The sequence below is a fragment of the Daphnia magna genome, linkage group LG3 (genome assembly GCF_020631705.1).
Source record: "Daphnia magna isolate NIES linkage group LG3, ASM2063170v1.1, whole genome shotgun sequence".
Classification (NCBI taxonomy): domain Eukaryota; kingdom Metazoa; phylum Arthropoda; class Branchiopoda; order Diplostraca; family Daphniidae; genus Daphnia; species Daphnia magna.
Window position 1 is genome coordinate 11,517,290 of NC_059184.1, and position 68,561 is coordinate 11,585,850.

Sequence of the window (68,561 nt, forward strand, 5' to 3'; positions counted from 1 at the left end):
GGCTGCCTTTTCACATGCCTTACGTCCCGTTGTGTCCATTTGGAGATGGCCTATTCGTTAGACACCAGCTCATTTATCTCGGCACTGGATCGCTTTCAAAATCGCCGAGGTGTTCCGGCTTCGTTCCACAGCGACAATGGAACGAACTTTGTTGGTGCCCAGCGTGAGTTGGCCGAATGTCTACAAAATCTCAATCAACATGCTATCCTTAAACACCTTGGTCGTCAACCAACCAAATGGTCTTCAATCCACCCGTCGCTCCGCACTTCGGTGGTGCATGGGAGCGAATGGTCCGCTCCACCAAGTCGGCCTTAAGATCTGTCTTGGGAAAGCAACGGCTCACCGATGAGATCCTCGTCACCGCACTGTCTCACATAGAAAACGTGCTCAACAGCCGAAAACTCACAGCCACTAGTGATGACCCTTCCGACCCAGAAAGCTTGACGCCAAATCATCTGCTTCTTGGTCGTGCGAATCCCAACGTTCCACCCGACGTCTTCTCCGAAGCTGATTTATGCGCCAAAAAACGGTGGCGAATATCGCAGGCACTCGCAGATCAGTTCTGGTGCCGTTGGATGAAGGAAATAATACCAGGTCTCACGGAGCGTGAAAAATGGTATCAAGACCAACCGAATCTCGAAGTCGGTGATATCGTTGTCTTCATAGATCCGTCCACTCCCCGTGGTGTTTGGCCCACTGGCAAAGTCATCCAAGTCGTCGCCGGAAAGGATGGGATCGTCCGATCGGCCCATATCCAGACGAACGGAACAGAACGTCATCGACCAGTGCATCAACTCCTTCTAATCGAATCCGTCCACGTCAGAGAAGGTGCGACTAACCCAGTAGATCGCAGAGCCGGCGATGTTGGCAACTCAGCGGTTGCCAAAACCGTTAAGTTCGCCGAAAGTACCGAACCCGAACTGGCACCGCCTGAAATAGGGTCAGGGAAATCGGTAACGAAGGGCGGAGCTACCGACGACCCGACATTACAGAACAACGAGCCCACCGGAGCACATGTTGCAGCTCACTAGTTTTTTTCTCCAGTTTTTTCCGGCTCTTTTCCGTCCGTTTTTCCCGTAGTGTTTTTTCTACAGTGTCCCTCCGGAATTTACAAGTGTTTTCTCTTCGCGATACTGGCAGGCAACCAGTATTTTCCTCCCGTACCCCGTACAAATTATCTTTTTTCCCATGTTTAACTGGAGGCTTGAGGAGCACGTGTGGCAACGTGCTCATGGCAAGTCGTACCAGTGTTTCCCAAAAAATCCCGTCTGTCTTTTCGGTTTGTAAAACCGGTGGTTGTGGAGTAGGTACTCCAACGCCACACTCGTTTTTGTCCCACAAATAAATTTACTTGTGTAACCCGTTTTTCTTTCCCGTTTCATTTCTGCTCACGTGCGTAAGGCAACAGGACCTGTTGAAAACTCAATGAATTGGGGCTTGTTTGAGGGATTCAAAAGGGAATGGTCTCTGAAAGGTGTTGGAACACAGTCAGTGGAGCTGGTGAAAACAAAAAGAATTGGGGATTGTTTAAGAGATGCAAAAAGGAACGGTATCTGCAGGGTGGTGAAACACAGTCAAAAGTGAATACAATGTAATGATGGTTGTTTGAGGGAAGCAAAAGGTAACGTTCTCTTAAGGGTGTTGGATTGCAGCCAATGGAGCTGTTGAAAACACAATGAATTGGTACATGTTTGAGGAATGCAAATGGGAACGGTCTCTTAATTATTTGTAAATACTCAATGAATTGGTGGTTGTTTGAGGCATGCAGAATGGAACGTTCTCTGAAATGTGTTGGAATGCAGTCAATGGAGCTGGTGGGAATCCAATGAATTGGTACTTGGTTTAAGAGATGTAAAAGGGACGGTCTCTTAATATTGTTGGAACACAGTCAAAGGAGCTGTCCAGAACACAATATAATAGTAGTTGTTTGAGTGGTGCAAAAGGGAACGGTCTCTTAAAAGTGTTGGACCACAGTAAGTGGAACTGTTGAGAACAGTAAGCAAAAGTGGTTGTTTGAGGGCTCCAAAAGGGAGCGGTCTCTTAAAAGTGTTGGAATGCAGTCAGTAGAGCTGTTGAGTACAAAATGCAGTGGTGGTTGTTTGAGGGGTGCAAAAGGAAATGATCTCTTTAAAGTGTTGGAACGCAGTCAAGGAGCTGTTGATATCAAAATTCAATGGTGATTGTTTGAGGGGTGCAAAAGGGAACGGTTTCTGAAGGGTGTTGAACACAGTCAAAGGAGCTGTTTGAGACACAAAGAATAGGTGGTTGTTTGAGGGATGCAAAAGGGACCAGTCTCTCAATGGTGTTGGAATGCAGTCAAAGGAGCTGGTGAGAACACAATGAATTGGTGCTTGTTTTAAGGAATGCGAAAGGGAACGATCTCTGAAAAGTGTTGGAATGCAGTCAATGGAGCTGTTAAAAAAACAAAGAATATGTGGTTGTTTGAGGGATGCAAAAGGGAACAGTCTCTCAATGGTGTTGGAATGCAGTCAATGGAGCTGATAAGAAGACAGTGAATTGGTGGCTTGAATTGAAGGAAGCAAAAAAACAGTCTATTACAGTTCGTTATTGTATATGTTATTACTTGAAATGTGAATAGTGAAATACTTTTAATAGTTGAGGGCGTTGAAAAATGTACACCGAATATGCGGTTGACGGAGTCCATGTTAACAAAAACGTGTAGATAAATTGTTGAATGCAGTGTTGGGATTGGTTACGGTAAAAAACCACGTGAACGGCATGCAACCAATGGCAGCTTGCGCACACATGAAATTCTCGGACAAACGGACAGATACACAAACAAATCCCGCCCACAAATACCCCCTTCGCTTTTATAAAGGTAGGAGACACTAGTATACGGCGGCCCGTCCCAGGACGGTAATAGGTGAAGTCTAGTATTCAGTCGGACCTGTCCTTAAACCCCTTAATAAACTTAAAGACCTTAATCCATTTAAAGCCCTTTAATCCATTTTAAACTTCTTAATCAATGTTAAGTCGCTGAATCCATGTAAAAACCCTTTATCTACTTTCAACTTAATTATCCACTTGTATCCTCTTAATCTATGTTAAGCCGCTTAGTTTACTTACAACTTATAAATCCACTTAAAGCCCCTAATTCCACGTATTGTCAAGTCGTACCACTCGTTCATGTAAAAAACAATGAAGGAAAAACGAATCATGGTTTGGGCGCCCTTGGGAACTTCCCCCAAGGCCATGCCCATGCTCCTTACTTGGTCCTTTACTTGAAATTTTAGTGCCTTACCAATGCCCGTCTCCTGCCCGTCGTTTCCAACCTGTCCATAATTTTCGCCTTGCCCGTAGGTCTACACCTGCCCGCCGTTTTCCCCCGTCCGTCCTTTTACCCGCCATGTCCGCGCCAATCCGAAAGAAAACGGTTAAGGAGAGAGAGCTTAAGGTTAAGGTCCGTGGAGCTGTTGAAAACACAAAAAATAGGTGGTTATTTGAGGGGTGCAAAAGGGAACGGTCTCTGTAGGGTGGTGAAACACAGTCCAGGGAGCTGTTATGAATACAATGTACAGTAGCTGTTTGAGGGAAGCAAAAGGGAACGGTCTCTTAAGGGTGTTGGATTGCAGCCAATGGAACTGTTGAAAACACAATAATTGGTACTATTTTTAGGGGTGCAAAAGGGAACGGTCTCTTAATTAGTTGTAAGTGCTCAATGAATTGGTGGTTGTTTGTGGGATGCAGAAGGAAACGGTCTCTAAAAGGTGTTGGAAAGCAGTCATTGGCGCTGGTGGGAATGCAATGAATTGGTACTTGGTTCAAGGGATGCAAAAGGGAACGGTCTATTAATATTGTGTGGAACACAGTCAAAGGAGCTGTCCAGTTCACAAAGTTATAGTGGTGTTTGAGGGGTGCAAAACGGAACGGTCTCTTAAAAGTGTTGGAACGCAATCAGGAGAGCTGTTGAGAACAAAATGCAGTGGTGGTTGTTTGAGGGGTGCAAAAGGGAACAGTCTCTTAAAAGTGTTGGAACGCAGTCAGTGGAGCTGTTGAGAACAGTAAGCAATAGTGGTTGTTTGAGAGCTGCAACCACTCAACTTTGCAGGAACGGTCTCTCAAGGGTGTTGAAAAGCAGTCACTACAGCTGTTGAAAACACAAAGAATAGGTGGTTGTTTGAGGGATGCAAAAAGGAACGGTCTCTGAAGATTGCTGGGCCACAGCCAATGGAGCTGGTGAAAACAAAATTAATTGTGGCTTTTTTGAGGGATGCAAAAGCGAATGGTCTCTCAATGGCGTTGGAATGGAGTCAATTGAGCTAATCAGAATACAATGAATTGGTGGTTGTGTGAGGGATGGAAAAGGGAACGGTCTCTGAAAGTTGTTGGACAGCAGTCCTTGGAGCTGTTGAGAACTTAAAAATGTGTGATTGTTGAGTGATGCAAAAGGTAACGGTCTCTAAAGGGTACTGGAAAGCAGTCAATGGAGCTGTTGAGAACACAATTAATTGGGGCCTTGAGTTGAAGAGAAGGAAAAAGGGAAACAGTCTATTACAGTTTGTTACGGTACATGTGTAATTGATTAAAATGTGAATAGGGAATTGTTTACATTCGTTCAGTTTAGTTTATGGCGTTGTAAAATATATGCCGAGATAGCGGTTGACGGCGGACATGTTGGCAAAGACGTGTAGATAAATTGCGGAATGCAGTGTTGGATTGGTTAAGGTGAAAAATCACGTGACCTGCCAGAAACCAATGGCAGCGTGCGCCTACATGAAATTTCTCGGACAAACAAACAGACAGATACAAAAACAAATCCCTCCCACAAATACCCCTTGCGCTTTTATAATAGTAGGAGGACTAGTATACGGATAAGTCTAGTATTATGTCAGACTCGTCCTTAAACCCCTTAATCCACTTAAAGACCCTTAATCCACTTAAAGCCCCTTAATCCACTTAAAGCTTCTTAATCCATGTTAAGCCGCTGAATCCACGTAAAGCCCCTTAATCTACTTACAACTTATTAATCCACTTTAAGCCACTTAATCCACGTATTGTCAAGTCGTACCACTCATACATGTAACAAACAATGGAGGAAAAACAAATCACGGTTGGGCGCACTTGGGAACTTCCCCCAAGGCTATGCCCGTGCTCCTTACTTGGTCCTTTACTTGCAGTTTTAGTACCTTACCAATGCCCGTCCCCTGCCCGTCGTTTCCAACCTGTCCATGTGTTCCGCGGCCTTACCGTAGGTCTACACTTGCCCGCCGTTTTCCCCGTTCTGTCCTTTTACCCGTCCTGTCCGCGCCAATTCGAAAGAAAAAGGTTAAGCCTTGCCGGCGGCAGTTCAAACCCTTTTCGGGTAGTCGAACTTTTTCCATGTAGTCGACCTTTTTCCAGGTAGTTTACCTTTTTCCAGGTAAAAAAAAATCACGTAAACCCCCTCGAACCAATAATAGCGCACGCACAACGATAGTTCCCCGAACAAACAAACAGACAGATACACAAACAAATCCCTCCGACAAATACCCTTTGCGCATGAATAGAAGTAATAGACGATGCCCGCCCCCTGGCCGTCATTTCAAACTTGTTCTTTGTTTCTGCCCTTCCCGCTGGTCTCGCCCAGCCCACCATTTTCCTCCGTCCATCCTTTGACCCGACCTGTCCTCGAATATCCGAAAGAAAAAGGTTAAGCCTAACCGGCAACAGTTCGAACCCTTTTCAGGTAGTCGACCTTTTACCAGGTAGAAAAATTCACGTGAACCCCCTCGAACCAATGGCAGGGCGCACTGGAACAAAAGGGAAAAATCTCTTAATGGTGTTGGAATACAAACAACTTAGCTGTCAAAAACAAATGCAATGGTGGTTCTTTGAGGGATGGAAAAAGGAAATGGTGTCTAAAGGGTGTTGAAACGCAGGCAATAGAATTGAAAAGAAAACATGAATTGGTGCTTGTTTGAGGGATGCAAAAGGGAACGGTCTGTTAAGCAGTTGAAAGAACTCAATGAATTGGTGTGTGTTTGAGGGATGCAAAAGGGAGCAGTCTCTCAAGTGTGTTGGAACGCAGTAAATGGATCTGTTGAGAACACAAAGAATAGTTGGTTGTTTGAGTGATGCAAAAGGGAACGGTCTCTCAAAGGTGTTGGAATGCAGCCAATGGAGCTGTTGAAAACACAATGAATTGGTACTTGTTTAGAACTGCTAAAGGGAACGGTCTCTTAATTAGGTGTAAGTAGTCAATGAATTGGTGGATGTTTGAGGGATGCAAAAGGGAACGTGTTAAGCATTAACAAAGGGCATAAGTCTCGGTGTTTCCGTCTCATAAACATGAGGGATTTCTCTGTATTGATAGGCAGCCATCTGTTAACACAGGGCTCTTACTTACTTAGTTTAAGATATGAATCATTACCTTGAGAAATTGATAGGGTGACACGTAGACAGGATACACACAGTATGAAAGTAGAACAGAGAGTGAGAGAAAAAAGAGAAAGAGCAACGTCGACGTTCTCTACCAAAGGGACGAAAGAACAGAGAACAAAACGTAAGTAGCTCGTATGACTCTTTAAGGGGAAAATACTGTTCTCGGAAGGATTGAAAGACAATACTTCCCCTAAATCCGTACGCATAATAATAAAGGAATAAGAGAAACAAACAAGGTGTGCTTCCCCTTAAACGGAAGCAGATATAAGGAAAGGAAACTAAAATGGGGTGATCACCTTTGATCAATCTTGAAGCAAATCATGTGGCATTTGGCGCACTCCAATTCTTGATCTGTTGAGTTCAAAGCTGACTCTAGCAAGCGGCTTTGTGAGAATGTCGGCTAGCTCGTCTTTGGAGGGGACATGAACCATTTTCAATTTGCCGGTCTCGTACTGCATTCGGATGTAGTGATGTTTCAACTCAATGTGTTTGTTTCGTTCGTGGAACACAGGGTTGAGTACCGTCCGGATTGCGCTCTCGTTATCACACATGAGAGCAGTTGGTTGCGTTTGCTTGAATCCAAGTTGGTCAAGGAGGTTTCTTAGCCACACAATCGAGCGAGATCCGAGGCCAGCTGCATAGTACTCCGCCTCACAAGTTGATTGCGCCACAGATTTCTGCAGGTGACTGTTCCAAGCGATTGGACCACCGTTGAACATGAAGAGGGTGCCACTAGTTGACCTTCTGGTGTCGGGACAGGCTGCGAAGTTAGAATCTGTATAGGTGACGAGCGTATTGGTGAGTTGGTCTCCTCCGTAGCACAGTCCGTAGTCCATGGTCCCGGCCAGGTAGGACAGAGATCGTTTGACTGCCTCCCAGTGAGGCTTGCCTGGATCTTCACAGTACCTAGAGACGGCGGTGATTGCGTACATCAATTCAGGTCGAGTCATCCTTGCTACATACAATAGCCCGCCAATACCTCCGCGGAAGAATGTTGAGTCAATAGGCTCCTTGTTGCTTTTCTTGGGACAATCCATCAGTGTCAGATGAGAGTTTGGGTCGGCAGGAGTGCTGATCCTGTCATTCTGAATCTGTCCAGCAGGGTTTGAATGAAACTTCGTTGATGAACGTAGAGCTTGTGCTCCTTTCTGTTCCTGATGATTTCGAGTCCAATAAAATTTTCAGCTTCTCCGGAAGTCATCTCAAAGTGAGTTTCGAGATAGCTTATGATCGAATGTGACCTTGCTTTCGTCTTGGTGGCGAGAATGCCGTCGTCAACCCATAATCCAAATATTGCGAAGTCCTCGGGATCATCGCCGATGAAGTAATATTAGCATGGGTCGGCGGTGGAGCGAGTGAGACCAAATAGAGTCAGGAAGTGATGAAACTTTTCATTCCATTTCCTTGATGCCTGTTTCAGGCCGTACAGTGGTCTCAGTAGGTGGCACACGTACTTCTCCTTCCCCAGATAGATGAAACCTTCTGGTTGTTGGACATATAACTCTTCCTCGAGGTCACCATACAAGAAAGCGGTCTTCACATCGACCTGATGAAGTTCGAGGTTTAGTGCTGCTGTTATGGCTAGTAGCAGCCGTAATGAGTCGTGCTTGATGACTGGTGCGAAGACTTCAGCCTCGTTGTAATCGACTCCTGGAACTTGAGAAAAGCCCTTAGCCACGAAGCGAGCCTTGTAGATCTTCCCCCTCGTCTTTGTGGCAGGTTTGATTTTGAAGGTCCACCTGGATTGGAAGACAGAGCGATCTGGAGGCAATAGGACAAGGTTCCAAGTACCAGTTTTGATTAGGGAATCATATTCCTTTGTGCAGGCTTCCATCCATTCGGGCGCTTCACTGGATAGGAGAATGGCGTCTCTGTAGTGGTTCGGCTCTTCTCCCTGCTCAAGAGCAGCCAACATACCGATAGTTTCCGTTCTCTCTGGATTCGGTGATGCGGGGAAACGAACGGAGGTGCTTTGTGTTGGTCATCCTCTCGCTGAGTTCGAATGCGGACGGATCGACGAAGTCCAATAGTTGGAGGCCCGGATGATGTGTGATGTGGATGAGGTTGATCACGGAGGAAGGGTGGTAGTTGTGACATATCCGATCCAGCATCAATTGGCGCGACTTCAAGCTTATCCATTGAGTGTGATGTGTCGTTGGTTGCTGCTGTGGGTATGATCAGTCGATCCTCAACTTGATCGATAGCAACTTCCTCCTCGTCATCGGCTATTTGGTCTCTGATGTCCTCGCAGGTTGAGAACACGTCGCCGCCCATTTGAATATCAGCAGTCGGGAGACGAGGTGTATAGTAGTGATCGATCGGGGAGACGTCTCGACTGACATTCACTTTTCCAGTTGAAGGGTCCCAGTACCGATCCCCTTTCTGTGTGTCTGAGTTGCCGACAAAGATGCACAAGTGAGCCTTGACGTCTAGCTTCTGTCGCAATTGACTCGGAATGAGGACGTAGAACTCTGATCCAAATGCTCGCAGGTTGGATACATCTGGCTTGCGTCCGTACCATAGCTCGAATGGTGTTTTGGTAGGATTTGCAGAAGAAAGGACACGGTTGAGAGTGTAGACGACGCAGGTAGTGGCTTCGGCCAGAGGGTGAGTGGGATGTTCTTGTTAGAGTAGAGGAGGGCACGAACTAGTTGTACGATGGTGCGATTGTCTCTTTCAATGGCATTTTGCTGAGGAGAGTAGCGACAGGTCGTTTGATGCCGGATTCCCTTGCTATTCAGCCATGGATCAAGCAGCAGATATTCGGTGCCTCCATCGCTGCGAAACTCTGTTACTAGTTCGCCCGTTTGAGTGTGGAGAAGAGCTATGAAGGCCTTGCAATGCTCTGGGACTTCCGATTTTTGCTTGATGAAGTGGACGGCTCGAAAGTTGCTGTATTCGTCCCTGAATAGCAAATAGTACCTGGCTCCACCCAGGCTTTTGATTTGCATAGGCCCACATACATCACTGAATATCAGCATGCCGATCCTGGTTGATTTGGGGGAGATGCTGGTTTGAAACGGCTTTCTACTCATCTTTGCTGTAATGCACTCATGGCATCGTTCGAGCGGTGGTTGCGATCCTGGGGGCAGATCGAATCCATCAACGGCCCTGATCTTCGCCATCTTGATGAGTGTGGGATAGCTGATATGCACAAAGATTTGATGCCATTTTTCAATTGACTTTGACGATGCTATGGGGCGTGCAATGGAGGCGACGTCTGTTGGAATTGTGATTTCGAGTTCGTATAGCGTGTCACCTGTTCGTCTTGCTGTGAATTGGATGGCTTGACCTTGAATGATGTAGGCGTACGAGCGGAAAAATATCACTTTTGCATTTTCTTTAGTAAGGGCTCCAGTGGATATGAGGTTGATGCCTAATCCTGGAGCAAAGAGGACATCGTGGAACGTGATTGGTTTGATCGTGCCATTGACATGAGTGAGGGCACGAATCTCTCCTTTTCCCAGAACTTCAATTCGGTGATGTCCGATGCCGCCGATCCATCGTGTTTCAGGTTGAATCTCCTTAAAGTTGGTAAAGAATCGTCGTTGAAACGACATATTTTTTGTTGCGCCTGAGTCTAGAAAGAATTTGTCGTGAGATCCAGTTGGGATGGATTGGTCTGCTGCGGCTTTGCCGTCTACATCCTCTGTGTCTTCTGCCTTGGCGGATTCGGCTTCCGGATTCTCGGCCTTTTCCTTCCAGCATTCGTTCTGCCAGTGACCAGTGCCGTTGCAGTTCCAGCATTTTCCTTGTCTTCGTGGTGAGCCGTTGGCCTCAGCGAATCTAAAGTTGCGATTTCCGAATCCCCTTCCTCTCCCCCTTCCTCTTGGGTAGGGTCGAAATCGTCTATCAGCTCCTCGGTTAGAGTTCGAGTTTGAAGCCGAGCGTGATGACTGCTGTGGTGCCTCTCCAAAGAATGCCTTGTCATCTGTACTTTTCTGTCCGCCACTCCTCAGATTCGTTCTTTCTTCATGACTGCAAAGTCTAGTTGTGAGGTTTGCCAGCGTCCTCTCATCCTTGGCAGTGCTCTCCCATGATGTGATGAAGTTGTCGTAGCTCGGAGGCAATGAGGTGAGAATTCTGTTGATAATCTCATCCTCAGTAGTCTGGCCGCCGGCGTCTTTGTAATTCTTAGCGAGCAACTTAATTGCCTCGATATGTGTTCTGACAGAGTGATCTGCCTTGAACTTGTAGTTGAGAAAAGCCTGGTTCAAAGACTGCCTTCTTTCGGCAGTTCCTTGCTGGTACTGGCTCGTGATGGAGAGCCACATTGCATTGGATGACTCGCAGGTCAGAAGTGACTGTTGTTGTTCCTCATTGCATGTGTCGAACAGAAAACGCTGGGCCAAGATGTCATCTTTGATCCATTTGGTTACCTCTGCGGCGTTGGTTTCAGTCGCTGCAGGTTTTAACTTATTGCTTTCCACAATTGGGGCCAAGTCGCGTTCCTTCAATCGAAGGAATACACTGAATTTCCAGACAGGAAAATTCTGACCGTTGAAATTGACTGTTTTGAGGCCCGTCTCCTCCTTGAGACTTGAGCTTGCCATCTTTGTCGCTTGGTTATTGCAGGTTCAGCTGTGCTGGGCCCATAACCTGTTAAGCATTAACAAACGGCATAAGTCTCGGTGTTTCCGTCTAATAAACATGAGGGATTTCTCTGTATTGATAGGCAGCCATCTGTTAACACAGGGCTCTTACTTACTTAGTTTAAGATATGAATCATTACCTTGAGAAATTAATAGGGTGACACGTAGACAGGATGCACACAGTATGAAAGTAGAACAGAGAGTGAGAGAAAAAAGAGAAAGAGCAACGTCGACGTTCTCTACCAAAGGGACGAAAGAACAGAGAACAAAACGTAAGTAGCTCGTATGACTCTTTAAGGGGAAAATACTGTTCCCGAAAGGATTGAAAGACAATAGAACGGTCTCTGAAAAGTGCTGGAACGCAGTCAGTGGGGCTGTTGAGAACAAAATGCAGTGGTGGTTGTTTGAGGGGTGCAAAAGGGAACGGTCTCTTAATGGTGTTGGAACACAGTCAAAGTAGTTGGCCAGAATCCAATGAATTGTTGGCTGTTTGAGGGATGCAAAAGTTAACGGTCTCTTAAGGAGGATGGAACTCAATTCAATTGAGCTGTTGAGAAGCCAATGAATTTGTGGTTGTTTGGGGGATGCAAAAGGGAACAGTCTCTGAAGGGTGTTCGAAAACAGTCAAAGGAGCTGTTGAAAACACAATGAATTGGGGCTTGTTTGGGGGATTAAAAAGGGAACGGTCTCTGAAAGGTGTTGGAACACAGTCAATGGAGCTTGTGAAAACAAAATGAATTGGGGCTGGTTTTAGGGATGCAAAAGGGAACGGTCTCTGAAGGGTGGTGAAACACAGTCAAGGGAGCTGTAATGAATACAATGTAAAGGTGGTTGTTTCAGGGAAGCAAAAGGGAACAGTCTCTTATGTGGGTTGGATCGCAGCCAATGGAGCTGTTGAAAACACAAAGAATTGGTACTTGTTTGAGGGATGCAAAAGGGAACGGTCTCTTTATTAGTTCTAAGTACTAAATGAATTGTTGGTTGTTTGATGGACGCAGAAGGAAACGGTCTCTGAAAGGGGTTGGAATGCAGTCAATGGAGCTGGTGGGAATACAATGAATTGTTGATTGGTTTAAGGGATGCAAAAGGGAACGGTCTCTTAATGGTGGTTGAACGCAGTCAATTGAGCTGTTGAGGACACAGAATAAGTGGCTGTTTGAGCGATGCAAATAGAAGCTGTCTCAATGGTGTTGGAATGCAGTTAAAGGAGCTGTACAAACACAAGGAATTGGTGGTTGGTTAAGGGAAGCAAAAGGAAACGGTCTCTCAAAAGTGTGGGAACGTATTCAATGGAGCTGCTGAGAACAAAAAGCAGTTGTGGTTGTTTGAGGGGTGTAAAAGGGAACGGTCTCCTAAAAGTGTTGGAACGCAGTCAGGAGAGCTGTTGAGAACAGTATCCAATAGCTGTTGTTTGAGGGCTGAAAAAGGGAACGGTCTCTTAAAAGTGTTGGAACACAGGCAGTGGAGCTGTTGAGAACAAAATACAGGGGGGGCTGTTTTAGGGGTGCAAAAGGGAACGGTCTCTTAAAAGTGTTGGAATGCAGTCAGTGGATCTGTTGAGAACAGTATGCAGTGGTGACTGTTTTAGGGGTGCAAAAGGGAACGGTCTCTTAAAAATGTTGGAACACAGTCAGGGGAGCTGATGAGAACAGTATCCAATAGCTGTAGTTTCAGGGCTGCAAAAGGGAACGGTCTCTTAAAAGTGTTGGAACGCAGTCAGTGGAGCTGTTGAGAACAAAATGCAGTGGTGGTTGTTTCAGAGGTGCAAAATGGAACGGTCTGTTAAGGGTGTTGAAACCCAGTCACTGGAGCTGGGAACAACATAGTGAATTTGTGGTTGTTTGAGGGATGCAGAAAGGAACGGTCTTTGAAGATTTATGGAATGCAGTCAATGCAGTCAACATAAAGAATGTGTGATTGTTGAGTGATGCAAAAGTAAACGATCCCTCAAAGGTGTTGGAATGCAGTCAAGGAAGCTGTGAACAACAAAATGAATTGGGGCTGGTTTTAGGGATGCAAAAGGGAGCGGTCTCTCATTGGTGTTGGAATGCAGTCAATGGAGCTAATCAGAATACAATGAATTGGCGCCTTGAGAAGAAGGCACCCGTCTTTTCATAATACGTAATATTTGGCACGGTTTTCTGGACTTTAGGTTTAGATAGCATCCGATGAATAATATTAGGAGTTGAAGCTAGATTTAAAGCTGCTCAGCTGAGTCAGACTTCAAGCATAGCTTCCACCACCAACTCAATACTACTCAACCTCGTTATTTACCAATATTTAGATAGAGATAAGAAGACTTTTGAGAAGATCACTACTCTCGTTTTTAGTCCAGCTCCTACTAACTACTTTTTCAACACCCCCAACCCTTGTTTTACAGAGTCACCATCAACCCGACGTTAGAATACGTTAGAATACCATGAATAAGGGAGGAGTCAACCCGACGTTAGTATATGAGGAATAAGGGGTGAGTCAGAATACTAGAAATAAGGGATAAAAACATATATTTCTTAATGGAGTCGAGAGAAAAGGTAAACACAAATTCTACGCAGAAGGAAATGAAGGGGAAATGATGTATGCGACGTTTAAGCGTACAAACTCGTGACAACTCCCTCCTCGAAAAAAATGATCGACCCGATCATCGAGGAAGATTAAACAAATAAAACAGAGATGTTAATACTGATGGCCTGAACGAAGGTTGCCGTAAATAAGACGAGGAGTAGGAGCCAAAGTAGAAGTAGGGTTAGGAAGGGAATCAAAATTCTCGACCCGATCATTGAGGAAGAATAAACAAATAAAATAAAGATGTTAATACTGATGGCCTGAACGAAGGTTGCCGTAAATAAGACGAGGAGTAGGAGCCAAACTAGAAGTAGGGTTAGGCAGGGAATCAAAATTCTGCGACCACTCCGTTCGTGATTTTCTCAATGTCAGGGTGACCTACAGTCAAACCACTCACACCCTCAGCGATCACACCGCCCGTGGTACTCACAGGATCACATGAAATAGGTGGAAAAGGAAGAGAATTTGGAATAAGAGTACGGGGAATAAAAGGTTTGAAATTACATACATGAACATGATCAATACGTTTCTTCTTATCCCGGGTACTGCAAACACCATAATTGACGGCAGATACTTTTTCGACAATAAGAAAAGGGCCATGGAAAGAATGCATCAATTTGTCTGATCGGCCCTTCTTCCGAGTAGGGCGTTGAACCCAGACAAGGTCACCAGCAGCATACCATTTCTTTTGACGGAGAGCGTTGTAACGGATGCGCTGGTGATGTTGAAAAAATAACAATCTTCTTTTAACTTGTTCCCGAATAATAGGTATCCGATGGATGAATTGAAGGGGATCACGTGAACGGAAATTAGGACTATTCCCCAAGGCGAAGTCAATAGGTAGAACTGCTTCGCGACCGTAAAGCATTAGAAAGGGCGTCATTCCGGTAGATTCTTGTCTGCTAGTGTTGTAGGCAAACACAACATGATCAATCACATCATCCCAATTGGAATGAGAAGAATTCACAAACATGGAGAACATCTCAGCAAAGGTGTGATTAAAACGTTCCACGAGTCCATTACATTGGGGATGAGATGCCGTGGTGATAAGATGATTGGTTTGCATACTGCGGAATAACTCTTTGGCAAATCCGGAGAGTAAACAACTTCCACGATCTCAGATCACGTTGAGCGGGGCTCCATGTTGTAACAGGACACGATGAATAAAGAAGTTGACAACTTTGATGGTGTTTGCGGATGGAACAGCTTTCGCAATAACCCATTTAGTTAAAGATCTATAACAATAATCACATGACGATTCCCATCTTGAGACAAGGGAAAAGGCCCAATAAGGTCAAGACCAACTTTTTCGAATGGTTGTTGAACCGAAATGGGTTCCAGGTAGCCCACGGGTCGTTCTTGTAGTTGTTTCTTTGACTGACATTCAACACACGACTTTACATAATGAGTAACATCTCGAGTTCGTTTAGGCCAAAAGAAACGTTGATTGATTTTGAACAAAGTCCGCGAGACTCCCAAATGGCCCGCGGTGATATCATCGTGGCAAGCTAAGAGAACTTGCTTGATTAGTTGAGGCGGCTAACAGAGTCGTTGAAAAACACGACCACGAAAAACAACTCTGTGATATAATACACCACGGATCAGTAGAAAATGGCGAATCTTCCGCCGCGTTGAATAATTCGGATGAGGTTTCTTGAGTTCTTCTATCAGATTTTTCCACCAGCTGGAGTTTTGTTGTAATAGGGAAATATTAGAGTCAGGAAGAGACAAAGGAGAGAATTGACAAAGTAGCATGGGAATTTCAGATTCAATTTCCGGAGATCCAACAGGGTGACGAGATAAAACATCAGCATCGGTATGAAGACGTCCGCTACGATAAACAATGTCGATGTCGAGATCTTGAAGTTGAAGACTCCAGCGTGCTAGACGGCCAGCAAGATCTTTTTTACGAATGAGCCAATAGAAAGCGTGATGATCCGTAATAACTTTGATTTTCGTTCCCCACACAAATATTTTGAATTTTTGCAGTGACCAGACCAAAGCCAAACATTCCTGTTCGGTGATGGAATAATTCCGTTCAGCAGAACTTAAAAGACGACTAGCATACGACAATACTCTTTCCCCATCGGCCTGTTGTTGAAGAAGTACTGCTCCAACACCATAACTGCATGCATCACAGTGAATTTCCATGGGTAAGTCGTAATTGGGATAGCCAAGAATAGGCGGGTACAATAAGGCAGTTTGAAGAGTAATGAAGCTAAGTTCATGTGCATGAGACCAGATGAAGACATGACCCTTTTTTGTAAGATCAATAAGTGGGCGAGCGATGACGGCGAAATTCTTGATGAAACAGCGATAGTAAGAACACAATCCAATGAAACTCTGAACTGTTTTTACGGAACAAGATCTTGGGAACTGAGACATAGCCTCCACTTTAGCCGGATCTGGTGAAATTCCGGCCGCACTCACAATATACCCCAAAATTTTAAGACTGGTTGCCCCAAAAGTACATTTAGACAATTTCAGTTTAAGATTAGCTCCAGACAAACATTTAAGTACGGCTTCTAGTCATTGGAGATGTTGTGGGATATAATATAAGACAATTATTCCATTTCAGTCCAGCTAACAAAACATCCATCATTCGTTGAAATGTACTGGGCGCATTCGTTAGCACAAAAGGCATAACTTTAAATTGGTAGAGCCCATTGTTAGTAACGAAAGCCGTTTTTTCACGATCTTCTGGTTTCATTTGTACTTGCTAATATCCAGCTTGCATGTCCATGATGGAGAAATACTGCGAACCTTCTAACCGACTTAAGGCGTCGTCAATCCTGGGTAATGGATACACATCTTTAGTTGTAATAGAGTTCAGTCACCGATAGTCCACACAAAATCGCCACGTTCCGTCCGATTTTCTAACCAACACCACCCGGGTAGGAAATAATACTGACCATTCTTAATCCGATGTTGATTTTAGGTCGGTTCACATCGTAAATGCGTTATAAGTTACATGAGATTGGTCCATGGTTGGAAAAATATTGGAATGTGGTTTTTCAAAAACCAACTCAATTCCATCCTGGGTCATTCTTAGAAAGTTGAGTTTTATTGATGCATGTATCCCGCTACTAAACCAATGTCAATACAATTTTGAACCTTTGCTGTTGTTCGATATCGACTAGCCAATAATAATCCAATGTCCAAAACCCAAATTTCAACGATTTATATATCCCAATATTTATCCAATGTCAATACAATTTCGAATTTTTGATGCTGTTCGATATCGAAATGCCAATATTACCCAAAGTCAGAAATTCAAGTTTAAACGATATATATATCCATATACTAATCCAATGTTGGTACAATTCTAAATTTTAGCTGCTGTTCGATATCGAAATGCCAATAGTGCCCCAAAGTAAAAAACCCATGTTCAAACGATATATATATCCATATACTAATCCAATGTTGGTACAATTTCAAAATTTTGCTCTTGTTCGATATCGAGATGCCAATAGTAACCCAAAGTCAGAAATCCAAGTTTAAACGATATTTATGTATCCATATACTAATCCAATTTTGGTACAATTTCAAATTTTTGCTCTTGTTCGATATTGATTAGCCAACAGTAAACCATTGTCAGAAATTGATGTTTATCTCCCGATACTAATCTAATGTTGAAACAATTTCGAATTTTTGCTGTTGATCGATATCAATTTGACAATACTAAACCAAAATTAGGAAAAAAAAATTAAATGATCTATATATTCCGATACTAATCCAATGTCGATACAATTTCGAATTTATGTTATTGTTCGATATATACCCGGGCAGGAAACAACATTCGCCAAAATTAATCCGATGTTCGTATAGGCTTGGATTGATGCACAAAAATACAAGCTTTCTATTGGCAAGCCAATGCTCGGCCAATGATGGAATTCTGCACTTATATCAGTTATCGAATGACGAGACTAGGTAACATCGTAGGACCTATGTTAAAAATTCCTCGCTAAAATTAAACCAGGTTCCAAAAACCAGTTCCAAAAACAGGGTTTTACCGTTCCCCGACTTCTACCCCAAAACTATACATATATACATACATACCAATAATATTATCGTTAAACAACAACAAAAATTCTTATCGCATTGGCATTGGGTTGGTATCGTGGTATAAAGATCGTTTAATCTTGTTTGTCCAATATTGGCTTATAATTGGCTAATGGATATCAATCAAGAGCAAAAAATTCAAATTATACCAGCATTGGATTAGTATATTGTAAAGAATGCATCAGCTCACTCTTTCTTGGAAAAATATCCTCCCTCTCATTCCTCCGGGTCATTTCCAACTTGAGTCACCAAACCTTGTCCATTTCTGTTATGTCACTACTGATAAAATTATCCCGGATAAACACTGCTCGCCAATGTTCTACCAAAATACATTTATAACATTGGTTCGTTGTTCAATTTTTAACATTGATACAACGTTGTTTTTCGCTGTTATTGGCTGAAGATCAGAATCGCACATCGGCCCGGGTAATTTCCAACTTGAGTCGCCAAACCTTATCCATTTCTGTTATGCCAATATTGATAAATTAATCCCGGATCAACACTGCTTGCCGGTGTTCTACCAAAATACATGTGTATTATTGGCATAGCAGAAATGGACAAGGTTTGGCGACTCAAGTTGGAAATGACCCGGGCCGATGTGCGATTCTGATCCTGAACCAATGGCCGATTCTGTATCGGCAACAACATTGGACCTAGATAAAATTCCTACCCGGGCCACAGGAGCAGCAAAAGGACCTTTTGACGGTTCAATGACGTCGTCTCGCAGCATATCTCCAACCTGCTTTTCCATGATGTCTTGCTGCTTCCACGCACTTGCATAGGGTTGTTGATGGGTGGGTAAATTATCTCCTATATCGATCCCGTGTTGAACAAGATTAGATGAATCCAGGTCACAATCAGATGCTGCAAAACACTTAGTATTGGCCCGAAGTAGATGCTGAAACTTCTCTTGATCAGGTGTCGATAGTTCTTGATTAATGGAGCTTGTAAAGTCAAGATCTTCGGTGGTTTTCGCAGCCAAACAAGAATTTTCCGAAAACTCCTCCGCCTCAAAAACCTTCCCCAATGCTGCACCTTCTGGAATCCATTGAGGAGAGTCTGAAAAATTGGTGAGTTGAACAGCAGCAGGCAATGATCCATTGAAATAACAAAGTCGTCCACAAGACAATCCATGGTCATTCATGAGTTTAGGTGAAGGCTCAATCATGCGTAAGCTTGCAGCCGCCTCCTCCATCTGAGTTACACCACCGATTTTTACATGAATAATGGAATGAGGCGGAATTTGGTAAGACGCTTTACAAAAAAAAAATTTGATAGCTTTGGTACTGGATCACAATCAATATTTGCGAGCTCAAACAAGGCCTGTTCTTCTTCATAATTAATGTTGATATTCTTCAATTGGCGAAGAGCATTGTTCCCCAACAACAGTTGATATCCATTGATTCCAAACACTAAACCCGTAACATGAATTTTTTATTTTCCAATTAGGATATCCGTTTCGACAGTTCCCTCAACATCAGCTCGTTTTCCACCAGCTAATAGAACACTGGGGCCAGACCGTTCTGCTACAGGGATTTGTAATAATTTACATAATTCAGGAGAAAACCCCGTAATACCTGATCCGGTATCAAAAAAAGCTTCAACAGGTTGATTTTTACAGAAGACTTTTTTGAGAACCAACAGAGATCGGTCCATAGAGGGAATAGTGAAGACTGATGGGTTGGCATGATCCCTTCCAACCAACCCTAAACGTTTGATGGCGCGGTTGTACTTTTCTCCTTATTTCTCGGATTTCCACGTTGGTCGCATGTATTGGCCAAATGAGTCGAACTATTACAGATGTAACATTTGCGAACTTGTAGATCGGGACAGCTACGACCGATATGTCCCGCTTTGTTACAACGGAAACAAATCGGCTCACCGCTAACGGTTCTTTTAAATGCGGATGGAAGCATTTCTCGAAGTTGATCGTTAAGATTCCGTCCAATTTCTTTTACTTCGTTACCAATTTCTTTTTTTAAGTCCTTTAGGGTGCCTTTTAATTCTTCCCGCATTTCCGATGCAAAATCTTTTTTAAATTGCTGCAACTCTTCCTTGGTGACAAAAATGGTGATGGTGAATGAACTACAGGGGTTTGTTATGTCATTACAGGAATTCCGGGGGAGTTAATAGCTGGTTGGGCCAGAAGATTCGCCTGACATTGAATTTGAACTAGTTTCATGAAGTCTTGCGTGTTGTGTTCATCGGGTTTGAGAAAAGGATAAATCTTCTTAACCAATGATCGATTTAGGCCACGAAGTAAGTGCTGTACTTTACTTCCTTCACTCTTTTGTGGGTTGACACAAGAACAAAGATAGATAACATCATGGCAATAACTGATGGCTAGTTCTTTTTCACCTTGATATCGAGAGCGTATTTTTTTTCCAAATCTAGCTCGTAGTTCGGAGGTTTAAACGCAATTAAAAACTTGGCACGAATTTCCCCGAACAAAATTGGGCGGGGTACAACACGTAAATACCATCTGCGTGCGGTACCATCAAGACTCATACCAAAATTGTTGAGTTTTTGTATAGGACTCCAGCCGTTATATCTTGAAATTTCTTCAAAGCGGAAGAGCCAGTCTACCGCGTCTTCTTGTGGATCACTCCTAAAGATGGGAGAATCCCGTTCTCGGTGTCTTGGTACGTGAACATCTTCATGAGTTGGTGGCCTGGACCGAACAGGAACATGATCTTCAATGTGAAATGCGTTCCGGATACGTGGAACAGGAATATCAACGTCATTCTCACGAAATAAAACTTGGCGTCCTTCCATTTCAGCACAATAGAACTTCTCCTTTTAACACAGTGTCAAACCAGATTGCGAATCTAAACCATACCCTGCATCTCCACCATGTCACGGTTTTCTGGACTTTAGGTTTAGATCGCATCCGATGAATAATATTAGGAGTTGAAGCTAGATTTAAAGCTGCTCAGCTGAGTCAGACTTCAAGCATAGCTTCCACCACCAACTCAATACTACTCAACCTCGTTATTTACCAATATTTAGATAGAGATAAGAAGACTTTTGAGAAGATCACTACTCTCGTTTTTAGTCCAGCTCCTACTAACTACTTTTTCAACACCCCCAACCCTTGTTTAACAGAGCCACCATCAACCCGACGTTAGAATACGTTAGAATACCATGAATAAGGGAGGAGTAAACCCGACGTTAGTATATCAGGAATAAGGGGTGAGTCAGAATACTAGGAATAAGGGATAAAAACATATATTTCTTAATGGAGTCGAGAGAAAAGGTAAACACAAATTCTACGCAGAAGGAAATGAAGGGGAAATGATGTATGCAACGTTTAAGCGTACAAACTCGTGATAATATATAGGAATAATAGGTATTATATATTTTATAGCAATAATCCGTAGTAATACGTATACTGTTTACGAATTAATAAGAAAGTTTGTGTTGGCTAGATGGTTAAGTATTGAATCGTTAAAAGACCGGAAAAGAATCGAATCTTTGTAAGACCCTATCCTTTAGCATTGGCGTATTTATCGTCTGCACGTTAAGACGCAGTCTCAGAGACCTTATTGTCACGATCAGCAAAAACTGATCGAACGATCAAATCGATCTCGATCAGAAATCGATCACCACAAGTCTGAACTTATACAATTATACCAGAACAAGATTTGAAACATGCGCCTTATTCTTACTAATCCAGTGCTATACCGCTGAGCTACCCAGTAATTCAATGATACGTTTATTTACACATCGTATAAACCGTTCTGAACATGTTATTTAATAACGAATAATAGATCGTTAGCGTAGATTTATAATAATAATAATAAATCCATTCGTAGAAATAATCGAATCAACTAGTATTACGTTAAATACACAAAACAATTTAATCAAAATAATTTTAGTGAAGTTTTACTTAACTATACATGCTAGTCAGACTAGAAATAGAAATACTACACTTTACTAAACTTTAGTTTTTAACGTTTAATAATTGTTAAATACTAAGGTAAAAAGTAACTTTTACTTTACATAAACGTAATTTATTAATAAAAACTAAAAAATTCTTACTTTCGCTAAATTTGAATCATAGATATCAATAATACCAATCCAGTGTTATACCACTAAGCTAACCAACACTATTCGTTTAACTATTGCAGATTATATAAACCATTTAATACATGATATAATACCATTTAATGACGGCAACATGCCTTACTACGTTTGGCAACATTGTGATTCTAAAATAACTATTATTCTGTCAATCAGTAGAATACAGAACAGGGTCGAGACCGTCACCGCTACATCCCAGTGGGACTATCCCGGCCCTCTGATTGGCTCTCTCAACCCTTATACCCTTCCATGTATTTCTGCTTTCCGCTCCCATATTTTCCTGATGCACACAGCGTGGTTTTCCGTGGGAGTGGAGTTCGCGCTTTGATTTGTTTGTTTCCTTGTGTATTTATATTATTTACATTTATTGTTTGCTGTTTGTTAAGTTTTACAAATACAAAATTTTTACTTATATCAATTGTTTTTTTTCATTTTATATAATAGACTGAATTAAGTACCGGTGTGTTTTCTTAAATTAGTGTAAATTGGGCCATAGGCACTAGAGCAGTAAAACATCCTACGTTGCACGTTCTCCACAAATGCGAAAATCTCATTTGTGTCGAAGTTATATAGCTCTTCACAAGGGCTATCCATTTCTGTATAATTTATTTAAAAATATTTATACAAAAAAATGTTTTAAAACAATGAAAATTGTTCCTTAAGTCTATAGGATCGAGTATATCTCTAGAGCGCAAAAACTACAAAAAACGTCTTGTCCAAAATTTTTTTGTTTATTAAAATTATCTTAATTTTTTACAGAAATGGATAGCCCTTGTCAAGAGCTATCCATTTTTGTAAAATTTATTAATTTTCGTCTTATAATTTTCCCGCAAAAAATTATTTAAATTTAACGTATTATTGGGGGGGGTGGGGATTACCGGATACCCGCTTAACCGCACCGACCTACCTGAAAAATGGCAAATCGGTTTACTCTTCCAATAAGTAAGCTTTAAGCAATATTTTTTCAGAAATGGATAGATCATATCAAGATATGTCCACTCCTATAATTGTTAAAATTTTTGGACTTATAGTTTTCCCGATTCTCTCAAAATCGGGTTTTGAAACGGTTTTTCTCCGGCCCGCACCAACCCAGTTGCCCATGGGTGATAATTCACAATAAATCTAATTGAAACATACCGATGTTTAATTCATTCTTGTTTTATAAATTGAAAAGCGATTTAATAAAGGTGTAAATAGTGTATTAGAATAAATTACAAACAATAAAAGTAAACATAAATAGTATAAATAAACACACGAAAAATAAACAAATGAAGGCGACAGCCCGACGAAAAAATCCACACACGCCCCACACACACCACACACCACAAGCAAAAGGGGTGGAGAGGCTTTAGGGTGAGGAGAAGGAGAGAGCCAATCAGAGGGCCGGAATAGTCCCACTGGGTATTGATGGCAACCTAGTTATTTTTGAAACTAAGTATTACTATTACTTTTTACCGAGTTTTCGAAAAAAAGTAGGTAATACTATTACTAAATACCTAGTTTTATAAAATTACTAGGTAAAGTAGTGGCCGAAAAACTAGGTACTAGGTAATAGTAAAAAGTAGCGGCAAGAAATCTAGGTAGTAATAAAAAACTAGGTAGTAATTTAAAACTAGGTAACCTAGTTATACCTAGTTTTTAAAATACTATAAAAATTAAATGACAATACGAGCAGTTTGATTCTTTGATTATTCTTTCTGTATTTCTTCTACAACTTGAGTTTTGAATAAGTTATGAATCTAAATTTCTGTTAAACCGGCACAGAGTTTCAGATTCAAGCAAAACGGAAGAAACGTTTGTTTTTTTCCCTTTGCAGGAAAGGCCACTACACGAGAAAAGACGCTCTGCTGATGCGGAAGTTGCGGGCATGGCCTGGTACTGCAAGGCAATTGGTGCTAGAGTGGGAAATCTACCCAATTTCTCTTTCCAAAATTGAAGGACATCACATTTTTGGCTGAATTCTCCTTTGTCGATCATTAAGATGTAATCTTGAACTTCTTGTTTCAACTCCTCCTCTTTTGATACGGTAGCTGGAAGTGATGGTGTGTTTACAAGCCTTCGCCTCTTGAAATGCTGAGGTTTATCTGTAGATTAAAGGAAGAATCAGTTAATTTTCGAAATTCTATTCAGGTGCAGCTTGCAACAGTTGCAAGTGAAATAAAGTTGACTCACTTTAGGATGTGACAATTCCAATGAAAAAATGCTAGACAAACTAAATAAGTCCCTGCAATACAATTAAATACATTACAAAACTAACAAATGCTTGTAAAATAGCCATTTATTTCATATTCATACTTAAACTTTGAGTTATTCAGGTGCAGAATTGCATGTAATTTCCAATAAACAGTAGATAGACTGATAGACTAACTCAGTCAGGCGTCAGGCTCTGTCAGGGAAAGGGAAAAAAGGAAACAAATGAATAGCGATAAGCGACAAATTACAATTAACAGAAATTTTGAGTTTTTAATCATTTGACAACAGTGTAAAAAAAAAGTCAAATTACCTAGGTAATGTTTTTCTTATTAATAGGTATTTTTTTTTTAAACTAGGTTTTACTATTACTAAGGTAGCCCGGAGAGAAACTAGGTAAAGTAGAACTAGGTAAAGTAGTGAAAAAAAAACTAGGTATTACTAGGTAACTAGGTAATACTAGGTATTACTACCTAGTAATGCCACCAATACCACTGGGATGTAGCGGTGACGGTCTCGGTCTCTTCGAGACCGTCTCGTGGAGACCAAGTTGGTCTGATTTGCCACTTGACATGCCCCAGTTCAGTATATTTGTGTCTCTACATTAAGTACAAGTTAAGTAATAACAAAGTAACTTTGGTCGGGTAAAATAGACTTTATCCCTTAATCTTGTATTTCGGTTTTCGATGCAGTAGCAGTATCAAGCGCCAGATAGCGCAGTTATAACCCTTTTTTCCCCTCTGCTAGGTTGTCGGTTGTCGCTAGGTAACAGCAGAGTCATAGAACCCTGGTTGGTTCACACTGAGAGGAATCCCTATAGAGCAAGAGCGAAGCGCGTACCCCCCTTGTTTTACGAACGCACCATATGGTTTTAAGATAGCTTTTGCGGCTAGAAGCCATGTTTGTATCGAGATACAAACATGGCCACCAGCAGCAATTTCTCTCTTAAAATAGTAAGGTGCGTTCGTAAAACAGTAGGGGGTACGCGCTTCGCCCTTGCTCTATACCGCGTTTCGTTGGTCTGTATGTCTAAAATTTCGACGGTTTTGGGGCGGGGCACAGGGGTGGAAACTAGAATCAGAGTCATCTATCGAGAGAAACTGAGTTATTCAACGGTAATTGTCAGTGTTTCTATTCATAGCCCACTGGATGTAATAGCTAAAGCCTGGAGCTTCCCTATCTTGCCCGTTCAATCGTTTTGACGCACTCCCTACCTCCTTTTTTCCAACTTGGAATGGACTTCAGCGCGTTCTACTGGTGTCGAAGAACAACATTTTTCAAAATATAAACATGCCGTTTTTACAAATACTTAGCTATATATATAACAATTGTGTTTTACGTTTATTTTCAAATTTTTTCTTTGTTGTATGAATACAAATGCAATGTAATTATTTTTTGAAATTTTCGTTTATTTAATGTAAATATTGTATAAAATGGTGCTAACACTGAAAAAAAAAGGCAAGAATCAGATAGGGTCTGAACCTAATACCTATTCTCATTTAATGCACTTGTCAGACGCGTTAACCACTCAGCTATGCTATACCTGAAATATATATAACTAATAAGATAACTCTACTACTAATAAGAATAATAATTAGTCTTTTTGGATTGAAAATTTTTTATTCTTGATAATACAGGGCCTTTTCGTAACTTGACGTTTAGCAATAATAAACACAAGATAAAATTGATGCTTAATAATTTTTGTTTACTTACATCCTTGTTATTCAATTAAACAGGAGAAGACTTGCAATGAAAAATATTCCAAACCCGTAACTTTTGTCTTCAATTTCAACACTTTCAAAAAGTAAAAAGAACTCTAACATCAAAACGCTAAAACGACAACTAACTGTTTTGTTTGTTTTTTGTTTTGTTAACGATTGTTCAATGAAGTTCCAAGAATCTTTGGTGGTGGTGCTAGTGTCCATTCGAGAATAAGCTCCTCCCATCGCCGGAGGGGTGAGTCACTTTTACAGTTCTAGACTTCAGGCTTGAACTATTACATTCAGTGGGCTATGTTCTATTCGAGCTTCAATTTTTCTGGTATCGTCTGCTCTGTTCGTTTCCTTTATCACTGTTGTGATTGGCTGTTGAAGTTTTCAAACGTGTTTCCTGATTGGTGCACTTCACATCACATCACATCACCCGCTGGAGGCTCTGACTGCTATTTCCGAAATTAGACAAAACGACAGACGATTCCCCCAATGTCGTGAACCAACCAGGGTTCTATGACTATGACTCTGGTAACAGTAACTATGGATCGGCCCCGATTAGCCATAATCGGGTTAACCACCCAGCCCCGCCCCGGGAAAAGGCAATCGGGCTGAATCGTGGTTCCATTTCGTCATCCAGGGCGGGGCGGGGAAAAAATCGAGGTTAACCCGCCTGCCCCTACACCATTTGCAAAAATGGCGCCTGAATTTAAACTACGAATTTTGCTCGGGTTTTTATCGGGGCAACCAGGGTGAACTCCCCGATTTTCATCATAATAATCGATTTTGACTCGATCGATTATGTTTTTACGTCGATCGATTGATTGCAATCGGGGTTGCAGCCCCGATTAGGCACCCCAATACAACCCCGATTGAGATCGGGGTTCAAAAATGTTCACCCTGAGCCCCGAACGCCCCGACCTGGGCCCCGAATTTCGAAACCCGATTGGCAAAATGCACCCCGACTAGGGTCGGGGCCGATCCCTAACAGTAACACATCACCGCCATAGGAGGTATTCAAGTTTACAGGCCTTAATCATCAAGTAGGCCTTGAAAAAACAAGGAAATATTTATCCGGCAGTAGAATCGTCTGTGACTCTGCTAAGACAACAAAGCTAGAGACATCGAATATTTGTATTTATAGAAAGGATTCTTTAATCCAAAAGGGATTTCTCTGTTACAGGAAATGTCTCTGTATGATGACATAGATGATAATAAAGCAAAGACTGTCACAGGATGGTCTTCAGGAATCAAGCTTTTACATTCTCAGCTACACTTAAAAAAAGCTATGGTAACACAGGTATTCTAAATTTATATCTAAATTGTTCATTCAGACATACAGTTAACCGTAGTTTCTTTAGCCGAAACGAGAAGGGATTCGGAGATCTGCACATACTTCCACACCTGCCCCTGCTACCACCACAGTTGAATTACGAGTTAAAAATGAGCCAGAGATAACAAAAATTAATATACATCAAGCAGCTCCAATTTTGACAACAATCATTCCTAAGCAAGAAAAATCATCACTATTTGCAGAATTAGAGTGGGATCCCAACTTGGAATATGATCCGTTACATCCAACTGACTACGACAAAATCATTAAAGGTATGTAAATTTTGTGAATCTTCAAGAATAGCAAGTGATGGTTAATAGTTTGGATGCTCTAGAGAGAAAGGAGAGACGAGGCATCGAGATTGAAATAGAAGAAGCTGAAAAAAAAAGAAAACCGAGAGAGGATCGTGATGTAAAGCCAAGAGACAGGTAAAATAGTGGTTCTGGTGTTCTTATAGTATATATTTGCATAACCTTTGGGTGCTTTAGGTCATCTGTAGGGGGATCTGGCTTTGGGGGCCGCTTACATTGTGATGACGAAGATGAGCCGATTGTCAAAAAGTCTTCGACTTCTGGTGGAGTTGCCATTGCCCCACCTCCTTCACTCCAAGACATATCATCCCCATCCTCCTCTTCGGTCAGCTCTTCCGCAAGTGGAGCTGGAGCTCTTGGGGTTGCTGCCAAAATCATGGCGAAATATGGATTTAAGGAAGGTCAGGGACTTGGACGACAACAGCAAGGTATCGCAGCTGCACTTCAGGTCGAAAAAACAAGCAAGCGTGGAGGACGTATTATCAATGAAAAAGAAATAATGCCTCCGCCCCCACCTGTGGCACCGACTGCTCCAAAAGCTGAATTGACGATTGCCGACATCATGAAGAATCCATCGAAAGTTGTGTATTTGCGGGTATCGTAAAAGCAATTTCGAAAAATAGATGATTCTTCCTTCTTTCTCTCTATGCAGGGACAAGTGTATAAATATATAATTTTTTCCCTCACTATTAGAATATGGTTGGCCCTGGAGAAGTTGATTCAGACTTGGAACCTGAAGTTCGGGAAGAGTGTCAAACTAAATATGGAGATGTCAATAAAGTCGTCATATTTGAAGTACCAAACGCCGAAGAAGAGGAGGCTGTTCGAATATTTGTTGAGTTCAAGCGAGTGGAAGCTGCAGTCAAAGGTAGATAATTGAATTTATAACATACAACCTCAGAAAAATTATAACGTTGTTTTCTTGTTGCAGCCGTAATTGATCTCAATGGCCGATTTTTCGCCGGTAGGCAAGTGAAAGCTGGATTCTATGACGTAGAAAGGTTTCTTATGATGGAATTGAATGACTCGTAATCTTTACAAAATAAATTTCTAAATCACAAAAACAATTGATGAACGAGGGCCTTAAAACGTTTTGTTTTAAAATGAAATTATTTTTATTTATTTTCTTTTATTTATTTATCGTTAATAGTCAGAGCAGATAATTGAATGCTATAGTATAGAACCCCGAAAATATTTCATATAGTTTTTATACCTAGCTACGACTATAGCCCTGGGAATGTTAGATTGACTAATTTACGATTCTCCGTTCTTTCCGTTTCGTTCGAAGCCGTTTAATATCGAAGAAACTGGTCGCAAAAATCAGTCGCTTGAGTCTACGGCCCTGACGCTTTTCGTAAAACTGGTTGATATACGAGGTAAATGCCGTATCAATCGTAGCACGAGTTCTTGGCCGAAAGCCCTGTACTGCAGGCCGACTGCCCGTAGCTTTTACGGAATGCATGGTTCCGATCACGAAGGAATCAGCCCTTATTTGCCGTAATCGGGGTCCGCGACCCGAGAAAAGCCATTCGAAACGATCAGGTGAGTACTTCGCCGAGCGGGGTAGGGCGTGACAGGAATTGGAGGTAACTCCTGAATCCATTTTTAAAGATTGTGACCTTATGGGATTAAACAAATCAATATTATATTAATTATATAATTTTTAAATGATCTTAGTTTTAACGAATAAAACAACAGACGAATAAAAAAAACATTGGCTAATATATCCGGTCTAATTATTTTTCTTTTGTCATAAACTTACACACGTTAAGTACAGCATACCAAGAACACACGGAATTCAACGTGAAACGTGAATGTTGATTAAGTCGGTAATACCGGTTTTGTTTCAAGAACTTTTATCAATTCACTGGGTAAACATCAACTTCTAAACACGGACGATTCACTTTGATTTAAATTTAGCCATCTAGGGTTTAACAATAGAGTGGTTAATCTTACCTCGGGGTCAATCCACGCGAAATCGACCAATGCTTGTGGCGACCAAGTCATCGATTTTTTAAATTATAAAATGTATTAATTATTAATTAACATTAACATTTTAAAAGGGAATAAAAATTTTCAAATACAAATTTAAAAAAAAAAAATGAAAAAGTGAACTTTGTAAAGAACTAAAAATTACATTGCACTAACTGATTTTTAAAAAAATTTATGCTAATAATAAGTACTGTACAACTAGCCAAATAAAAAAAAAATCCGCAAAACACGAAAAAGTAAAAAACCTAAAGCATAGCCGTTAGAAAGGCGACGCGGGCTATTTGGACGGATTCACGACAGCATCTCCTGGAGGTTCTTGTCGTTCAGTGTTGCAATTTTTTGGGGTCCTTGCGGCAACTCTCATTGGTTTTCCATGCGGCAAACTAAAATTAAAACTAAATTTCATGTAAAAAATTTTGCAATGACAGCAGATTCCACTCGTTAATGCCAGTTGGCAATGGCAGAGTCAACGATGTCATTAATATCCACATGCAAATATAACTCTAAAATACGTAGTACGTGTAAATTTTAGAAGACCGAACTTTCGCCAAATGAAACACATTTAGTAAAAACTCGTTGACGATGATGCAGACACGTGTATTACTTCTTGAAAACCGGTAGGAATTAAACTTTAACCGGCGGAGACGACTTCTCCGTAGTAGAAACAGAAGAACAATTAAAATCACGAAGAGGAAAAAGAAAGAAAAAAGCGGCTGAAGGAAATTTCTAAAAACGTGATGTAAGCTATTGTAGCTGAATTTGAAAGGAAACTTGGGACGGTAGGGAGAAACATCGATTTCGAGTTACGACTAGATCATGGGCATTTCGTTTGAGTTAGCCCAAGCTAGACAATTAGAAACACGTAAATAGAACAATCAACGCTCGTAAACTATGAACAATGGAGGAATGTATCTATTATCGAAACATGTTTTGCTGTGTTACGTCGTTTTCAAATTCGGACCAGGCGTCGTTCAGTTCCATAAAAATCATTTTTGCTATTTTTTCGTTGTCAGTTCCAGACTACGGATAAAAATGTGTACGATTAACTTATGATGTGTCAGTACACTAATTGCAAATTCCTAAACCTGTTTGTCTGGATGAACTGCCAAGCAAGCCTTGCGGTACATTTTCTTGACATCCGTGTGCGACACGAGTTGGTGCATCCCCACATCTTGCCATTTAGTGCCTTCCCAGAGAACGGTATGGAGTGAACAGAGTAAAGCCCGAATATTACGTTGTTTTCCTTCCGTCCAATCCATTATCTGCCGTGGTATCCAATGGAAAAAATTTTACTAGATGAATGCAGATGGGAAAGGAAGCATGATTTGACATTATACTAACCTTCAATTTATCTGGATCTATGTCTTTGGCTAGTTCTTCCTTACGCATGGCATTGATGGTTTTGGGACCAGAATCCCTCTTCGTGCTGGTGAAATCGAAACCCTGGGTTCCCAACAAATCCCCAAACATATCACCAGCCACTTTGGGTCTCGGTAAGCCGCCACCTCCTTTACCTAGAATTCGAAGAAATGCAAACAGTTATTAAACCCCTTATTTCCAGTTTTCAAATTTAGCTATTACTGTAATCGTTGCGACCGAAAACTGAGTCAAAATTTGTTCTAGAATAATCAGCTTGGGCTTCGCCAGGTGTTTTGGCAGGATGATGCGTGGAAGAATTTGCAGACGCAGAAGAGTTTGAGGTGGGATGTGGGCGAGTAGTCTGTGGTGGTACACTGTTTGACCATAAGTTTTGTGGCTTATGAAGAGGTGACCCACTTAACGACGTCGACGGGCTCGTAAATGACGCGCCGGACGCTGTTGAAAAATTTGAGAAACCGGTAGCCGGATTCGCCAATCCTTCATAAAATAGCATAATCAAATAATTAAATAACGGAGAAATAAAGATTCTTGTGCAATCGATAGGCAATAAGGGAACACTACTGGAACCCAATCTGCATATTAGTAGTTAAAGTTATAATAGATAACTGTTTTTTATCAGTACCAATATTCATAGGCGGATTGGTATTCAAAGATGAGCCCCATGCCGGTGCCTTGGCCGTATTGGTATTTGATGCCCCGGTTAGCCCAATTAGATTTCCGAAATCAGCGAGTGGGTCCTTAGCTTTAGTTTCCAAATTAGGGGTGCTCGAATTGCGAGGAATGTTGGGTAATGTCATAGGTCGAACTCCGCCACTCGATGTCTGTTTAAGGATTGAATCCCAATTACCCAAAAGAGATTCGTCAGGCGGTTGAGACTGCTGAACAGTGGCAAAATTGCTAAAGCTGTTCGATGAACTCAGATTATTAATTGGAGTTGATGAAATGCCTGCGGGCGTTCCCGCTAAGGGATCAAATGGATCCAAAGTAAAGAAGGGATTGGCTGGGGCTGCAGTTGGAAGAAAAGCTAAGGTTGCAGCGGCCGATTCCGTCGAGGAGTGAAGTAAGTCTTGAAGAAAATCGCCATTGTGACCACCTCGGCTCTCGGTCAAAATATTACCAGATGTGTCGGATGTCAGGTTCAATAACCCGCACTCTTCATTGGCCAACGCTCGGTTGGGTAATGAACTTGTAGATTCAGATCCCAAATTCAATAGATCTACATTCAACTCCTGTGAATAGAAAAAAACAATGTGGAACCAAGGTAATGACAGGTCTTCTTATGCAACAAAGAAGAAAAAAAAAAAAAAAACCTGGATGGGAGAAGAAGGTCGGACAGGACTGATTGACTTGCCAACCAGGGTAGGCTGTCTGTCGGCAACAGGCTCTTCAACATCCCCAACCTGGGTGGGTTTACACGATGCTTCTACATCACTGGGATTGCCCACGCTCACATCGCAAAACGTATCGAAGACTTCGTTAATTTCTTCTCGAGATGCGAATAGAACCATTGCGTTTTTTGCAACGTTGTCGTTCGTACCTGGAATTCAAGTTATTTATCATTATTATTTTCTTTTTAAATACGCAATAATAAAAAAGATAAATTGCAGAATGGTTACCCCATGGTTCGGGTTGAGCGCTGCGCTCTTGATCAAGTACGAAAAAGCTAAGCGAGGCTGTAAAATTGGCGCCATGAAGATCTCCCCCCTCAGGAGTGACAGACACTTCGTCAAGTTGATCGCGGGACAATCTTAGAGTTGTTTCTTCCTCGTGAATGAAACCAGTGTGAATTTGAAACTGGCAGATCTTTAACCCAGCTGGCCTGCCCTGTACGACACCTCCGAGTGTATTGCGTGCATGATAGACTGCAACTGTAATATCGCCACATACAGTTGTGTTTAGCTGCAGTATAACCTAAGGTTCCAAAGACAACATTTTAATTTTCAGGTAAAAAACGAAGAAAAAAGTAAAAGTTACCTTATTTTCTGAAACGTGATAAACGCGCATCCGTTCATAGTCAGCCAAGGTGGAGAGCAGTCGTTGATCACCTTGAAAAATTTCCACATACGGGCGACATCCATCCCGGTTTTTCGTAAAAATAGGGACTGGACTCAAAGTTAAAGTCGCTAGAGTGACGGGTTTGTGATGTGGCCGTACAGGATGTGGTTCAGCCAAAAGACTATGATAGTAATGAAGGTAGCGATACTGTGAAGCATTAAGACCGGGAGGGCAGCGTTTTACTGCGAACATTTGTAGTCCTTCTTCAATCGTACGAAACAACTGAGTATAAAGAAAGAGGGCTGCTACAACCACTGCCGATGATGCCTTTCCATCCATACAGTGAAGAACGCAAATATTTTTGGAGTCCCGGTCAAGATAGTTATACATGCTTTTACACAGGGCATATCTGAAAAATGGGACATGTCAGATGAGTTGATGATTAAGGCATTACGAATGTCCTATTACGTACAAAGTTCTCAATGAGGGAGCTTGACGCTGAGGCCAACCACAACAAACCAAATTGTTGAACTTGGTAGAAGGGTATGAACGTCCGGAAACATTGTACACTGTATAATGCACCCCATGTCGGGCATCGAGAGCATTTCGGACATCGTCAATGTGGTGGCGATATGCAGATTCAATTCCTTCAGCTGGAAATGACGTAACGATCAACCGTGACGTGACATAGCTAAAATCAAGCTCCAAGCGTGCCATACTTTGCTGCACTGTTTGCATCACTTTCGTGGATGTATCCTGGAAAACATCAAACTCCACATTATTAGTATAAAAAAAAAAAAACTCGTAATAACATTGCAGTCCACCTTGAGGTTTTTAAAAAGACTTCCTGCTCCTCCTTTTAAAGAAGATAATAATCCTAATGTAGGTTGAGAAGCAGTCGTTAAATGCATAGTTGGAGCAGGAGTAGGCAATGTCTGATGGTTAGCAGAGGGATTCGGAGGTGGAGGGCGGCGAGGTGGCTGAGGTGATCCCTGTGTTGCGATTGGCGCACTCGGACGACTTTGTGGCAGCGGCATGGCTGCTTGACTTGGTAGACTCAACATAAGTCCACATTTCAACTGGTATCCTCGAGTTTCTCCTATAGCTGCAAGACGGTCAAGAACGTCAGTTATCGTTAAACGCATTCGTGGATCCACCTAAAAAACAAAAAATCAAATTTCCCCATTTTTTCAGCGTGTTTTCAACCATTGTGAGGTACTTTCAACATTCCACGGATAATATCGTGAAAGATATCGTATCGGCCGTCATTGCTCGGTAACATAAAGTTGCCGTTGATAATCCGCAACTTTGCCCCATCTTCAAAAGGGTGCACCTAGTGTTTAAAAAAAATTGTTTTTTTTTTGGTTTTTTTTTGTTTAAGGTTCTTCAAACTCGCAAAATAGTAAGTCTACTTGATAGCAAAGCACATAGAGTACGCATCCTAGAGCCCAAATGTCTGCTGCGGTAGTTATAGGAAAATTACTCCACGTATCTATCATTTCAGGGGCACGGTACACTGGCGTAGTATACTTCGCCATTTCTTCTTCAAGTAAACCACGTTGAGAAGCTGACCAATCTGGACCAGGAAAATATCTAAAAAACAATTATAGTTACTTGCAAGAATAGCTCCAATACATAAAAGAACTAGCACATATAATAGAGGCAAACATAAAATAGAAATTGCATTTAAATGAAACCTACTGCTGTGTTGTGGCACTTCCAAAATCACACAACTTCATGATACCATCAGCAGTGAGAAGCAAATTTTCAATTTTAAGGTCTCTATGGATTATTGGTTGCTCTTGGCTGTGAAGAGCTTGAACAGCTTTACAAGTTTGCCAGAAGACTGAAGTTATTTCTTCTGGGGAAAGTGGGGTGTTTCGAATTCTCAATGCATCAAGCATAGTTCCTCCTGAACAAAATCAAACTTATGAAATTAAAATTATGTTAGACTTGAAAAGCATAAGTAAGTATTGATACCAGAACAAAGCTCTGTGACAACTAAATATTCTTTTGAACCTCCTCCTCTGTCATTACAGCAAGCAGAAATAAAATTGATCACATGGGGATGACCAGCTAGTCTTTTCTGAAAATTATATAAAACTATAATGCTGTATTAAATTTCATTTCAAATCCTGGCATTTACTTACCAAAAATGCTACTTCCTGTATAATGCTTTTAACAGCATCTGAATCAGCTGCAATAAGTCTCTAAAAAAAACAAGTTTCGTCAGACATGTCAAATGCAATTTATAAAACATAGATTACTTTTAAAGCATATTCCTGGTTGCTCTGTATATCTTGGGCAATAAAAACAAAGGCATATCCACCTGCAGACTTGTAAATATATCATACATGAAAAATTTTGACAAGGCAGTTAGTTGCACCTTCTCCAATTTGACGTTTTATCCGAAGCTGCACCGAATTGACATTGACCAAAGCTCCGATGAGAGGATTCTCGGCAGCGCCATTGTTACTGTTAGCACTAAAATAGTTAGCAGCTGACTTTAAAAAATCGGCCATTTAGAGGATGAGGAGGTTGAATAAAAAACTGAAAAAGAATTAGCACGAAAGACGTAGCCGCAAAACTGGTTAATTTGGAATCGTCTCTTCGTCTTCCCGTATATACCAGATTACCCCTGGCGGCAACACGCCGATCTTCCCGCAAATCACCCTTCCCTTTAACAGTAAGCCCTTTAATATTCTGCCATAGTAGACCAACTAGTGATGCCGAATATCCGGACAAATAAAACTAATTTCATAGGTTAGAAAATACAGGCAAAAGAAAAAATGTAGTTTTTAAAATGTAATTTTTAATAGTCAGTTAATTATTTACTCGCCAAATTAAAGCTTCAACCGCATTTCCATGTGAATCCTATTTAGTTTTATTTTAGTTGGTAATACAGCAAAAGCTACGTCTACACTAGCATTTCTTAATTTAACCTGTTTTTATATCCCGATGTCGTTACATCTCTTCCAATGTGCACAGCTTATTTTCGTCAAATGCATGATACAATAACGATTTAAAAAATTCACAAAAACTGTCTGTTGTTTGAGAAAACATTTTCAAAGAACAAAATTCCACAATTTGCTTGAAAGAAGAAACAACAAAATTGATTACGATGTTACCGCTGAGGCGCTGATGAACGCTATATTTACGTCAATGCAGCTGTGGCGTAATTACGTGACGGCCCAGCGCCGATCGATCGATTTCAATATACTTCTTCTTCAGTGAGTTGCTTACGGTGTTACAAGTTCAATGTTATGGGAATAAAAATCCTTTTGGTATGAATCTTGTATACTGAACTGAGATCAATTCTAAAATTTAGATTTGGAAACATGATAGAAAAAAAAAATACAATGAAAGTTCCTCACTATGCAAAAAAGATACTACATTAGCTTCTCATTTTCGAAATAAACATAGCGCACGGCAACAAAGAGTTTTTACAATGCTTACATTCGTTAAACGATCATAAAGATTAGTTGACCATTTCACATTTTCACTAATTAAAAACAACATAATTAAGTGCACCAGATATAGTTTGGTTATAAAGTAAGATGTATAAACCTTCCACTGCTGATCATCTTTCAAACATTATCCATCTTTTGCTTTCTCATCTTCCTCCTCTATGGGTGTTTGAATTTTACTCATTGCATCTGTTGTGCCAAAAATCCCCAAATAGTTTTTGTTTAAAAAATTTAAGTTCTTCAAAACTAACCTTCAAACTGGTGTGGATACTGAGCTGCTGCTTTAGCTTTGATGACTTTAATTCTCTTGAAAATATTCTCCAGATCCTTTTTTACTTCATTCAGAAGCTGAGCATGTTTTTTGAACTCAACATTTGCTTTCTGCAGATGAATTTGAGAAAGAGTGTTACAGTTAACTAGCATTTCATTTGTCTTCTCAAACCGCTGAAGCCTGTGGGTGTTAAGATAAGAACTGGTTTTTAAAAAATCCTCAAATTAACAACAACTATACTTTTACATCTGTTTCTGTGCTCGAATGATGTGTTCTATGTCATGTTGGTTTGTGAATCCTGCACAACCTTGAACAAACACTTCAGCTGGAGTAAAATTTGAAAAGCATTCAAAACCCAATTCACTTTCATGCATGGACAGGAAGTTTTCCATCTTCTATTTCTAAAGAGCAGGAGAATTATTTATTTATAAGGTAGAAAACACTAGTAATCAACCACAAGTAAAACTTGGTACTAAAAAACTATATTTTTTTCCCCAATGGATAAGCATACCAGCTATGAGATGAATGCCACAGTTCTGTTATGGTTATATCAATTATATTATGTCCTGTTTACATCCACAAGAGACAAGATCACAACAAACAAAATAAACACATAATAATTCAGGTTGGTCGCGCACGCCTAGACGAAGCCTATGGCAAAGCTGCACCGCTACTTTTTCTGTAGAGGTGAATGATAGTTATCGTCTAGCTGACACTTATTCAGTAGATGAAACTTATTGTCTAGCTGCCAGTTATCGCAGCCATTATTTACGTTTATTGTTTTTGTTTTTTTCTTTTGATTTGGTTTTAAAGTGAGTTGTATTTGTGTTTGTATTTTTAAAATCTATATATATATGTTTAAAAAGAATAAACTTTTTAGTGAAAAAAAAATTTGCTGTATTTTATTTCTTTTAGAACTACGAAACAAATTTGACATTAGAACAGAAGTAAGAATATATTATTATTTGATAGGTAATATTAATGAATTTCTTACCAATTAACGAATTTTATTAGGATTAGTGAAATGTATAAAATTTTTACAGTGTTACTCAGCCAAAGCTTTAAATTTGCATTCAGTGTGTTGGCTGCGTTTTCCATCCACGTTGGGAAGTACACTTTTTGATTAAGAAGGTAATCTATTGTGGCATTGTAAAAAAATTAACACACTTATCAAACAGGTAACTTATTTCACAAAATTTTAATGTTATAGCCCTGACATCACTCTTTTATTTTCCCTTTTCCAGGTATCGGAATCCCACTAGGTTGACCGGGGCAACAACCAACAATTGAATAGTCAATTAGAAAGCAACCTTCTTAGCCTACCATCAATAACTAAGACTATACCATTAAAGCTAATTATGTATTTTTCAATTTACAAATGTAATTAAATAATGAAACAATCAAAACAATTTGTTCGTGTCACTCTTCACTCATTGTATTTGCTTTATGCTGTTTATGAATAAAACACTTGCTGCTTACTCTTTAAAATACATTGAGTTTTTTTTTATGTACTTGGGTTTACATACATTCGACTGTGTTATACTTTGTTATAGAATATAAAAGCGAAGAAAATTATCTATACCGATATTTAAGAAATAATTAGATCGAAAGATTGGTGTTTCTGTGAAGAGAAACTCTATGGAAAAATTCAATTACTTTATCAAAAGAAAATTTAGTATTTGTATACATTCTACTGCGAGACTAGAACACTGGACCAAGAATGACAGATTTACAGACGTCAGAAGCGCTAGACCATACCATTGAGCTAAACGGGTATTGCAATAAGAACAATCCAAACGCACTATTCAAACCATCTACGATACCGTTACACCGATACATCGACGATACGCCAATAATCGATACGATATATCTAGTATCTATAGAATTTCGATGTATCCCAAACACTAACCAAGAATAGAAAGACTAAGATCGGCCTATACCTGCTGAGAGGATGCTCAAAAACCATGCTCGTCGATGCCGCAGGCTGGCGCTGCCTCTGCGGAGTAAAAAAATTTTCGTGATTTTTCCATTTCCCTACTGATTAGATGCTTCACACACCCGGGAGATGTGAGAAAAATAAGGCATCTAATTTTTTAATTTTTATCTCTTAATTATTAGGAAAATTTTTTCCTTTACTTATTCATTTCAGTTGTATTGTTCCAGCCTTATAAATGTATATAAATTTCTGTACTAAACCGACTAAACCCCATTTCTTCCTCGTTTTCTTGATTGTTTTATTTTTATCGTGAAACGCTGTACCTCAAGTCAATACAGAATTCCCAAATTGCAACGTCATTTTGATTTTAGTCCCAAAAAATCGGGATTGAAAAGGAGCCCTAGTGGATTTACATTTCTAGCACACGAACTGATAATATGATATGTAAACGTCAAGAAGCGTCAAAGAAGCCGTCCATCAAAATGAGCAATCTAACCCGGCTTTTATGCCTGGGGGACGCCATTCCAGCGAGCGTAAAAGGATGAAAGAAATGCCCCCTCATTTACATGTGTGTGCCTAAAGTTGTGTCAAAAGTGAATGTCATTAAACTTAGATCGTTGATTTGTATTTGACACACACTTCTAGTCGACCCTGTTTCTCGATTGAATACAAATTGTGGAAACTAATACTTTCCTTCTTTGAATAAGTCTATGAAAATTCATGTGAACACATTCGGATTGAAAATCCATTAGACATGTTGTTGATTTCATGTGATAAGTAGAATAGGAAAAGCAGAGCAAATCAGTGTGTATACAAAATCAGCTGCATCATGTAACTGCAAGAGTTTATTATCAAGTTATTGGCAATCACGGAAAAATATTTATACAAGTCGCTTTGGGCATTCATTAGAGAAATACCCCTTCAAGTGACACTAAACAAAAAAAAATTATTAATTATAAAAAATTGTTTTAAATATATTTTGATACTCACTTTAAAACATTTTGAATTTTTTCTCCTCCTATCCTCCGTTCTAATTCTTTTTTTTGTTGTTGTTTTTTTTCCTTTGGTGTTACATCATGGACTGATATATGTTGCTCTTCTTCTTCTTCATACATCTTTCCGCCATCCCCGCCAACACCAACATCCTCTCCCAAGCAACCCAATCCCCCAAACACACCACCATCCACACGAAATCCATCCACTCCCCCATTCACACCACCATCCACACCCAAGCCTCCCCTTCTATCAGCCACACCCCCACCAACATCCTCAAACAATTCTACAATTCCATCCGAATTTGATTGGGGTGGTGTTAGTACATTATTCATGATCTTCCTCCAAAAAATGTATAAAATTTTAGAAAAAAAAATAATTCAGAAATTTTTGTAATACACGATAAAACCTTACTTTTTATTAAATTCTCTAATAAGAGTCCTGCAGTTTGTTAGTTTTGCAGGAATCCATTGATTATCCGTGTCTGGATAACCTTTAAATTTTATTTAGTACCAGACACGGAGTAATCCTTCTTCATTGCGGTACAAGCTGTAATATTACAAAAACAAAAGAATATAAAATACCTATAAAAAAAACTAATAATAATTTAATGTATAGGTAAAAAATTAAATTTTTTCTTGGTTAAAAATTAACACCCCAATTCGGCGGCCACCACCGAGAGCGAAGCAGGAAAGAAAAAAAAGCGAAGAAGAAAATAAAAAATTATTTGGAAAAGACTCTCCTAGCATTTTTGGACTCTCGCTGTTAAAAAAGGAAAAGAAAATACTATTTCGTGTACACAAACGAACGGGAAAACCATTCCCGAGTGATCACCATCACACGCTTTATAAAGAAAAAAAAAGAAACGTGTAATAGAAAGCAGTGGGGACATAAACCGCACGAGAAAGGACACTGCTCTAGGCCAGGAAAAGGTTTTTTTTTTCTTAAATAAAAATAAAAAACAATAATGATTTTATATTTTCAAAAAAATTCCCTGAGGGAGGGAGTTCAATAAATCACGCAACTTGTGTTTTTTCTTCTCTGTTTCTCTTCCCTCTTAAAGAAGGGAATAAAAAAAATTCTTCATTCAACGGCAATTCATCATCGACCCTCTGATGTGTGTGTAAACGCCAAGGCCGCCCGTGTTTTCCTTGTTTCTTGTGTAATTTAAAAATCTACTCGAACGTTATCACCATTTTGTTTGCGGGAAAAAAATACGGCTAGAGGTGTAGAACGTGGGAGGATCGTGAAATCGCTTACAGCCCTCCCCCCCATCTAAACGGCCAAATTGAAATTAACCGAGCGGAAATGTCACGAAGGTTATTCAATACCCAAAAAAAATGCCATCGTAAATCCAATTTCCAATCAATAAAGGAAACATTCGAAATTGTAACAATACTGTGCAAAATAAGCGTGTGTACATAAATGGACGTAGCAGTTGCCTTAGTGGAAAAATTGCAGCTTCCCACGCGGAAAAAAAAAGCACAGTAATTTTATAGGGACGTTGGCAGACGTTGGCATACATTAACTCCCCAACATCATCAATCAAATCATAACCCCCCTAACAGTAATTTTAATCTAGGCAAAAAAAAAATTTAAATAAAAAAAAACTTACCCTCGATCGACGATCTCCTCTACTTCGTATTCCGGATCTTCAGCCATTTCAAATTGGATTGTTCGTAGCACTAAAACAACAAACGTCTTTCCAAGAAAAAACAGAACAGCAAATGATGGTGCAATGTGGTCTGTTGACCAATTAGTTTCCCCAGGGACTATGCCTATTTGGAAAACCAAATGGGCCATCTCTATTTTTAAAAAAAAGGTATTGTGCAGATGTTCTCCCTAAGGGATTAATCCCACTCCGTCAGACATTTTTAAATTTTTCAATAAAAAAAAACAACGCTGCAAAATTGTAAAAATTTGAAAATTGTCAACGTTGTTTTACTGTGATATGTAATTCACTAGGAAAAGTCAGAAAGAATACAAAGTAAACAATACAATTTGTAAGCCAACATCAAAATATTGCAAAATAAGTGTAAGGCAATAGAAAAGTTTTTTATTTCTGTTAATTTGTATTGTATTTTAATACATTTCCAGATATGATACAGACTGTTTTTATATCAAACCAACTTTCCTTTCATTAAGAATTCTTGGCTATTTTAAAGTTAGTTTGTACTTTAGTTTTCGACGGTAACACCAACAACTTTCTTAGTCGCTTACTCTCTAAGTGAAAACGAACTTTGACGTATTCCATGACTAGATATTTCAGATTGTAGTCTCTGTGTTCTTCACAGAAGAGTGAAATAGCATGCGACTCTGAAATTTTGTCACAACAAACTTCAAATGAATCTTGCATGTAAATGTGATTGAGATTTTTGAAATGTGACTGAATTATTAGTTCAACAATCCTAATGGTTTCAAAAAAGGTACTGTAACGTAAACTGGATAACTGTTGCGGATCACGACCCGCCACCTGACGGAAAATTAACTAGGTCGGGCCGACTAGTTCGCAAGCCCACTATTTTTGATTTATAGTATGTGTAAGGCCGCCAGGGGTGCTGTGTTCAGCGTCTTCTTGGTGGCCGATCTCGGTTAATGTTCCTTCTTCGCAATTGTTCAACAAGGTAGAGCAGACGCCATTATAAGTTGTGTCAGAATCTGAATAAAAGCTAGAGAATCAGCAACAATTTACCTGAGTCAAGTGTCTTCAAATCAATAATTACTTATCAGGTATTATCAGTAAAAGTAATTATTGTCAATAACCATGATTTCTCATTGCTGTATATTGGTCAGCTGTAAAATCTTTGGGTGAATCAAGTTCAGTGCAACGCCCCAAATTCTTACAAGCTTCACAAGCAGTTAAATGTTTCCTTGTCTTTACTATGTAACCACAAAGGTCATATACCATAACGTTTGATTGATTGACAGAAATTCAAGTGCTATTAGAAGAATACAATTGTGCCAGACGTACTCCTTCTATCTTCCGAGTGATTATTCCCTTAACTATTGTGGATAACAGAGCAATCTGCCACAAATGTTATTCTTACATGAAGGAGCTGCTTCAAGAAGGGACAATTCTCCTTTACCCAGCCTTGAACATGTGGAATTCCAGGATTTGTGTGGATTTTGGCTTGACGACCGCCAAATGGCAGTTCAATCAGTTCAAGATAGTGGTTTTCAAATGATTTTTGACCCTATAATTAAAGTTTTTGAACCTAATTCTGCGATTAATTGTCAAAACATACGCCAAGAAATAATTAAAGTGGCATCTGATAGACGCGCTTCTATTTCCAAAGAGGTAGCAGGGAAACTCTTCTGTGTGAAATTTGACTGTTGCACACCGCTTGATCGTCATATACTTGGAATAAACATCCAATATGCTGAAAAAGGTAAAATAGTTCTAAAAACACTTGGAATGATAGTAGTATATGGGAGACATTCAGGAGAACATGTAAAAGAATTGATTCTGGAGTGCATCTCCAGTTAAGGGATTTCTGCTTTCAGATTTATTCTCTTACAACTGATAACGGCAGCAACATGATAAAATCTGTGCAATTTTTCTTAGATGGCGACGGAGGAAAAGAAGACATTGATTTTGATGAACTTGACATAAATAATGACGAAGAAAAAGAAGAACTTGTTATTAACGAACTCTCGGAAAGCATTCGCGATGTTGTGCGTGGATTTCGGTGTGCAGCGCACTTATTACAAATCGCAGTGCTGGACGAGTTTAAATTGAAATCTGTTAACAGATTAATTGCAAAAGCCCGTGCGGCGATGAAAGCTTTAAAAAATCCGGTGTTTATGGTTTCGATTCGGCGTAGTTAACTGAAAAAACAACACTTGATGGGAAAACCACGTGTAATATAAATAACTGTAGTATGTCCCTTTTTTTGAATTATGTTTTTATAACGACAGGTGGAACCCGACATTTGCGATGCTAGCTCGTCTTCTTGAGCTTCGGGACTTCATCACCGAAACAGAAAATTCTCGTGCAGATTTAAAGATCAGTGAGATTCAATGGATTGGCATCCAGGGGATATCTTCCGTTCCCGAGCCGGCCCGAAAAGCATCAGTCAGGTTACAAATGGAACAGCTGACCATAGGGGATTTTTACTAACTGTTGACGTCGTGTAAAATGGAGGTAGAAGAAATCGACACAGTATTTGCGAAAGCTTTTTCCGCGGCTCTTCAAACACGGGAAAATATGTTGATGGATAATGACATTTTTCGATCAGCTATATAACTAGATCCTAGATTTAAGGTTAATTGAAATAAAATAGATTCGCTTTGTATAACTAATAGTAACTTGTTTTGCTTATTAAGTAATTCTATCTACTGATGAGAGGGTAAAAGCCAAAGCTTATTTGATCAATCCGTGGCAAACTGTCCATCAAATGAGTTTAGACAGAGAATCTAACAATAACTCTTTCCCACACGGACAAGTTGAGTCTTTCATTGAGCCTCTTGATAAGTTGGAATCAGCCTTGCGGGAACGTGAAAATTCAATCGTTTCTCCAACATTCACCATTGAAAACAAACGAATCGATCACCGTTTGGAAAACTTTGAAGGTCACCCGTGAAGAAATGAATGAATGCGACTGAAAATGTACTGGAGTGGTGGTATAATGCACGAACTGACATGCCAGAATTATTTATTCTTCTCGAAATTGTTCATGGGGTCCCTGTTACTCAAGTCAGCGTAGAAATATGTTTCTCTAGCCTCAAGTTTGTTCTTTCTGCTAATCGAAATAATTTGACTCCTTCAATATTAGAGGACATTCTTTTGATTCGATGCAATGACAAATTTGAAAAATAATCTATCAATACATGTTCGGTTCGAAGATTAATTTAAATTCAGTGGGCTTCAGTTGTTAGGTTCTAAGTTTGATCTCGAGTAAGAAACGGCTTCGTTGGAACGATCTTGCCTTATACCTCCCTTATTTCTCTTATATAGCACAAGCCCGTATTACCGCTATCTCTGCCTTCTCTTATTGTTTTTTAAAGGGATCTTGTAGCCCCCCCAATTTTCATAAAAAAAACGCCACTCTTTCTATCCTTACACTGAAACAACGATATCAGAAAAGAAACGGCCAGTTCTCTTTGTTTTAAGGTGAAAACTGAAATCAAAAACAGACATTTCGGTTTTCAAACTATCTGAAACAGAATGGCCAGAGAAAGCGATATTTTTCAGAGGTTTGGGTCGCTGTAAACAACAAAGCTTTTGGTTTTCCGTGGACGGACCTATGTCCGTCCAAAATTGCAACCTGGTAGAAAAGTTTACAAGCCTAGATCGGACATAGAACCGATCTCTGCAGCTAGATCATCTGATCTTTTGACTGGTGGAGTTCGGGCTATAGTTCGTTCTCGGATGGAGTCTGTGTTGCGCTTTGCGGTAGCGAACCGAGGAATTTGGGCCTTTCAGGCGGATGCAAAGAGGTCAGTGTCCACTTGCCTGCCACTTTCCGGAACTCCTCTGATAAAAGCATCCAATCGCCTCAGTCTAAAGATGTCAGAGACTCTTCGTCAGCAATTATGTTGGTGTTTTCCGGTAAATGAGAATCCGGAATGGAAATTTTACGGTCTTCGCCCCATAAGTCTATTTGAGCGGTGATGTCGGAAAGCGCCTTAGAATGGGTTCCTCCGCATTTGTTAATATATGCGACGGCGGTGGAAAATTGTCCAAGAAAAGGTGGATCGAAATGTTAGCGGATGAAGCTGTAAAACTCTGAAGCGCGAACAAAGCGCTCGTCAATTCTAACTCGTTAATGTGACGAAATTTGTCTGGTAATTGCCATGGACCGCGACAACGGGATCCATCACAGACAGCATTCCAACCAGGGAGAGAGGCACCAGAAAAAATAAAGAGATCTGGTGCACCAGGAAAAAAGAATTACCGATTTTAAATGCGTCGCCCACCAGAGTAGATCTGCTCTTGCCTCCGGCGTGAGGCAGACAGATCTATCCATGTCCTCATGGAAGGGGGAAATGTAGAACGACTGCAATTTACGAAGATGCCCTTCGACGAATGGCACCGTGGGAAGGACACAAGAATAATTTCCCACGATTTTCGTCAGATCTCGAAAGCTTACTCACCCAGACTTGCCCGACCAAAGGGAGTCTAAACAGAGCTTAAAAATGGCATCGACTTTTCCCTCGGGTAGAGCGAGGGAGAGGAGATTCGAGTTGATTATCATACCGAGATATTCCAGATTTTGACTTGGGTTTAGCTCAGATTTCACGCAATTAATGACGAACCAAAGAAATTCCAATACTGATACAACAAATTTTAACTCGCATTTAGGGCTTGAGCTGGGTAATGTTGCTTACCGAAACAATTTAGCTTATGTTCCAGCTGCCTGTGAATATTTACGTCGTTGTCAATGGAGTAGGTGTAGCCTTTCTGAATGTTATGCTGGAGATCGATGTCGATCCCAATCGGATGTTCTATGGATGCAATTTTTTTTGGTTTTGACCTCCCTCAACAGCACCGTCGTACATTCTGATGATATCCGAACGGGCTTTCATTTGGCTATAAATATGACATATATTGGACCTATAATCTTGAAAAAACATTAGACTATATCGGGATTCGAACTCGAGTATCCCGCACCCCAGTCAAATATTATTCCACTGTGTCAATCGACTCATATATTAACTGTCATTTTAGAACAAACCAATCGAATTGTTAAACTAATTAAATAATTAATTAAATAATTAATTAATTATTATAATATTATATTTAAATTAAATAATAAATAATTTAATTAATTTCGAATTGTTAAACTTCAGTATGATTTATTAAGTTTAAAATAGTTTTTTACTATTTGAAATTAAAATCCTATCATAAGTATACTTGCTTCGAATATTATTAAATGCCGAATAATATATATTTTCTGTAAGTTAATTTCCAATGGCTTGGTACCCGTAAGCTAAACGGCAAGCCTGTGCAAACAAACTCACGACTTACATATATTTTATTCATTTTTTTTGTAAAAAATTTAAAAATAAACCACCCGGCAAATAGATAACTACTCCTTTATTTTTTTTTATTTTTCGTATTGAATGCTGGACTAAAAATAAAAATACGTTCAAGGGAAAAATTTGAACACGGTTAAGTTCTCCCCTTTTGGAAAAAAATAAATTTTGACAATTAATAATGAAACTTAGCGATCGGCATCAATTAGCTCTAATCGAGTTAACCGCCCCGCACCGATAAAGTGCATTCGAGGCTGAATTGAGGTGCGACTTTTTCAACCGGGGCAGTGCGGGGAAATATTTGAGGTCAACCCGTTGCCCCGACGCAATTTTTTACAAATGCCGTTCTTTCGGTTTCAGAGTAAAAATCGGGGCAGGCGGGTAGAACGAGCTATTATCGGGGTTGTTATCGGATAGATCGGGTAAAACAGTCAATCGATTATGTTTTTTGCATCGATGAATCGATTGTTTGCAATCGGGGTAGTTTCCCTGATTAAGTACCTCGATTAAACCCCAATTGAATTCGGGGAGAAGAATTTTTCACCCTGAGCCACGCCTCGTTGGCCCGAAATGAGAAACCCGATTGGCAAATAAGCGCCCCGATGGGCTTGAGGCCGATCCTTAAATGAAACAATTGAAAATCTTCTTGGCTGTTGGAAGGAGGTCCGTAGAATATAATTTTCGCACATCCATTGCACTTCCAAGGTGACTAGCCGACGGACATCCCTGGAACTACCCATTGAGTACATGGATATCTAACGGATGTTCGGCCATGATTCGGACATCCGACGGCAGAAATGTGCTATATGGGATACGAGTATCTTCCTAATGAAAGAAGGAATTAATATTTTATTCATTTTTTTTTCGCAATTAAAATTAATGTATACATCGTAGAAAATCCCGTCATCGTAATTCAATTGGGAAGGCGTAGCCGGACGGCAAGGCTGTGCTTTACTGCGTGGCTTTGCTGTCTGACTAGGTGGAGCCGGCCGTTGAGGCTGAGTGGGATGTGGAAGCTGAGCCGGCCGTGGAGGCTGAGCCGGCCGTAAAAGCTGGGCCAGCCGTGAAAGCTGAGCAATCCGACAGTCCTTTTGGATTTCAATCAGCCATTGCGGATCATTTCGACCAACATGGCCGTAGTTCCGCATTGAATCGGTATTTCAAATCTGAAGCGTCGTTATCCTAATGGGAGTTGCTGGCTGTCAACGCCATCTCTTGATGCTCATGGCCATATTGTTCCGTTAAAAGAAATTTAAATCAACGCAAGAATGGCTAGCATGAATATATTTCAGGTAATCTTAGCGAAAAGTACGAGGAAGAGCCTTCATCTTCTGAAAACAATACGGATAATAAGGGTGTGCCAAAGCATAAAAAATGTGAGAAATTAGGCGTCATGAAGACCAGCCGTTTCGTTGATAAACAAACCAGAAAATACTCATCAAATAAAAAAAGAAGATGTAGGGAGTTTCTGGTAAGTTTACCACTAATTAGCCTGTGCAATACATTGTAACTATTTTTCTTTGATATTCATAGACGAAGCAGCTGGCCCAAGATGGAGATGCTCTCATTGTAAGTTTAATTTACACGCTAAATGGAAAAATTCGCACAAAGGATTACACTGCAAAAAAGGATTTTAGTCTTTCGGGGTAAGCCTTAGCAACCCCCAAGTAAGTGGGGAAAAGCAACATTTTCGTATTTTTTTCAAATTTTTTGGGTTGTTAATACAATTCATCATATGTGGGTATAATTTCCCCGAAATTTTCTGATTAGTGGACCCCTGGATGGAATAAAACCCGAATAATTTGTGGAATTGGAAAATTTGGAAGAACCACGCTTTTTCATGGAATGGTTTTTGTTTAGCCACTTGCATCAAAAACACGTAAAATCAAATGTTTTCAAATCTTTAAAAATTCCCTTAAAATTTTTGTATCACCTAACGCACTTGAATCGAATCCGAACCGGCATTTGTTAATTTATCTTTATAGAATGTGACACAGTGGTAAGCCATGGGAATACACATCTAAAGTTCTGATGTTCGAGTTCCGTTGCGTACAAATCTTTTCTAAAATTCCGTTAAAAACTTCCGTCTTTTATAAAATTCCGTTACTCCGTGGTATATACCACGAAATTTCATTTTGCGATACGATTCAAAATATTGGGGATAGGAACTCCAGATATCATTAACCGAGCTTTTCGTACGAATAACCCTGAAATAGTGGTGTATCTTTTTAACAGTTTTTTGCATTATGGTAGGCTAGCTAAGTATATTGTAAAACAGCCGTCTATTACAAGATTGAAGAGAAACTGGGCTAAACTCTGTGCATTAGCACAAGGTAATGTAACACCCCAACACGTAAATTTTTTTTACTACTTTATTGATAATATGTAATACATTTTGTCTACTTCCCATAACAGAAAAACTTGACTGTGCCAATTTAGAGGACCTACTTAGACCTATTTCAAGATGTAGACGATAAGCCTGCAGTAGATGTCACACATCCAAATTCACTTACTGTAGAGGTTCTAGAAGAGACTCTTTTGCAAACAATTTAAATATATCTGGTTCATTGCAGGGTGATCTGCAATTTCTGGACATTCCTGCTGCAGAGCTTCAACAAGACATAGAGAAAAATAATCTCAATTCAGAGAATCCTCTGAAAGATAGAGAAGGAAGGGAGTTTGAAGCTGTACCAACCAGTTTTGTCTATTATGGGTATCAACTGCTTATGTTTGGTTTTTTTATTAAGACGATTGTTAATGCATAGAATTTTTCATGTTTTACCATTGTTTGATGACTTTGTCCGAGATGCCAATAACGTTCCTGCAACAACCTTTAGCTCATGAACCCTTTTGGATCCAACAATTTAGGAGAAAATTGCTTTGGAGCTGCTATTGTTGATGAGCTTATAACGGACAGGAAAAAACAAATTCTGCACTTGCTAAAAACTGCCAGTGGCTACTGCACCAAAACTGCAAGTGGCCCCACATAACACAAGGCAGTCCGTCGGATGTCCGACAGATGTCGGGGTCAGATGTTGAGTACATCTTTTTGATATCCTCCGGACAGCCCGATATCCGATTTGGATGTCCTAAGGATGTATTTTTTTTTTTGACCGCCCTCAACAGCGCCGTCGGTCATTCTAAGGATATCCGAACGGGCTTTCATTTGGCTATAAATATGACATGTATTGGACATCTGATCTTGAAAAAACATTAGGTTATACCAGGATTAGAACTCGGGTCATCCGCATCACAATCGAATATTATTCCACTCTGCCAATCTATAAATATATTATATATCATTTTCGAACGATACAATCGAATTGTTGTAAAACACTTGAGCTTTTTCGATAACAAATCACATACAGGATTTTTAAGAAGTCAAGATGATGTCGAACTTAGGTTAAAACAGAGGTGTATAAATTGAAATTAAAAAATTTATGCTAAATATTTTTTGAATTTTTAACTTCAGCATGATATATTCAGTTTAAAGTAGTTTTTTATTATTTGAAATTATAATCCTATCATTAGTATACTTGCTTTGAATATTATTAGATGCCGAATAATATTTATTTTCTGTGAGTTAATTTCCAATGGATTGGTTCCCGTAAGCTAAACGGAAAGCTTGTGCAAACAAACTCACGACTTACATATATTTTATTCATTTTTTGTGATAAATTTTAAAATAAACCATCCGGCAAATAGATAATTACTCCTTTATTTTTTCAATTGTATTTCAATCGTATTAAATGCTGGACTTAAAATAAAAATACGTTCAAGGGAAAAATTTGAACACGGTTAAGTTTTCCCCTTTTGGAAACAAAGAAATTTGGACAATTAATAATGAAATTTAGTGATCGGCCCCAATTAGTTCTAATCGAGTTAACCACCCCGCACCGATAAAGTGCATTCGGGGTTGAATTGAGGTGCCACTTTTTCAACCGGGGCGGTGCGGGGAAAATTTTGAGGTTAACCCGTTGCCCCGAAGCAATTTTTAAAAAAATGCCGTTCTTTCGGTTTCAGAATAAAAATCGGGGCAGGCGGGTAGAACGAGCTATTATCGGGGTTGTTATCGGATAGATCGGGTGAAACAGTCAATCGATAATGTTTTTTGCATTGATGAATCGATTGATTGCAATCCAATTGATTGCAAACCCCAATTGAATTCGGGGAGAAGAATTTTACACCCTGAGCCACACCTCGGTGGCCCGAAATGAGAAATCCGATTTGCAAAAAAGCGCCCCGATTGGCTCGAAGCCGATCCTTAAATAAAACAATTGAAAATCTTCTTGGCTGTTGGAAGGAGGTCCGTAGAATACAATTTTCGCACATCCATTGCACTTCCAAGGTGACTAGCCGATGGACATCCCTGGAACTACCCATTGAGTACATAGATATCTAACGGATGTTCGGCCACGAGTCGGACATCCGACGGCAGAAATGTGCTATATGGGGCTCCTGCTCAAAACCCGCCAGTCGCTCCTGCCTTAATACTGCTAGTCGCTCCTGCCCAGACACCCAAATTTGTTGTATATTCATGAAAATCTTCGTTCGTTGGGAATGTAATTTGCTTAAGAACAAAGAAAATTTTGATTTGTTTAAATTATTTAACATTATCTCTTACAAAAAATTAAAATTTTCTTTGTTCTTTAGCAATTAACATACCCAAAGAAAGAAGATTTTTATATAGATATCCTATATTATGATATTTCATATCTGGAATCGAATACCGGTCTCCTGCGTCCTAACCGGAACCTCTACACATATGCCAGCGGTATCTATGAAACCACGCACAAACAGCTATCTAATTTTTTTGATTAAGGAATGTTTCAAAGCCTTAGCTCAACATTTCCAACTGTCGCTCAAAAAAACACACCCCCTGAGGGATTCATAAATGACCTGACCTGTTACTTGCCCTGAAGAAAAAAAGGAGGATACTATACAGTATTTGTGCAGGATACTATACAGTATCCTGCACAAAAAGGTGAACACCGATTTTTTTTTAAAAAGCCATCTGTGGGTTGAAAATTTTTATAGTTTACCTTTTTAAGGAGAGGTAGGGCGGTTTTGGCGCAAAATCATCATAAGGGGGGTTTGGTAATGTCAGTCCAGACACTTTTTTTTTGCCCTAGGTATTAAATGTCTGGAAAAAAGTGTAGACTCGGTAGACTCCCCTACCCCCCGGCTAAGTAGAACTATTTTTGCAATACAAAATAGAGTCTTTCCATTACTCGTTATTGTCATTATCGGGTCGGGTAATCGGGTAGCATATGGAAACACAAAATTATATTTATCAGTATGCTAGCTATCTGTTACTATATTGTTGGTTGCTTATTGGATACGTTTCCGTCGGCGACGCGGGAGTTCCGCGTTCAAAGCTTGTTTGCGTTAATAATGTTCAGAGCAAATCTAACTAATGAATATAAATAAGTAAGATTTTGATGAGATATATAATATTTAAAATTTTGAAAAAAGTATTTATATACGATTAATGATTATTTACTACGTAATCAATTACACTTTTTTCATGAACGTAATAATTTTGTATACAGTTATCTCATCCAAGTCTCGAACGCGGATCTCCCGCGTCGCTGACGGAAAAGTATCCAACAAGCCACTAACAATTTGATAACTAACAGCTAGCATACTAATAAAATAATTTTGTGTTTCCATATGCTACCCGATTACCCGACCCGATAATGACAATAACGAGTAATGGAAAGACTCTATTTTGTATTGCAAAAATAGTTCTACATGGCCGGGGGGTAGTGGAGTCTACCGATGATACAGTCTACACTTTTCCAGACATTTAATACCTAGGGCAAAAAAAAGTGTCTGGACTGACATAACCCAACCCCCCTTATGATGATTTTGCGCCAAAACCGCCCTACCTCTCCTTAAAAAGGTTAACTATTAATATTTTCTACCCACAGATGGCTTTTTCAAAATAAATCAGTGTTCACCTTTTTGTGCAGGATACTGTACGTATAGAAGAACTCTACTAGAGTGCCACGTAGCGGTAGGGCACTACCGCATCTATCTATAGTAACTGAGATCGGCAACCATAATTAGGTGTATGTTGTATTTCTCAGCTCCATTAGAAACACACGGGAATTTATGCTTTTTGGGAACAGTTGCTATGGAAGGAAATCTCTACCGACAAGACTGCTGAACATCTCGGATTAGATTGCGGGAAATCTCAGATAAAAAGATCGCCGGACATGACAACCGAGTCCATAGTTTCAATCACCGCAACAATATGGAAGAAGCTTAGTTCTTAACACAAATATCTATGTAACAGTGTTCCTTAAGATTAAATAGTGTTGGCGACTATCTAAATTTTTTAACGATATATCGATATTTTTAGATAAATGTTAGATAGTCGATATTTTTAGATATATCGTTGTATCGATACTTTCCAAGTAGTTTTTTTGATACTCAATAGATGGCGTATTGTCAAAAAACAAAAAATTAAGAACAGATCCATACCCATCGCTGGATTTGAACTCTGAACCTTTGTCATGACATTGTTGTCTTCATCCACAGAGCTATTGAGACGATAAACAAATGTGTCATGCAAAGAACAATTATTTTGTTACCGAATATCGATATAAATTGTACAATACAAATCTGAACTGATCATCGTCTGCTTTTCTTAAGACTAAACAGTATGTTAGAAAGCTAGTTTTATCTATATTTTTATCGAATTTTACATCCAATTTTTTGTATTTTTCATGCTAAACGAAAAAATTAAGACGATTTCTAATTGCAAAATAGTCCAAACACAAAGAACACAAAAAATAAATGTTAATACCCCATGCGAAATAAAAGATGTGGATGGAGTGAGATTTGAACTTCGATATTCTGAATCCCAAATACTGTATGATACCACAGAGCTATAGTTGCCTGCAATATTATTTAGTTTATGCTACATTTAAAGTAAACTATATGAACGACAATCGATATAATTTTCCAAATAGAAAATCAAATAGAAAATAGTAAAAGTCAAACCTTCAAATTATCAACGATTACCACTGTAAAATCACCATTTTACCAGACTAATGTGCAATAAAAAAGTTATATAGGTTATTGGGATCAAACACGGATCCTTGTTGTCATGAGCTTCTTCTCATACCACTATGCCAATCAAGTTGGTAACTGTTATGTAAGTTAAAAAGAATTGACTGTTGTTGGTTAGTATCGATACAAAATGCAGACGAAAATCTAAAATTATCGTCGTCTGCAACACTATATTTGGCTGGATAGTAAATTTGTTTACTATAGAGCAGTAAAACATCCTACGTTGCACGTTCTCCACAAATGCGAAAATCTCATTTGTGTCCAAGTTGGTCTGCTGCGGCTGCAGCGTCTTATCAGAGTAATAGAATACTGGTGTAGCCACGCTTATGGCGGGCCCTCCCATTGCCTTTTTGGCCTGAAAGTCTTTCTGGCCCGTAACGAAAGCGCCACAGCGGCTGTGTTGTGAACTTGTGATGTATTACGTTTTCGCTATGTTTTCGCTCATTTTCGTCGTCTGTACTTCAGAAAGTAAACAAAAAGTGGCTAAATTAATTAGTTTGAAAAAATGTATGTATAAACATATCGGTTGTTATAACAATAACAACCCTTAAAACTCAATTCATAGGTGGCGTTACGGTTACGGGACACTTAAATCGATATCTTGCCTCATTTTCTCACAATCGATACGCGAAACTTACAGCAACTTTTGGGAAAAAATCCGAGAGGGGGAGTTAACATGGCCGTGGCTACACCAGTATTCTATTACTCTGGTCTTATGGAGAAACCAACTTATTCATGTTAAAAAATAAGTTTTCATAAATATAATTAAGATTTTCCCCCTTTTCTTCCTAGCAGAGGGTACCCTATTCATTTTTTCATTTCCCAATTTTTTTTCTAGCCCTAGTTCTATCTGGTTTATTTTTATTTAGCTATTGTTTGTGAATGGTTTGTTGTTCATCCCCTTGTAGCAGACGAATTTCTGGCAGCAAACGAAATTCTTCGGCTAAAAGAGACGAGCAACTTACAAACAAAAATAAAATAAAAATAAAGTAGATAGAACTGGAGCTAGAAAAAAATATTGGGAAATGAAAAGATGAATAGGGTACCCACTGCTAGGAAGAAAAGGGGGAAATCTAAATTATAGTTATAAAAACTTAATTTTTAACGTGAAGAAGATGGTTTCTCCATAAGACGCTGCAGCCGCAGCAGACCAACTTGGACACAAATGAGATTTTCGCATTTGTGGAAAACGCGCAACGCAGGATGTTTTACTGCTCTATTGATATCAGGGTTGCCACCGCAATTACTAATTCTTTTTAAATTAAATTAATTACTAATTCAAATTACAATAAGAAACATTATAATTCAAAAAGTATAGGTCTGTTGCGCAACCGATTTCTAAAATCCCATCAAAAAATATTTAAGCAAGCTTTTCCTAACAGTAAAAACGCTGAAAAACATACTTTGTTCAGGTTTGAACCCAATACCTCTAAATCGCTAGCCTTGTATTATACCACTGTGCCAATACTCTGTATACATTACTCAGCACAATAATGATTTTATTGTTGTTGGGTTGTATCGATACAAATTGCAGACGAAAATCTAAAATTATCGTGGTCTGCAACACTATATTTGGCTAGATAGCAAATTTGTTTAATATTGATATCAGGGTTGCCACCGCAATTACTAATTCTTTTAAAATTAAATTAATTACTTATTCAAAGTACAATAAGAAACATTAGAATTAAAAAAATATAGTTCTGTTATGCAACCGATTTATAAAATCCGTCAAAAATAATTTAGGCTAGCTTTTCCCTACAATAAAACCGCTGAAAAAGTTTCTTCGGTTAGGTTTGAACCCACTGCCTTAGTATCGCTAGACTTGTATTATACCACTGCGCCAGTAGTCTAAAGAGAACTTTCAGCATAAAAAAGATTAATTGCTGTTGGGTAGTATCGATACAAATTGTAAACAAAAATCTAATCTTTCCGTCGTCTGCTAGCTTTCAAATGCGTTAAAAATGTATTTTCAAGAGCCAATCATCAAGAAAAAATATACAGTCGCTTCTGGATTTCAACTCCGAACTTTTTGTTCACAGACCAACTTGTTAACCTTAGCGCTACTACATACTACATTACTACAAATTCTCGCCGTGATAAATCACGATTGTTGACGACTATCGATGCAAATTAGAAAAAACTGCTATTTTTTTGTTTTACTGTTTGATGCTTGTTAGTAGTACCGTGATTACCACAACTCACAATCCCTTCTGCATATAATTTTTAAATATTATGTTAACCGTGTTTTATATATTGATACAATCATGTACGCAGTATATTTTTTGGCCAGTAGATGGGGATAATTAGATACTTTATCGATAATCGTATCGTTATCTAAAAGTGGGCGTAGATAATTTGTATCTAACCAAATTAGATAATCGCCAACACTAAGATTAAACAATTTTGTGTAAACAGTGATACTACTCTTGACGAAAACAAAAAAAAGGGATGTTTATATATGCAAGTGTCCAGTAGGTAATCTCTATTCAGTGAAGGAGATGGAGGATCAACATCCTCTTTGGATAGGGGGAAGGGATGAAGTGAGTTGAAACTGCTTTCATTATGCTTGACGGCAACTTACCGTAGTCCTGAAGTGAAAGTGACGCACAGTGCACACACTACGCCACCACGCATACGATTTTAGCTGCTCTTATTGCGCTTAGCGGTACCTCACCATGACGCGTAGTTACGGATGGCGCGTAGTGTGTTACTCTCGCACCACAAGCAAGAATAGAAAGACTAAGATCTGCCTAAACCTGCTGAGAGGATGCTCAAAGACCATGCTCGTCGATATCGCAGGCTGGCGCTGCCTCTGCGGAGTAAAAAAATTTTCGTGATTTTTCCATTTCCCTACTGATTAGATGCTTCACACAACCGGGAGATGTGAGAAAAATAAGGCATCTAATTTTTTAATTTTTATCTCTTAATTACAAGGAAAATTTTTTCCTTTACTTATTCATTTTAGTTGTATTGTTCCAGCCTTATAAATGTATATGAATTTCTGTACTAAACCGACTAAACCCCATTTCTTCCTCGTTTTCTTGATTGTTTTATTTTTATCGTGAAACGCTGTACCTCAAGTCAATACGGAATTCCCAAATTGCAACGTCATTTTGATTTTAGTCCCAAAAAGTCGGGAATGAAAAGGAGCCCCAGTGGATTTACATTTCTAGCAAACGAACTGATAATATGATATGTAAACGTCAAGAAGCGTCAAAGAAGCCGTCCATCAAAATGAACAATCTAACCCGGCTTTGATGCCTGGGGGACGCCATTCCAGCGAGCGTAAAAGGATGAAAGAAATGCCCCCTCATTTACATGTGTGTGCCAAAAGTTGTGTCAAAAGTGAATGTCATTAAACTTAGATCGTTGTTTTGTATTTGACACACACTTCTAGTCGACCCTGTTTCCCGATTGAATACAAATTGTCGAAACTAATACTTTCCTCCTTTGAATAAGTCTATGAAAATTCATGTGAACACATTCGGATTGAAAATCCATTAGACATGTTGTTGATTTCATGTGATAAGTAGAATAGGGAAAGCAGAGCAAATCAGTGGGTATACAAAATCAGCTGCATCATGTAACTGCACGAGTTTATTATTAAGTTATTGGCAATCACGGAAAAATATTTATACAAGTCGCTTTGGGCATTCTTTAGAGAAAAGCCCCTTCAAGAGACACTAAACAAAAAAAAATAATTAATTATAAAAAATTATTTTAAATATATTTTGATACGCACTTTAAAACATTTTGAATTTTTTCTCCTCCTATCCTCCGTTCTAATTCTTTTTTGTTACATCATGGACTGATATATGTTGCTCTTCTTCTTCTTCATACATCTTTCCGCCATCCCCGCCAACACCAACATCCTCTCCCAAGCAACCCATTCCCCCAAACACACCGCCATCCACACGAAATCCATCCACTCCCCCATTCACACCACCATCCACACCCAAGCCTTCCCTTCTATCAGCCACACCACCACCAACATCATCAAACAATTCTACAATTCCATCCGAATTTGATTGGGGTGGTGTTAGTACATTATTCATGATCTTCCTCCAAAAAATTTATAAAATTTTAGAAAAAAAAATAATTCAGAAATTTTTGTAATACACGATAAAACCTTACTTTTTATTGAATTCTCTAATAAGAGTCCTGCAGTTTGTAAGTTTTGCATGAATCCATTGATTATCCGTGTCTAGATAACCTTTAAATTTTATTAAGTACCAGCCACGGAGTAATCCTTCTTCATTGCGGTACAAGCTGAAACATTACAAAAACAAAAGAATATAAAATACCTATAAAAAAACTAATAATAATTTAATGTATAGGTAAAAAATTAAATTTTTTCTTGATTAAAAATTAACACCCCAATTCGGCGGCCACCACCGAGAACGAAGCGGAGAAGAAAAAAAAGCGAAGAATAAAATAAAAAATAAATAGGAAAAGACTCTCCTAGCATTTTTGGACTCTCGCTGTTAAAAAAAGGAAAAGAAAATACGATTTCGTGTACACACACGAACGAACTTAAACACACGTAACTTGAAATTACCAAAATAAAGAAAAGCTGCCTTGTTTAACATAAAATTGTGTGTGTCTGTGTTAAGGCTCTGTTTATAGGATGTGGAATTCTCACTGGATGCTATTTCTGCTGCTGTTGTTGCTGTTGTTTCAATTTCTGCTGTGGCAAGTGCAAACCTAAGGCACCCGATGAGACTGGAGACTATCATAACTTTCAGGCAAGTACCAAAAAATCCGACCTCTACCAATACCGAGTGCCTTTCCATTTTGGTTGCTACTTTTGCCTTCTCTCATTTCATGTAGTCTGTTATGCTATCAAGGTTGCAGCATGTTTTTGATTTATGCTTGATCTTTCCACCTTTTCCCTGGGGAAACATAATAGTTGATTCAATATCCTACGCAGGATGGACATCAAGAAGGTGCTGCTAGTCAGCAGCCCATTATAGTTGAACAGCCTGGGAGCTTTACAAAGGTTAGTTAATTTTTTTTTTATTTCGCCGGTTTAGTAAATAGTTATCGTGTTTTTTTTCCTTGATTAATTTTGCTTTTTCCTTATTGGCTTGTTTGAGTTCCACTTCACAACCTCTCCCCCCTCACTGCCGATAACCTAAATGTACATCGATAACGAACATTTTGTTTTTCTTTTTGCATAAAGAATGACGACAGCAGTGATGAAGAGGAAGCAGAGGAAGTCAGAAAGGCGCAAAGAGATGCGATATCTGTTCAACCTAAACCAAGGAAGGTCAGTGAAACAACAGGCCCTAATCCATCGGACAAGCCCCCTGTTTACACCGCAGGTACAGAATAAGGGCTACTGACAAGGTGTAACTAAATGGTACCGGGATTGTTTTGGCGTGTATTCTAATATTGATGCACGTAAGTTCTTTGTAGATTTTTTTGGTATTTAATTTGGAAATTTTAGCAGGAATATTATTATCGTAATGAGGAAGCTACTTATTTTGCTGTAGTTCAGGGCTAATTTAAGAAGAATTTGGCGTTCGGCCATGTGAAGATCAATTTTCTAGATTTCGGAATTTGAGTCTGTTAAATGTTTTGTGGCTTGTCCAGTGCCATTATCAGTTTATCGCTCTTTTTTCTTTATAGTAATCTCTTTCGTGTAACTTATGTTTTGATTTATTTTCTCGGTCGGCTGATAGCAATACAGCAGGGTGGAACACCGCAACACGGTTCAACAGGAAAGGCTGCCATACCTCTTCAAAGCCATGAACCATGAATCGCCATTGGTAATCATAAAGGCTAAAGTCGTAAACTTTTTCGAATATTTTTAATTATTAGCTTCACTACCCTTACATTTGACCGAAGGAAAAAAAAATCAAGATTGTCCGTTTATTTACTTTCATAAAATTTGAAAAACGGTACATTTTCTGGAACCGTTTTGGTATTAATTTTTCAGTGTGCATTATTCAGTAGCCGAAAAAGTAAAACGGCCGTCATTTTTCTCTTGGCTTCAAAATTTTGATTAATGTATTTTCCATCTTTTAGCAGACATTTTCATTTGTCTCTTTGGTAACTGACATTATTGATGATTACTTGTTGTATTCCTTTCAATTTTTCAGTTTTGTACAATTATTCGCCTAATGGTATACAAATATAGTTCTTTGTGTATGTGGTACAGTTCAGTATAACCAAATTTAAAATATGTTCAAAATGTTGACGTACTACAAAAGCGGAAGGATGAAAAAGGGATACTGACTATGATTTGTTTAAAGGAAGGTTGGCGTATATATTTTGACTATCAGATTCGTCATTGTGTTCCATCATAGCTTCGTTTATCTTGGCTGATGTGTGTTTATAAATAATATATAAATATGTATATAAATAATAATCACTCGGAAGATAGAAGGAGTAAGTCTGGCACAATTGTATTCTTCTAATAGCACTTGAATTTCTGTCTGATTAACTAGCGAGCATGATTTTATCGACCATTTTCCGAAGGGTTTTTTCTCACTGTTCTCATGGGCACGGCCTCCATCTTCTTTTCTCTCTGCATTCTATTGTTGCCAGGTTTTCCCTTTTGTGGTAATCCTCGTCAATAACAAGCACTTCGTCGCTGACTTGGAGCTGGCGAGAAGAACGGAAAAATTTTTTCCGCTCAATCAAATTCGGCACATACTCTTTCATCCACCTACGCCAGTACTGATTAACGGTAAATGGTGACTGCTTCCAGCGGCGTCAAGTCAAACCGTCAAATGCGGATTATGGTGGCCCTGGTGTCCAACTATGATGAAGTGGTTTGGTGTTAATGCCTCTGGTTCGTCTGGGTCTGTCGATACATTAGTAAGTGGCCGACCATTCAAAAGGGACATGACTTCGGCAAACACCTTAGACAAAACTTCGTCAGTGACAGTTCGGTTTTGAAAGACGACTCACAGGGCTCATTTGCTGGATTGAACTAGCCTTTCCCCGGCTCCACCAAAGTGAGAGCCGGAAGGCGGGGAGAAACGCCAGCTAATGGCTTGGATAGCCAGTTCTCCTCTGACCTTTCTTGCGTTCAGATTTGCTAGGCCTTCTCGTAGTTCTCTCTCTCCAGCGACGATATTTGTACCGTTATCGCTGAAGATGACGTCGGGTTTTCCGCGGTAGACAATGAAACGCCGGAGCGCCATGATGAATGAATCTGAGCTCATAGAGTGCACCAAATCCAGGTGTACGGCTCGATTCACTAAGCAGGTGATTAGTAGCCCGTGTCGCTTCTCCGATCGACGCCCGATGACGACTGTGAGGGGACCAAAAAAATCTAGGCCACTATTTGTAAAAGCTTGTCGGAAACCTTGAAGCCTTGCTTTTGGGAGATTAGCCATCATCGGCGGTTGCGGTTTTGCTCTTGCCATTTTGCATTGTCGGCAGCACTTGATTATTTTGCGAATAGCGCGCTGTCCTGCGACAAGGTAGTAGGACCAGCGTACTTCACTCAGTGTCCGTTCCTCTCCTGAATGTAGCACCTTGTTATGCGCGTCAGCAATTATTAGAGAGGAAAGCGGATGCTGCGGTCCGATTATAATCTTCTGGCGCGCGTATTCGGGCATCTCTGCATGTTCTAACCTTCCTTTTGTCTTTTGTACTCCATCAGAATCTATAAAACGGTTTACCTTACGAAGAATTGAGTTACGGGCTATTTGTTTTCCACTTCGGATGGTGGCGATGTCGTCTGGGAAACATTCTTCATTGGCGACGATAATGCACTTTCTTAGTGCTTCTTTAAGCTCGGATGCATTAATGATTTCTTCTTTTTCCATGCTACCCCGAGTAAGTTGTGTGACGGTGAGTTTGAGGTGCTTGAGTTCGGTATGTTTCTTCCAACAACCACTCCCGAGTGATCACCATCACACGCTTTACAAAGAAAAAAAAAAGAAAAGTGTAATAGAAAGCAGTGGGGACATAAACCGCACGAGAGAGGACACTCTGCTCTTGGGCAGGAAAATGTTTTTTTTTCTTAAATAAAAATAAAAAACAACAATGATTTTATATTTTCAAAAAAATTCCCTGAGAGTGGGAGTTCAATAAATCACGCAACTTGTGTTTTTTCTTCTCTGTTTTTCTTCCCTCTTAAAGAAGGGAATAAAAAAAAATCTTCATTCAACGGCAATTCATCATCGACCCTCTGATGTGTGTGTGTGTGTAAACGCCAAGGCCGCCCGTGTTTTCCTTGTTTCTTGTGTAATTTAAAAATCTACTCGAACGTTATCACCATTTTGTTTGCGGGAAAAAAATATGGTTAGAGGTGTAGAACGTGGGAGGATCGTGAAATCGCTTACAGCCCTCCCCCCATCTAAACGGCCAAATTGAAATTGATCGAGCGGAAATGTCACGAAGGTTATTCAATACCCCAAAAAAATGCCATCGTAAATCCATTTCCAATCAATAAAGGAAACATTAGAAATTGTAACAATACTGTGCAAAATAAGCGTGTGTAGTACGTAAATGGACGTAGCAGTTGCCTTAGTGGAAAAAATGCAGCTTCCCACGCGGGAAAGAAAAAAAAAGCACAGTAATTTTATAGGGACGTTGGCAGACGTTGGCATACATTAACTCCCCAACATCATCAATTAAATCATAACCCTCCTAACAGTAATTTTAATCTAGGCAAAAAAAAAATTTAAATAAAAAAAAAACTTACCCTCGATCGACGATCTCCTCTACTTCGTATTCTGGATCTTCAGCCATTTCAAATTTGATTGTTCGTAGCACTAAAACAACAAACGTCTTTCCAAGAAAAAACAGAACAGCAAATGATGGTGCAATGTGGTCTGTTGACCAATTACTTTCCCCAGGGACTATGCCTATTTGGAAAACCAAATGGGCCATCTCTATTTTGAAAAAAAGGTATTGTGCAGATGTTCTCCCTAAGGGATTAATCCCACTCCGTCAGACATTTTGAAATTTTTACAATAAAAAAAAGCAACGCTGCAAAATTGTAAAAATTTAAAAATTGTCAACGTTGTTTTGCTGTGATATGTAATTCACTAGGAAAAGTCAGAAAGAATACAAAGTAGGGGAGAGCGGGGTTATTTTGAACGGGGGCTATTCTGAACAATTGAGATATGAATGTGTTTATCAATACAAATTTAAATTTTTTTTTGTACACAATGTTGATTTTTATTAGATATATGGGTTAAAAAAGGTTTGGTAAAAAAATATAAATTATTTAAGAAGTTATTTTCGAAATTGTGTATTTTCTGATTTTTTGTTTTGTGTTTTGAAATTAACCTTCACTTTCGAGGATTAAAAAATGTAATTATCACTTTTTAGTTAGAATAATTCAAAAGCCTGTTCAATTTACTTTAAGACTATGTAAAAAAAAAACCTTTTTCTTTTTCCTTTTTTTGTTTAATTAAAAAAATTCTAAGTAGTCTTTTGTGGGGCTATTTTGAACAGGAAAACCGGCTCTTTCCTGGCATCATAAGTCCCTCCTTTGGGCGGGACTTAATTTTGCTTCGAGCTAAATGAGTTATGCGAAATATTTCACAGATAACAGTGTTTACTAACTGTGAAGCCTCTCATCCACGCTCTATTCTTGTCATCGATCGATCATTGTGCTTCACGTCTTGCTTGAAAATGAGTAGGCATAATTTATCACAGTGGCCGATTTCAATTCCCCACAAACAAGAAAGAGTCAAATTTGCTTTACAGTTTGTCGAAAAAGAAATTCCATTTGGGTTAGGAAAAGTTTTCATTGATGAGCACCGTTTCAAATAATACATGCTGTAAAAAAACATTTATGCAAACTTGCACATGATTAAAATGTAATGTTCATTATTACAGGTTTAAAACTAAAGGGGTGGTATCTTCATACACAGGAACTGAACGGACCAGTATCCCACACAGTGTTGGAGTAGTTGCTTGCATCTCCCAACCATTCAACAAAGGATGCAATCTTATTCGTCAAGTTGAAACCAGGATTGATTCTCAACAGTATACCAGCTTTCTCATGGAAATTGTGTCGTCATATCCAACAGTTGGGCTTATTTCAATTGTTCACGACAAGTATGTATGGTTAAACTTTTTGTTTATTAATGTTATCATAATTTTTAATTTATTGCTTAACAGGTACCCTGTTCATAATAGTACCAAAGTAAAGTCATGGCTCGCTGGTCAACAAAGAATGTCTGTTTTTTCCTACTGGCCACCAGCAAGTGGTGATTTAATGCCAATCGAGACTGTGTTTTTGGACATACTGAAAGAGTTTGATGAGCATGAAACTCGTGTTCACTCTGTTAAAGCTCTTTGGGAAGAAATTCAAAATGCATTTGCTGCTGTGACCGAAAAAGAAGACTACGTGAAAAATTTGATTTCAAAAATTTTTCCGAATTTGCGTAAAATTGCAGAAAGTAACGGAAAAATGTTGTAGTGAAATGTTAATCAAAACTTTTCGTTTCTTGTTAAAGTCCATCATTAATAATAAAGAACAACAAGTAAGGTTAACGAATCACACCTTGTATTTTTCTTTCCGACAATCTCAAACTTTTCCTGCTTGTAACTTGACCAGATTGTTTATTAGGCATACTAGGAAGACACTCAGCTGTTCCTTCATTAATGGTTTCAATATTTTCTTTGTCGAAATGCAGAACTCTAGATGTTTTATTTGTTTTCTTTGATGCAATAGAAACCGTTTTCGTCGTTGAGATATCCTGAACCTAAATTGAATTTTAAAAGATAATTGCTATAGAGAAAAGAAATTGTAAATTAGGATTTTACTTCTTTTTGTTTGTTTTTGTTTGAATTCTTCCCTACAGAAATTGTCTTCCGGTTTTCTGCTTCTTTTTCTTTACGCTGTTTTTCGTCATATTGTTCGCGAATACGCTTCATTTCTGGTGAACTTGTTAGACACCTTGCTGCACCTAGTCTTTTATTCGGCTTTCGAACTCTAGGTCCACTTTGTGCCACTTGAGGTAGTGGGAGAATGTCGTGTGGACGAAAAGAGACAGGTTCTACAAATTTGATTGGAGTAGATAACAGCATTTCTGTTCTTGGAATTGGGGAAGTAGTAACGGTAGAAGGCGCGGTTGTTGACAATGACGGCGACGACCCTTGCTGCTGTTTGTGAGATGAGGTTATTTGAGATGAGACCATTTGACACGAGGAAGATGACGATGCTTCTTGCAATACGGAGGCAATAGTAATTGGAGTCAACGTCAGTTTTCCAGCAGAAGAGACGATCAATAAATACTGACTCTTAGGTGCTTCTTGAGTTTGCACATTGTTTTCAGCGATAGTAAAAGTTGGTGGGATCTCAATTCCAATTGTTTGATTGTCTATATAAACAAAAAAGAAGGTTATACCAACATTACATAATTTTATACAAGAGAATTTAACCTTGAATAGGAAGATGATTAATAATTGATGATAGCGTTAGACCATTACTACTGCGCGAGGCACTTTGAGAAGAGGGCGTAGCTAAAAAAAAGGTAGAAGAAAAATGAAATTTTTTAAACAAAATAAAAAGTTTAATGACACGCATACCTGGTAAATCTGTTACTATAGATGCAGCAAACATACTGTTAGGGATGGCATTTGGATCTAAAGGGAATATACCTGTAGCCTGAAACCCTTTCTTGATGTTAGTCTCGATAAATGCTCGCAGAATCGCTGGTTTGGAAAGAAGCGGGACATCATAAATTGACACTCGTTGTCCGGGATGCTCTCTCATCCAATTTGCATGACTTTCGGCAAGATGACACTTAAATGGACCATAGATTGTTCTATCTAATGGTTGAGATGCATGGGAAGTGTGTGGTGGCAAAGTTTGTAGGATGGCGCCGTTTTCTTTTGCAAAAACACAAATAGAATAGCCCATATGACTAATGTGGTTGTCCATAAAAAGTAGGATAGGCTTTTCTTTCGTGCATTTCACTTTTGAGTGTAAATGTTTAAGGGCAATCAAAAAATTGTCCTCTGTCATCCAGCCAGAAGGGTGTCCAGTGAGAAGGGTGGGGAAGGAAACCTTCTGGCATGTTCTTCATTTTGTCATTCCCTTTTTTACGGGGAAAAACGAAAACACAAGGGAATAACTTGCCAGCTGCATTCACGAATGGTAACATGGTTACGTTGACGCCTCTTTCAGCAGACGTCATTTGATGCACCTATAATGTTTTAAAAATTTAATTAAGAACAGTTATTGAAAGAAACCAAAATAATACCTGATGACTGCCTTTTTGCGCAATAATTTTTGCTGGATCCACAACAGTAGGGTTGTTTATCTCATCTCCATTAAAAATTGATTCTGGACCAAATGTGTACTTCTCATAGAGCTCCATAACCTACAAAAAACTGTGATATGTAACAATTTGTAAAGAATTATTATCAAAAACAAATTACCTGTCCATAAAAATTGTTCATAACAACTTTATTCAAACCCGCAGCTCTAGCCTGGCTTGTGGTTTCTGGTTTACGGATTGAGAGTCTTTGGTTTCGCTTCAGGAAGTTGGTGAACCAATCTTTTCCAGCTGTATCACTCTTCACCCAACTTGGAGGGACCGGAATGGAATTAAAAATAGCAAAAGAGTAGACGAGCTTTTTCAAATTTGTTGGACTGAGGCCATGGCTTCTCTGTTGAGATTCGATCAAATAATCTGACAATTGTTTCTCGTGTGTTGGGGATAACACTTGAAGATGGTGAAATGATGGTTTTATTTTCGTGTTTGGTGGTACGTTGTAAAGGTCTTTCACGCGTTTTAAGTAGGAATGAAGTGTTGATATAGGGATACCACTTAACAAAGCAACTTCTCTAAACGATTTGCCATTTATTTTAATCATGGTTAAAGCATCAAGGATCTCTTTATCAGTAGGTGGAGGTTTCTCCTTTAACCTATTGTATACACGCACCTTATAATAAAAGATCCACAGACTTTAAAAAATAAGAAAACTATTTGAAAGGAAATGACAGCCTGTTTTTCAACACGTTATGACTTGATAAAAAAATCAGTCTGCTACAATAAGCTCCGCCTTAAAATTCCCTACCTTAAAAATTCCCTTGTTTTCTTCAATTTTTTTTTTTATTAATTCTATTTTTTTTGTTTTCATAATCATGAAATATATTGATAAATTTATATAGAAAATGCTAGTTTGATTACATTTTTGCATTTATATATCCAAAAAAATTAATATAAAGCTTGAAATAAATGATATTTTAAGCTGTTCAGTTTAGCCTCAAGGGGGGGAGGCTATTTTGAACAAAAAAGCAGTTTCACTAAATAATGTCTACAAAGAAAACTATTAGTCAGAAAAAATTTTTGAAATTGTAGCTTTAAAGGAGAAATAAAGGGCTACAAAATAGTAGTTAGATAATTAAGTTTATTTTCAAGAACTAAAAGATATTTTCACTCTAACAAAGTTTTTACAATTTTGTTCAGAATAGCCCCGCTCTCCCCTAAACAATACAATTTGTAAGCCAACATAAAAATATTGCAAAATAACTGTAAGGCAATAGAAAAATTTTTTATTTCTGTTAATTTGTATTGTATTTTAATACATTTCCAGATATGATACAGACTGTTTTAATATCAAACCAACTTTCCTTTCATTAAGAATTCTTGGCTATTTTAAAGTTAGTTTGTACTTTAGTTTTCGACGGTAACACCAACAACTTTCTTTGTCGCTTACTCTCTAAGTAAAAACGAACTTTGACGTATTCCATGACTAGATATTTCAGATTGTAGTCTCTGTGTTCTTCACAGAAGAGTGGAATAGTATGGGACTCTTAAGTTTTGTCACAACAAACTTCAAATGAATCTTGCATGTAAAGGTGATTGAGATTTTCGAAATGTGACTGAATTACTAGTTCAACAATCCTAATGGTTTCAAAAAAGGTACTGTAACGTAAACTGGATAACCATGATTTCTCATTGCTGTATATTGGTCAGCTGTAAAATCTTTGGGTAAATCAAGTTCAGTGCAACGCACCAAATTCTTACAAGCTTCACAAGCAGTTAAATGTTTCCTTGTCTTTACTATGTAACCACAAAGGTCATATGCCATAACGTTTAATTTGAAATCACGTGTACCTTCTTCTGAGACATCATCAACATAACGTATGGTTAGTTTGTCGAGTAACTCATCTTTAATAGCTTCTTTATACTCCTTAGCGGTAATATCATGTTTTTTGGCGTGTTCCTGTAGACACTTAGACATTGTAACTAGCAGCTCAATTGGCTCCTTATTATCGATGTTACTTCCTTTTACTTGCTTTACTAGGTAACTGAGTCGTGCTTGAAGAGAAATGTAACGGATTATTTGAAGAAAAGATGTTACGTTGTGTTACTGTCTACCGATCGAACAATACCGAAAAGTCTGAAAATCATAAATTACATAATGATTATTTCAATTGAATAACGTAAACAAATTAACCTCTCTAGCGGTTCCTGATTAAATTTTCCGGTTAATACACCTTTTAACCCTGCGTCGAATTGCTCTTCAATCAAATTAATTGCGCTTCTAATCGAAAGACGCCATGCATGAAGACTTGTTTGTGATACGAACATTGGAATGTTTCTTCCATTTTCTTCATATACATGTTCTGTTTCAGACAGTACTTGAAGCATGTGATTAAGTTTTTCTTTTTTGGGGGGAAATGTATCCTTGGTAATCCTTACTTTACAGAAGCGTAAGTTTAGTATATAAAAAACGTCGTTCATAACTTTGGTGAGGCGTTCAATTTTCTCTGTATCTATAGAAAATACAATATAATTTTGCTGGTCATTACACTTAATTTTAAAAATTTAAAATTATACACACCCCTTTAAATGTTGATTTGATAAGTCTTCCAACATCTGTGTCTTCTTTGTAATTTCGAAGCACATTGAAAGCCATTGCAGTTTTATTGGAGAATAATTGGGCGCTCAACCGAACATTCATTTTTTGAAAATTGTTAGGATGAATGTGAGATTCTGAAAGATGGTATCCTAGTGTTATTGGTTTTGTTTTAGCAAAATCAAACAGTTCTTCATAGTGTTTGTAATTAACTAGGTGTCCCTGAAACTGGATGGGCAATACTGTTAATTAAAAGATATTAAACTATTATAAATTAGAAATACCTGAACACAACGATGTGTTTCCATGTTATTTCTTACTATTTTAAGTAAATGAGGAACGTCCACCATCAAATGTATTTCATCTATAACTCTGGTTAGTCTTTCAGCGAGTTGATTTGGCCCATCCTAAAACACTCACACTAATTGCCTAATCTTACCCCTGGTTTTTGTC

General features: G+C 39.1%; 9 protein-coding genes, 2 long non-coding RNA genes and 2 pseudogenes across 14 annotated transcripts; 5 read left to right on the top strand and 8 right to left on the bottom strand.

The window, feature by feature from the left end:
* Positions 1-236: 236 nt before the first annotated feature.
* LOC123470694 lies at positions 237-1,031 on the top strand. The gene has a single exon (XM_045171251.1). The coding sequence runs from the start codon at positions 237-239 to the stop codon at positions 1,029-1,031; it is 795 nt and encodes a 264-aa protein (XP_045027186.1).
* A 5,652-nt stretch (positions 1,032-6,683) lies between these two features.
* Positions 6,684-7,418, bottom strand: LOC116929561 (secreted RxLR effector protein 161-like). Its single transcript, XM_032936821.2, has one exon. The coding sequence runs from the start codon at positions 7,416-7,418 to the stop codon at positions 6,684-6,686; it is 735 nt and encodes a 244-aa protein (XP_032792712.2).
* A 2,543-nt stretch (positions 7,419-9,961) lies between these two features.
* Positions 9,962-10,934, bottom strand: LOC116929562 (annotated as a pseudogene).
* A 12,416-nt stretch (positions 10,935-23,350) lies between these two features.
* Positions 23,351-25,623, bottom strand: LOC116935726. Its single transcript, XR_006644570.1, has 4 exons — positions 25,584-25,623; positions 23,976-24,066; positions 23,853-23,904; positions 23,351-23,764 (listed from the first exon to the last, which is right to left on the bottom strand). It is a non-coding gene; the product is annotated as an uncharacterized LOC116935726 (long non-coding RNA).
* A 946-nt stretch (positions 25,624-26,569) lies between these two features.
* LOC116928389 (splicing factor 45) lies at positions 26,570-28,261 on the top strand. Of its 2 annotated transcripts, none has more exons than XM_032935470.2 (6): positions 26,570-26,870; positions 26,941-27,184; positions 27,247-27,340; positions 27,401-27,818; positions 27,917-28,091; positions 28,155-28,261. In XM_032935470.2, the coding sequence occupies exons 1-6, from the start codon at positions 26,766-26,768 to the stop codon at positions 28,253-28,255; spliced, it is 1,137 nt and encodes a 378-aa protein (XP_032791361.1). In that variant the 5' UTR covers positions 26,570-26,765; the 3' UTR covers positions 28,256-28,261. The 2 variants fall into 2 exon arrangements, with proteins under 2 accessions (XP_032791361.1, XP_032791360.1); XM_032935469.2 differs by having other exon boundaries at positions 26,572-26,879.
* A 1,530-nt stretch (positions 28,262-29,791) lies between these two features.
* LOC116929624 (cyclin-G-associated kinase) lies at positions 29,792-35,266 on the bottom strand. Its single transcript, XM_045171563.1, has 17 exons — positions 34,977-35,266; positions 34,858-34,919; positions 34,741-34,800; positions 34,571-34,676; positions 34,292-34,502; positions 34,003-34,183; positions 33,810-33,923; positions 33,415-33,747; positions 33,063-33,346; positions 32,570-32,999; positions 32,212-32,506; positions 31,906-32,132; positions 31,218-31,824; positions 30,797-31,072; positions 30,557-30,729; positions 30,301-30,477; positions 29,792-30,235 (listed from the first exon to the last, which is right to left on the bottom strand). Exons 1-17 carry the CDS (start codon positions 35,110-35,112, stop codon positions 30,131-30,133), a joined length of 3,777 nt encoding a protein of 1,258 aa, XP_045027498.1. The 5' UTR covers positions 35,113-35,266; the 3' UTR covers positions 29,792-30,130.
* A 184-nt stretch (positions 35,267-35,450) lies between these two features.
* On the bottom strand, positions 35,451-37,007 carry LOC116929625 (kxDL motif-containing protein CG10681). Its single transcript, XM_032936897.2, has 4 exons — positions 36,840-37,007; positions 36,575-36,729; positions 36,309-36,508; positions 35,451-36,246 (listed from the first exon to the last, which is right to left on the bottom strand). Exons 2-4 carry the CDS (start codon positions 36,718-36,720, stop codon positions 36,185-36,187), a joined length of 408 nt encoding a protein of 135 aa, XP_032792788.1. The 5' UTR covers positions 36,721-36,729; positions 36,840-37,007; the 3' UTR covers positions 35,451-36,184.
* A 2,031-nt stretch (positions 37,008-39,038) lies between these two features.
* On the bottom strand, positions 39,039-40,974 carry LOC123470409. Its single transcript, XR_006644081.1, has 4 exons — positions 40,873-40,974; positions 39,672-39,806; positions 39,255-39,595; positions 39,039-39,195 (listed from the first exon to the last, which is right to left on the bottom strand). It is a non-coding gene; the product is annotated as an uncharacterized LOC123470409 (long non-coding RNA).
* A 735-nt stretch (positions 40,975-41,709) lies between these two features.
* On the top strand, positions 41,710-43,555 carry LOC116928498. Of its 3 annotated transcripts, XR_004397271.2 has the most exons (4): positions 41,711-41,987; positions 42,051-42,646; positions 42,823-43,118; positions 43,176-43,555. XR_004397271.2 is itself a non-coding variant. In XM_032935589.2 (2 exons), exons 1-2 carry the CDS (start codon positions 42,292-42,294, stop codon positions 43,083-43,085), a joined length of 618 nt encoding a protein of 205 aa, XP_032791480.1. In that variant the 5' UTR covers positions 41,711-42,291; the 3' UTR covers positions 43,086-43,555. The 3 variants fall into 3 exon arrangements, 1 of the variants encoding a protein (XP_032791480.1); XR_004397270.2 differs by having other exon boundaries at positions 41,710-42,646; XM_032935589.2 differs by having other exon boundaries at positions 41,711-42,646; positions 42,823-43,555.
* A 14,364-nt stretch (positions 43,556-57,919) lies between these two features.
* On the top strand, positions 57,920-59,087 carry LOC116919355 (dnaJ homolog subfamily C member 5-like; the record flags this gene model as incomplete). Its single annotated transcript, XM_032925323.2, has 4 exons — positions 57,920-58,060; positions 58,246-58,314; positions 58,498-58,639; positions 59,000-59,087. Coding segments are annotated over 4 exons (429 nt in total), but the record flags the coding sequence as incomplete, so codon positions are not given.
* A 3,760-nt stretch (positions 59,088-62,847) lies between these two features.
* On the top strand, positions 62,848-63,726 carry LOC116919731. The gene is made up of 3 exons (XM_032925749.2): positions 62,848-63,019; positions 63,126-63,347; positions 63,411-63,726. The coding sequence occupies exons 1-3, from the start codon at positions 62,919-62,921 to the stop codon at positions 63,709-63,711; spliced, it is 624 nt and encodes a 207-aa protein (XP_032781640.1). The 5' UTR covers positions 62,848-62,918; the 3' UTR covers positions 63,712-63,726.
* Positions 63,727-63,776: 50 nt separating this feature from the next.
* LOC123470332 lies at positions 63,777-64,916 on the bottom strand. The gene is made up of 4 exons (XM_045170517.1): positions 64,824-64,916; positions 64,677-64,757; positions 64,059-64,615; positions 63,777-63,997 (listed from the first exon to the last, which is right to left on the bottom strand). The coding sequence occupies exons 1-4, from the start codon at positions 64,855-64,857 to the stop codon at positions 63,782-63,784; spliced, it is 888 nt and encodes a 295-aa protein (XP_045026452.1). The 5' UTR covers positions 64,858-64,916; the 3' UTR covers positions 63,777-63,781.
* Positions 64,917-67,136: 2,220 nt separating this feature from the next.
* LOC116919353 lies at positions 67,137-67,840 on the bottom strand (annotated as a pseudogene).
* Between the last annotated feature and the right edge of the window lie 721 nt (positions 67,841-68,561).

What these genes read in the sequence shown, in the direction of transcription:
- LOC123470694 (XM_045171251.1), top strand. Translation starts at nt 237, where the DNA reads ATGGTCTTCAATCCACCCGTCGCTCCGCACTTCGGTGGTGCATGGGAG.
- LOC116929561 (XM_032936821.2), bottom strand. Translation starts at nt 7,418, where the DNA reads ATGGATTGTCCCAAGAAAAGCAACAAGGAGCCTATTGACTCAACATTC.
- LOC116928389 (XM_032935469.2), top strand. Translation starts at nt 26,766, where the DNA reads ATGTCTCTGTATGATGACATAGATGATAATAAAGCAAAGACTGTCACA. An exon ending in CTACGACAAAATCATTAAAG is followed by an intron (nt 27,185 to 27,246) that starts GTATGTAAATTT and finishes TGGATGCTCTAG; the next exon opens with AGAGAAAGGAGAGACGAGGC. An exon ending in AGTGGAAGCTGCAGTCAAAG is followed by an intron (nt 28,092 to 28,154) that starts GTAGATAATTGA and finishes TTCTTGTTGCAG; the next exon opens with CCGTAATTGATCTCAATGGC.
- LOC116929624 (XM_045171563.1), bottom strand. Translation starts at nt 35,112, where the DNA reads ATGGCCGATTTTTTAAAGTCAGCTGCTAACTATTTTAGTGCTAACAGT. An exon ending in GGAAGTGCCACAACACAGCA is followed by an intron (nt 34,184 to 34,291) that starts GTAGGTTTCATT and finishes ATTGTTTTTTAG; the next exon opens with ATATTTTCCTGGTCCAGATT. An exon ending in CGCTCAACCCGAACCATGGG is followed by an intron (nt 32,133 to 32,211) that starts GTAACCATTCTG and finishes CTTGAATTCCAG; the next exon opens with GTACGAACGACAACGTTGCA.
- LOC116929625 (XM_032936897.2), bottom strand. Translation starts at nt 36,720, where the DNA reads ATGGAAAACTTCCTGTCCATGCATGAAAGTGAATTGGGTTTTGAATGC. An exon ending in ATTCGAGCACAGAAACAGAT is followed by an intron (nt 36,509 to 36,574) that starts GTAAAAGTATAG and finishes TAACACCCACAG; the next exon opens with GCTTCAGCGGTTTGAGAAGA. An exon ending in GTATCCACACCAGTTTGAAG is followed by an intron (nt 36,247 to 36,308) that starts GTTAGTTTTGAA and finishes TTGGCACAACAG; the next exon opens with ATGCAATGAGTAAAATTCAA.
- LOC116928498 (XM_032935589.2), top strand. Translation starts at nt 42,292, where the DNA reads ATGTTATTCTTACATGAAGGAGCTGCTTCAAGAAGGGACAATTCTCCT. An exon ending in CATCCAATATGCTGAAAAAG is followed by an intron (nt 42,647 to 42,822) that starts GTAAAATAGTTC and finishes AATTTTTCTTAG; the next exon opens with ATGGCGACGGAGGAAAAGAA.
- LOC116919731 (XM_032925749.2), top strand. Translation starts at nt 62,919, where the DNA reads ATGAGTAGGCATAATTTATCACAGTGGCCGATTTCAATTCCCCACAAA. An exon ending in GAAAAAGAAATTCCATTTGG is followed by an intron (nt 63,020 to 63,125) that starts GTTAGGAAAAGT and finishes TCATTATTACAG; the next exon opens with GTTTAAAACTAAAGGGGTGG. An exon ending in ATTTCAATTGTTCACGACAA is followed by an intron (nt 63,348 to 63,410) that starts GTATGTATGGTT and finishes ATTGCTTAACAG; the next exon opens with GTACCCTGTTCATAATAGTA.
- LOC123470332 (XM_045170517.1), bottom strand. Translation starts at nt 64,857, where the DNA reads ATGTTTGCTGCATCTATAGTAACAGATTTACCAG. An exon ending in TAATCATCTTCCTATTCAAG is followed by an intron (nt 64,616 to 64,676) that starts GTTAAATTCTCT and finishes TTGTTTATATAG; the next exon opens with ACAATCAAACAATTGGAATT. An exon ending in ACAAAAACAAACAAAAAGAA is followed by an intron (nt 63,998 to 64,058) that starts GTAAAATCCTAA and finishes AATTCAATTTAG; the next exon opens with GTTCAGGATATCTCAACGAC.